This window comes from Dryobates pubescens, chromosome 20 (genome assembly GCF_014839835.1).
Source record: "Dryobates pubescens isolate bDryPub1 chromosome 20, bDryPub1.pri, whole genome shotgun sequence".
Taxonomy (NCBI): Eukaryota; Metazoa; Chordata; class Aves; order Piciformes; family Picidae; genus Dryobates; species Dryobates pubescens.
This window is the reverse complement of record NC_071631.1, coordinates 16509231-16561406: the sequence shown is the minus strand read 5'-3', so window position 1 is coordinate 16561406 and position 52176 is coordinate 16509231. Positions and strand designations below refer to the sequence as shown.

The window sequence follows — 52176 nt, the reverse complement described above, 5'->3', positions numbered from 1 at the left end:
ACTCCTTAGATGGAAGCAGTGGAGGAGGATGAAGGATGTGGTAACCAGGACTGCTCTACCACATGAACACAAAGGGGGAGGAATGGGTCTGGAGTACAGACCTCTGATAACCACTTGTCTCTTCAATGGCTCTCCAGAGGCAACTGGATGGAGCAAACTCATCCTGATGAAGCAAGCGAGGGACAGAAGGTCTCTGTATGGTTTTCCCATCAACCTGTTCACAAAAAATCATAGAATAGTTTGGGTTGGGAGGGACCTTTCAAGCTCATCTAGTCCAACCCTGCAGTCAGCAGTGACATCTGCAACTATAGCAGCCTGCTCAGATCCCCACATGACCTGACCTGCAATGGCTCCAGGAATGGGGCAACTACCTCCTCTGGGCAACCTAGGACAGTGTTCCTCCAACCTCACTATAAAAGATGTCTTCCTAGTATCTTGTCTGAATTTCCCTCTTTTAATTTAATCACCCTTTCTCCTGCCACAACAGCCCCAGCTAAAAGCCTGTCCCCATCTTTCTGATCAGTCCTTTTAAGTACTGAAAGGCCACCAGAAGGTTGCCCTGTAGCTTTCTCTTTTCCAGGCTGAACCACCCCAACTCTCTCAAGCCTGTCCCCACAGCAGAAGGCTTCCAGCCCTCACATCATGGTTGTGGCCTCCTCTGCCCCCACTCCAACAGGTCCATGTCTCTCTTGTGCTGAGGACTCCAGAACAGCCCCAGCACTGCACTGCAGGTGGGATCTCAGCACAGCATAGTAGAGGGGCAGAATCCCCTCCCTCCACCTGCTGCCCACACTGCTGGGGATCAGCCCAGGACACAGCGGGATGTAGGATGGGAGTGCACAGTGCGGGCTCCTATCCAGCTTTTCACTCACCAGCATCCCCAAGTGCTTCTCCACAGGGCTGCTCTCCATCTACTCCTCCCCCAGCCTGTGCTGATACAGGGCCAGATGCTGCTGTCTCTCAGAACTGCCAGTGTGGATGGGAGAACCTGATGTCCAGCAGAGCAGGTGTCCCAAGGAAACTGCTGTCACAGCCTCCCGGACTAGAGTCCCAAGGGACAGTTGTCATGGAGTCTCTCCAAAACTATGGAGAAGGGACTGCAACCCAGCAGCCAAACCAATGTCTCCAGCTCCAGCTGCATTGCCACACGCCCTGGGACAGAAGGTGATGGATTCACACCATGGGCCAGCCAGGCCGGCTGCCAGCCAGCGCTCTGCGCCCAGCTCCTGCCCGCCAGCTCCGGGAGAGGAGAGCTGTGGAGGGGCTGGGGAGGACAATCCTGCCGGGGTCCCGCAACCCGGTGCCCCAGCGCGGCCGGGCGGTGCCAGCCTTGCGGTGGGGCAGCCGCATGAGCACGCTGCCCTCTGGCGGCAGGAGCGGCGCTCTGCAGGGCTGCGGCAGCGGGCGGCGCGCTGGGGCACAGCCCCGGCCCCGCACAAAAGCGGCTTTGACCGGCTCCACAACCACGACGGGGGAGCGGAGCGCTGGGTGACAGCTGAGGAGCTTCAGCGACAAAGGGGGATTCAGGAGAGCTGCGGTGACAACTGCTGCGGGAAGCATCCCATGCCATAAACACGCTGGGTGGCAAGAGGGGCTGGGCTCGGCTGGCTCCCTGCAGCCCAGGCCGCTGGAGCCGGCACTGTGCCCAGACTCCCCAGGACAACATGCTGAGCAGCTGGGAGGGCCTTCTGAAGGCACAGAAAAGACCCGATTCACCACTCCACGTCCTCCCTCTCCTACAGCACATCAGCTGCTTGGGCAGTGGCTGCTCTGAGCTGCTCTGCTCATACATTGCAGCTCTCCCAGCCACAGCAAGCTGGGGCTCAGGGCTCCTCTCTCCCCCACAACTGTAACCAAGGATGGGTGTGCAGCCTCCTGCGAGGGCAGGTGAGCAGCTCCATGCTGGTTTCTGATGGGGAAAGTGACAGCTGCTGGTTTACAGAGCTCAGCAATGCACACAGCAGCTCGTCTCAGATGGTTCTGCGTTCCCAGCTCCTCCAAGAACCCATTTTCCACCCCCAGTTAAGAGACCAGTCATGCCCCCAGTCGCCAACACCACTTACCCTTGCCAAGAACAGCAACATCCTCTCTGCCTTAATGCCAGAAAGCAGGAGGTATCCCAGGAAATGTCACCATCCTTGCCCTGTTCTCCAGCTGACCCAGCTCAGAGAGCTGCTTCCATTCACAGGAAACTCAACACCACAGGCAGAGTTCAGCCCACCAAGAGGTCAGAGGCAGCATGAGGGTGAGGCTGGCCTCACTTTGCTGCTACTGAAAGGATGATCCTACCAAAAAGCTCTCATGGGAACACATCTTTCTCTACCTTCTCCCTGAGCTCCCATTACTAACCCCCTGCTAGCTAGGCCTCTGGTCTCAGCCAGCACAGCTCCTCTTCCATCACATTCAAACTCATTTCCCAGTCTAATCCCTCATCTAAGGCAGGCTCCCAGTTGCTCATAGTCTTCAAAGTTTTGAGCCAGCTGTACCACTGACTTTACCCTCAAGGGCAAGCTGATGGTGAACCAGAAGCTCCCAGAGAGCAGCAGCCATTCCAGCTCCATCTTTGGGTCTGAACAAGTCAGTGCTGCATCAGGAAAGCAATTCTGAAATCCTCCTCCAGCCCTGCTAGCACAGCTGGGACACAGCTGGACCAGCTGCTGCTCCTGCACTGCCCTGTTCCTGCTCCTCCTCCCAACAGGCTGCACAGATGCTTGCTGCGGTGGCAGCTCCCCAGCTCCAGGTCCTTCTGTTGAAGGAGAAGGCACACAAGGGTTACAGGCATCACATACAGACAGGGAGCCACCAGCTCTCAAACCAGAAGGGTCATGGAATAATTCTTTCCTTTTGCACACATTTACAAATGCCTCTCCCTGCCTCTACACTCCCACCAGTGTGAGGTGGCAAAGGAAACACAACAGGCGGCTTCTAGTGACAGCCCATGGAGGACAGGGCACAAAGCACACACTGCAGCCTGGTATCAAAGCCACAGACACAAACCTTCTCTCAAAGCCACCACAGCAGAGCAGCTTCCAAAACACACCCCACCAGAGCACATCACACATGAGACAGACCTTCAGAAAGCCCCCCCCAAGCCCTCCCCCAGCTACCACCTGAACGGCATTTTGCCTCCTGCAGTGCTCTGGCAAGCAGGTCTACACCCGCAGGGCCCCAGGCCACGATAAAACAAAGTAACCAGCTGAGAGAAGAATGCAAAATAATCGATTTTATTTAAAATAAAAGGCAAAAACACAATCATCCAAACAAGACAAAGAGTATCCCAGCTCTGCTGGATGGGGTGACAAAAGCAGCTAAGGGCAGTGGCAGGGCCGGAGCTGACAGCGCGACCGTCAAACGGAGCAGTAAGCTCCTTCCTTCCCCCCCGTGCAAGGGGGATGCCAAAACCCTCCCTGTGACAAGGAGCCCACAGGCATTTCAGCTTGGACTCAGCCAACAGCCTTGCTTCCTGCCCTGCCGTGGCTGGGGACTCGGGGAGAAGGGGCTTGGTTAGTTATGAAAGAGGTTGCTGTCCTTCTTCTAAGCACTTGGAGAGGCTTCATGTAACTGAGAAGACAAACTGGAGCCAGCACAGCCAAGCTGGAGAAGGGAGGAAGGTCTGTCAGGGCTGCCACAGCGTCACCTGCTCCCACAGCACTTGTGCAGAGAACAGGTGCTGAGATCAGCCCCTGCTGCCCACAGCCACAGCTCTGGTGGGTGTTTGTTTACTCCTGAACTGGCACAGCAGACAAGCCTGCATTGGTTACCAGACTCCAAGCCATGGCCAGAGCTCACAAATCCTTCCACCCTTCTCCAGAGCAGGCAGGACACTCGACGCTGCTTTGCAGAGCCCAAAGGCAGCACGCAGCTCTCAGCCTGTCCCCAGGGAATGGGGCAGCCCAGGAAGCACCGTGGCAGGGCTGAGGTGCAGCAGTGCTGCTGCTTTGGGACTCAGGGAAACAAGGGGCCACTGGGTCTGGATGCTGGAGCACAGCCTGCTACATCCAGGGCTCTAGGCTGCACAGAAGCAGTGGGGGTTGGAACAAGAGAGACATGGATGCCCCAAGGAGCACAAGCTTGGAGAAGTGAGAGCACAAAACCCACGCTCCCCAGCCAGCCTGCCACAAGCATGGAGCTAGGCACAAAGGGAGAACAGCTTTTAACTTCATTCCTCATTCACCCAGCCTGGAAGGAGGGCCTGGGAATCACCAGCTCCCCCCCTTCCCGTAAGGCCAGTGGAGCTGACTCCCCGATGAGAGAGGATGTAATCTAGTCCTGTTTTTAAAAAGCCCTGATCTAGCAGGACCTCCTGTTCAGAGCAGGGCATGAGATGCCAAGAGATGAACTCTGGTGCAAACAAAAAGCCTTGTTTTGCTACATGTATGTACCACACAGCAGTTCTGGAAGGAAGGGCCACCACGGAACACCACGTGGCCAGGAGCGCTCGAACCACATCCGCGACGGTTTCTGCTACGGAAAGTCAACAGCAGCTCAGGAAGCCTCAGGTTGCTCAGGATGCCTGGAACACCTTTTGTGGGAGGATGACTTCAAAGCATCTTACACAGTTAATTACATCTCAGCCTCACAACACCCCTGTGAGGTAGGTATTTTCCTCCTAACACAAAGCCAGAAGCTCACCGATTGGCTGAGGCTGGAGCCTGCCGGTGGAAGAACCAGAGAGCCCAGGAGTTCTGATTCCCAGGTAGTCTGAACAGACAGACCTTTGTCTCCTGTCTCAAAGTGCCTTGTGGAGAAGTCAGTGCAGTGCTGCTGGTACCACAGAGGCCTGCAGTCCCTTCCCCACACACTGCTTTCCCGTGAGGGATGTCAAACAGCCACAGGCTTCATCTGGAGCAGTTTTACTTCACCCCGTGGGAGAGTTCATAGGCACAGAAGAATCCTCTGCACTCTGCATCTCCTGCTGTGCTGCTGGTGACAGAGGTGTGGTCTCCCAGCACAGCCATCAGGCTTGCACCAACAGTTTAAGCAGATTTTAAGGGTGCAAAACTGAGCTCTGCACACCAACTGCAAGTGCCAGCACAAGCCACCTCACTGACACACTGTCAGGCCACCAAAGGGGGCAGAGGACAGCTCTCCAAAGGCTCCCCTCACCAGAACAGAGCTGAGACATCTGAGTCTTCACCTCTTCGGGCCCTCACATTCCTTCACGAGGCAGCAGCTGCAGCCTGCTCTGAAGGGATGCACAGCTTGTGCTGGCTCCCAGGCTGTCCAGGAAAAAGGCAAGCCTTGGCCAGGAATGCCAGGAGTCCAAGAAGTTGTTTTAAAATGCAGTAATCCTGTGGAAGAATCGGCAGCAGTCTACAGGGCAACTGTGCTCACTTATGGCTGCCCATCACAGGGAGCTCAGAGCCTCCACTGTACCAAAATCCTTCCCTCTCTCCATTTCCCCACCACTTTACTGCTCCTGCTGGCACAGAAGATTCAGAAACTGTGGTTTCAGACATATTTAGGACTCCCTTCTACAAGAGGATGTTGTCTGGTCTCCAAGAAGGAAAAGTGTTGAAATAGGAAGAGATCAGGTTGAAAACAGATCAAAAACCCAGGCGAGCAATGTTCTGGCTTCCACCAAACCCAACATGCACAAGGAAGTCACAGTTAAGGCTGCCAATCTGCTTTTGAACCTTGCTCTTAGTGCCTGGGCATTACTGCATGTTTACTGCACACTCACCACTTCTGCTTTCCAATTTCCTCTCCCACAGGAGAACAGCTGAAGTGAGATCAAATACCCACTCCTAGGTCTCAGGAGAGCACCCAAGGAAGCACCCCAGTCCAGCTGTGCTGTTCAGATGGAAAAGGAAGGTCATTTCCTTGCAGCACAGGCACACCTCTTCTCTCACACTACCAGCACAAGCCCCTGCTAAAACCCCCAACAGCTCCACCAGATCCCTTGGGGATGAGAGCTTCAGCTGGCATAACACAAACAGCACCTACAGAGACTTAAGCAACACACTGCATTTTTGAACAGCAGGAAACAAAAACATGTCCACCTCCCCATCCTTTAAAATTGGCACTGCAAGTTCTAGGGACACATCTGAACAAGAAACCTCAAAGGAAAGCTATCTAGGGTACGTGAACTGCACTGGCCTGCACCAGCCCCTGGCCCTGTCACTGCTTGCCGTTTAAAACCCAGCAACCGTTGCGATCCTAGAAGAGTCAGACCTCCTCAGGTGTTGCTTAATGCTGAGCAGCACAACTGCACCCAAAGGCTTGGAACTACTGCTAAATGCTGACTTGTTCCCCAGAGGGTTTTTCTCTGCTGTGCAAGAAACTCCCAGCATTCTCCCGCTGCATCGAGCTGCTGCCGGCAAGGTGCGAGCGCATCCTCGATGCCACCAGGCGTCGCGACAGGCAGAGCACAACAAATGGACCGTTGCTGGTTGAGGTGCTGCACCTGCATGCTTGTAGATCAAGACCACAAAAGATGCTTCAGGTTGGTGGCCACCTCTGGTGAAAGCTGCTTCAGTGTCTGGGGCATTTGTAGCGCCTTCCTTTCCCGAAAGCGTGGTGGGAGATCCGCCGGATGTTCGGACAGGCCAAAGGGGCTGGTGTTCCTCTCCTCAAGTGTACAGGACAACATGTAAACATATGACAGTGTCAAAGCAAGGCAGGTTTGGACATTGACCTGCTGGTTTTAAAAAGAGTTCTTTAAAAACTGACCATCACCTTCCTTGCCAGCGAGGTGAACCGTTCCATACCTGGCTGGGTCGTTAGTGCACTCACTGGGGGCACGGAGGGGACAAAGCATTGCACGAGAACGGAGAGTTGGGGCCTTCTCCTAGAGGTCATCCAGGAGCCAGCCTTTGACAGCACAAAATGGAGATGGTCTGGGTTGAGGAAGAGTGACAGAAGCTTTAAAGACTGTGAGAAATAGAAGCAGAAGGGGGTAGAACAGAGCTGGCTGGCTGCTAACGGAGCTTGGATTGGCAGCTGCCTCTAGGTGGGTGTTGGTATCGCTCAGGGGTAGCTGCGGCTTCCACAAGATTCCCTAATCCTGCCAAAGGAAACACAAAACAAAAGTACAACTGCCTGTCAACAACCACAGCACTTCCCCTCCTACCAGGACAAAAGACCACAGCACAGAGGTTAATGGCATGCATATCCTTCCTACAGAACTGGACAGGCTAGGTTAGGTTCTGTGTTTGGAGCTGTTTCTATCACCTAACCCATCACACCTCTGGAGCAAAAAGCCCACCCAGGCTCCAGCACAGAATGGTTTTGGTTAGACAAGACCTCCAAGATCATCAAGTCCAACTGTCAACAGAAGTCCACCATGGCCATTAAACCATGGCCCAAAGTGTCATGTCTACACATTTCTTGAACAGCTCCAGGCAGTGACTCCACCACCTCCCTGGGCAGCCTGTTCCAATGCCTGAACCCTCTTTCAGTAATGAAATTGTTCTTAATATCCATCCCAAGCCTCTCTTGGTGCAACTTCAGGTCCTGTCACCTGAAAGAAAGAAGACACCAACCCCCACCTCACTCAAACCACCTTGCAGGGAGCTGCAGAGAGCGATGAGGTCACCCCTCAGCCTCCTCTCCCCTCCAGACTAGACAAACCCAGTTCCCTCAGCTACTCTTCCTAAGACCTGTTCTAATCCACACACAGGAGGGAGAGCAAGAACTAGGTAGTGTGCTCATGTTTAGTATTTAAGGTATTTATTTGAGATGTGGAAGTGCAAACTTAAAACTGCAGAGGAGTCTCAAGACAACAGATCTGCTCTCATGCTCTGCATTCTTACAGCTTTGGGGGAGGGTGAAAAGAGGTTTGTTATCTCCTGCTGCTCATTCCCTGCCTGCTGAAATGGGATTGGACCCTGTCATAACAAAGTGTTAAAAACCTCCAGGGCCAACTGAGCAGTCAGCACAGTTCACTCCAGGTGTTTAAGGATGCTCTGAACTTGCAAGTCAGCTGCATGCAGTTATGAGCAGCTCTGGAAAACAGGAGAGCAACAAATCGCAGCACAAGAATGGCAACACGTCCAGGAGCAGAGGCGGCATCCATGCACTGGGAAGTCAGGTATGACACTGAGAATTTGGACTTTCTTGGCTAAATTACCACTGCACATGCTCTTTAGCAGGGCACACAGTAGGTCACCACAGGATGCCAAACTTGGAGCATCCAACAGCTTGCTAATCAGTCGGCAGCCTAATGCAGGCAGGCAGAGAAACAGAAGCATCTCAAACCAAACTGCATGGAGCTGGCTTAAGAATTTTGGCAAGCCTCTATGAGAACAATGCTTCATTTCAACCAAGAATTCAAGTGCCTCCCTGCAGCATCCTCTCAGATTCTCAGCGTTTCATTGTTTTTAAACCTGGCAAATCCAGAGAACTCCCTTCCCTAAGCCACATTATTCTTGGTTCTGCAATATTAATGTTCCCTCCCTCCAGACTGAGCACAAACTTGCTCCCTAATAGCTACATACATACATTTGGGATGAATTTGGCCTGGAATAGTTAAAACAGTGGGCCAAACTGAAGTAATTCAGGCAACAGTAAGAGAAACTGTGTAACTACTTGAAGGTTTTCTGTTTGGACAAGTCACTGAAACTTGAGTCTTGCTGACCATTCCTCACCTTTAAGTATTTACTGTTCATTTGTGCTCACTGAAGAGCACAATTAGAACATCCCCTCTCTCCCAAGTAAGACAAAGATTTTCTCTATCAAAAGAGACAACTAGGAAAATGATTACTTAATAAACAATTTCATTACTTTAAAAAAAAAAAAATCATTAAAATCTATATCCCCTCTCAAGAATCTCAGTTTTCAATTTGAAGCAATTAAAATAATTGGAGAATCACAGAATTTCAGGGGCTGGAAGGGACCTCAAAAGCTCATCCAGTCCAACCCCCCTGCCCAGAGCAGGGTCACCTACACCAGATCACACAGGAACTCATCCAGGCAAGTGTTGAATATCTCCAGAGAGGGAGACTCCACACCCACCCTGGGCAGCCTGTTTCAGTGCTCTGTCACCCTCACAGTGAAAAACTTTTTCCTCCTGTTTCCACGGATCTTCCTATGCCTCAGCTTCCACCACTGCCTCTTGTGCTGTCATTGGGCATCACCAAGCAGAACCTCTTGGGACTCACCCCTTTACACATTGATAAACATGGATGAGGTTACCACTCAGTCTCCTCTAAGCTAAAGAGCCCTCAGCTCCTTCAGTCTCTCCTCATATGGAAGATGTTCCATTCCCTTAACCATCCTCGTGGCTCTGCGCTAGACATGGAGGGGAGGCACTGGCCAACTGCTTCACACTCTGTGAGGAACCCTTCGCTCTCCATCCTCTGTCCCGAGGGATCACCCTGTCTGAGGCCTGACAGCTCTGCCTCCTGTTGTCTTTTTTTCATAGAATACATAGAATAAACCAGGTTGGAAGAGACCTTCAAGATCATCACATCCAACCCATCAACCAATCCAACACCACCTAAACAACTAACCCACGGCACCAAGCACCCCATCAAGTCTTCTCCTGAACACCTCCAATGATGGTGACTCCACCACCTCCCCAGGCAGCCCATTCCAATGGGCAATCACTCTCTCTGTATAGAACTTTTTCCTAACATCTAGCCTGAACCTCCCCTGGCGCAGCCTGAGACTGTGTCCTCTTGTTCTGGTACTGGCTGCCTGGGAGAAGAGACCAACATCCGCCTGTCTACAACCTCCCTTCAGGTAGTTGTAGAGAGTAATAAGGTCACCCCTGAGTCTCCTCTTCTCCAGGCTAAGCAACCCCAGCTCCCTCAGCCTCTCCTCGTAGGGCTTATGTTCCAAACCCCTCACCAACTTTGTTGCTCTTCTCTGGACACCTTCCAGCAAGTCAACCTCCTTCCTAAACTGAGGGGCCCAGAACTGGACACAGTACTCGAGGTGCGGCCTAACCAGTGCAGTGTACAGGGGCAGAATGACCTCCCTGCTCCTGCTGGCCACACTGTTCCTGATGCAGGCCAGGATGCCATTGGCCCTCTTAGCTGCCTGGGCACACTGCATGTGTCAAAACAAGAGCTGCCATGAGGTCACCTGGAGGAGCTGCGCTCTTTGCTGACGCAGTCGTCCTGGGAAGTCGTGTCTCCATTGCCCATCATGCTGCACGTCCTCCGCTTCTTCCTGCGGTGCATCATCCCCTCTGTCTCCGAGCCAGAGTCACACTGAAGCGTGAAGAGGTGGAATCACAATTCAGAGGAGCTGAGCAAACAATCCTGTCACCACAAGAGCTGCCTCAGCAACTCTGAACAATCAGCAATCAAGGAAGGTGCCATTGTAGATCAGACACATGAAAGGAACCTCAAAACCAGAATGGTTAGGTTCTTGGATATCATCAATGACTAAGCTGGCTTGGGGCAAGACAACAGAGATCCTTTTGGTTCCTAGAAGGACCCAGTTTTCCAAGAGCAGAGTTAGGTGCCTAGAAAATCCCTTATTGTAACTGGCAGTCTCTGGTTTGGACCTCCTCCCCCCCCTCCCCATTTTTCAAGCATTCGTTTTGCAGCTCCTTCCACAGGCAGGGTCTAGCTAAAGGAGCGACACATTTCTATACAAAATAAACACAGGTCAAACCAACCAAACCCATTTAGTAACACAAGGAGCCTGCAGCAAACAGAACCTGAGACCACAGGCTCCTCCACCACTGAGATCTGGTTTAGTTCTGTCTACTAATTGCACAGAATAGTTTAGGTTCAGCTGTTGACCCAGCACCGCCAAGCCCCCGTGATGGAGAAACCCATCTGACTGCAGGACATGGATCATCTCCTGGAGCAAAAGGCATTACCTCTGAATCAGAGTCTGAGGAGCTGGAACTTGAGGAGCTGGAGGAGTCACTGGAACTATCAGAAGCAATACCAGTGGATTCCTGCAGGTCAACTGAATCAGCCAAGGCTGCCAGGTCAGGGTGTTCCTGTTTTAGGATCCTGAAGAGTAGAAACGTCAAGAGTTAGCCTTTGAACACTGCACCTAAACCAGACAGGGTATTTAGGGGGTTTAAACACAGAAGATGGAAAGAAAGCTACTAAGCCTCTTACCTGTACCATTTCCTTGACAGTTTGGGTCTCCCTCTTACTGTCTTGTGCCACACCACAGGGAAGTTGGTACAGCTGGCAAAGTTTTGTGTGATGGCAATGGTTGTGTCAAGATTGAGAACTACGTGCCACCAGCCACCTACAAATACAACACCAGTGACCACTGCTGGCTGCGTGGCAGGCAGCACAGCCAAGAACAGCCATGAACACTCTTCCTTTATCAGAGATGGAAATCTCAGCTTAGCCCCCAAACCCAGCTGAGTTTGCCACTGTGCCATCTTCCCTCAGCCTTATCTCTGCATTCTTTACAGCTTCTCAATGCTCTGTCCATATTCCTCAGCTCACAAACAGAGCTGAAGATCTGACCTGACAGCACAGCGCCGGTTGCTGACAGCTTATTTAACAGCAGGAGCCACTGTAGCCCAGACAGCAGAGAGACCTTCTCTGTTAAGCTGGAGAGCACTCTCCATGCTGATTTTTGCAAGGTTCTTATGACTACAGACTAACCTTTCATTTAAAAATAGACACAAAACTGTTTCCCCACACAGGATAAAAATAGACAGCGCTGTTCTCGCAACCCACTTAGAACCTCCTAAAAAGACTAAGGAAACAGTTTAATGGAAACTTGACAGCTACAAAAATCTTAACAGAAGGTACACTGAGGAGCCACCAGTAAGTGCCAAGGCAATCACAAGGCACTCTTCAAACATGAAGTCGGCTGTACGGCAGAGAAAGGCAAGGAGGGCAACATGGGCCAGGCTGCACAAAACCGATGCAGGGGTTTAGGGGTTAGAACTCGACCCTGAACTCACCTGCTTTACCCTCTAGTCACCCCACCTCCCAGCTACAATGGACACAGTATGAGTCACTCCAAGGGAACAGCATCTTCACCAGATCTTTCTGTAGCTTCTGATTTCAAATGCAAGATGGAGCAGTGAGGTGGGTGGAAGGTGTCAGTGCCTGTAAGCAGCTGTTTTCCCACAGCTAAGAAAAATCCCTCTGCAGTCAGACTACCCAATTCAGCCATCAGTTTGCTACAGTGTATAGAAACTCAAACCAGTTTTCTCTAGGAGTTACCTGTACTCAAAACACCTCCAGCATTTTAGGTCTTGACAGTTTCCTCTTACTGCAGCTTAGTTCTGGATCACACAGCAACTTGGGTCCCATCTGTCTTGCATCTATAGCACCTGCAATCCTGTGCTACAGGCTGTGTGTGCCTCAGGAACACTCACTAAATGACTGAATGCTCTCAAAAGACATCTTGCCTTACATAGCCCTTTTGAAACAGCTCAGAGCAGTTTTGTTTCCAAGAGATGGGCCACATAAGAGAGGTGAATATTCACCTCTACTGCACACAGATGTTGAAAAGCTGCTTTGCCAAGAAGGCCAATGGCATCCTGGCCTGCATCAGGAACAGTGTGGCCAGCAGGAGCAGGGAGGTCATTCTGCCCCTGTACACTGCACTGGTTAGGCCACAGTGTCCAGTTCTGGGCCCCTCAGTTCAGGAAAGATGTTGAGTTGCTGGAAGGTGTCCAGAGAAGGGCAACAAAGGCGGGGAGGGGTTTGCAGCACAAGCCCTGTGAGGAGAAGCTGAGGGAGCTGGGGTTCCTTAGTCTGGAGAAGAGGAGGCTCAGGGGAGACCTTCTTGCTCTCTACAACTACCTGAAGGGAGGTTGTAGCCAGGTGAGAGTTGGTCTCTTCTCCCAGGCATCCAGCATCAGAACAAGAGGACTGAAGTCCTCTAGTCTGAAGCTATGCCAGGGGAAGTTTAGGCTGGAAGTTAGGAAGAAGTTCTTCATGGAAAGAGTTACTGGCCATTGGAATGTGCTGCCCAGGGAGGAGGTGGAGTCACCAACACTGGAGGTGTTTAGGAAGAGACTGGATGGGGTGCTTGGTGCCATGGTTTAGTTGATTAGATGGTGCTGGGTGATAGGTTGGACTCTTATCTCAAAGGTCCCTTCCAACCTGGTTAATTCTATTCTATTGTCCCTCAGAGTTCCTGGCTGGACAGATGGGCACATACCTGGCACAAAGACTGTCTCTCCTGGTTTCTGCAGGATTTCCAGCGGTTTGAATTCTGGGGGCCAAGTGGGGAGCTGTGTCCTGGGGTAGATGACACTGAACCAGGTGATGGCCTCATCCTGCTGGTTCCCTCCCTCCTCTCGTGTCACTTTGATCAGCTCTCTGGGAGTGCTGGTAGGGAACAGGCACCATCGCTTATGTCCTTGGACTAAGGCATTCCATGCACTGGTTCCCAGGGGATCAATGTGAATTCCTGTTCCAGAGCGAGGTGGGCCCATCACAAACCATCTGCAAGGGTGGGGGGAGAGGGAAAATCCTTTAGTCTGAGAGCAAGCACACACCTGCCTTCTCTTTTCTTCCTGTTAGACAGAAAATTACAGCTGTTAATTGCACATACAGTCAGAAATCAAGGTAGTTACAGTTCCCTCCTTTACCTTCTCGAGAGCATCAGGCTCACACTACAGGGAAAGCACAGCATGGGTTTAACCTACAAATCCAGGTGAATTGGGACAGGAATGACTCTGGGTAGCCAGGTGGGGGTTGGTCTCTTCTCCCAGGCAACCACCACCAGAACAAGAGGACACAGTCTCAAGCTGTGCCAGGGGAAATTGAGGCTGGATGCTAGGAAGAAATTCTTCATAGAAAGAGAGATTGGCCATTGGAATGTGCTGCCCAGGGAGGTGGTGGAGTCACCATCACTGGAGGTGTTTAGGAGGAGACTGGATGGGGTGCTTGGTGCCATGGTTTCATTGATTAGATGGTGTTGGGCGATAGGTTGGACTCGATCTCAAAGGTCCCTTCTGACCTGGTTAATTCTATTCTGTTCCAAAAGGGAAAATGGCTGTTTGTATTTCATAGCTGCATTGTTGCAGTTGCCCAGTAAAATATCTAATGAGCTCAAGGCTGATGAATGGGTTAAGTCCCAGCAGCCTGCATTAGGGTTCCTACTGTGCAGGGGATTTCTCATCCTACATTCTTCCCTACTTTGCTACTCAAAGGGATCCAGAACTGCAGAAAAACGAGGAAGAAACAAAAGGCAACACAAGTACGGAAGAAAGTGATGCAACCCTAGCCTCCCTTTATGCCTTCTGTTCACTGACAGCATTTAACTAGATGGAGCTTTTTCTCCAGTGGCCATTCAGGATTTGGTGTGCATGTTCTCATTCCCCATTTACATGGTTTATTTCTCCCCAGGGAGAGCTTTGCCAACTATACACATTTAACAGCAGCAGCAGCACCTTCAATTGCTCAATTCCCCTCTAAAGGAAGGGTGAGCTCTGCCCTACCAGACTCAGCAGCATGAGTGAGGTGACTTAGTATCAAGAGGACTAATGTGGCAATGACTGTTTAATGGGCACAGAGAGGGTACAAACACCCCCCATCGTGTGCTGACAGGCAGGTGATGCCCAGCAAGAGGCTCAGAAAATACCACAAGTCAGCAACGTGGCAATAACTGTTTAATGAGCACAGGGAGGGTACAAACACCTTCCATCCTGTGCTGACAGGCAGGTGATACCCAGCAAGAGGCTCAGAAAATACCACAAGTCAGCAAGCTCTCCAGCTCCCCTTTCCAGCACAGGTGTAAATTAAACTGGTTTTGAAGTATCCTTTGCTAACACAAATTGCAGGAGTGTGAGTTTATCAAGCTGAGCGATTCCTGCCTCACAAAGCAGCCATAAAAATGTGAATTAGCAGCTGCTTGTCACTTCTATTGTCAGTTCACTCTTTAGATTCACATTAGCCTTGGAGAGCTAATTAAACTACAAACAGAGCAGTCAAAGCTTCCACAAGGAAATCAAAAGGAATTTAAACACAGAAAAGGTCCATCTGGTACACAGACAGACACACTGCTCAATGCCATTTTCCTGACTGCAACCTCAATCTACCCTGGCAGGTTTGAAACCCTTTAGTTAGGGACACTCTCATTCACCAGCATCTTCCTCCAGGTGTTTCATTTACAGTGAGCATAACCCAGTTTGCCACAAGACAGTAGCCAAAAGCTTCACAACCAGGAACTTGCATTTAAAAGCACCAAAACCAACCCCACAACCAAACACAAACATCCTGCCTTCCACCTTCCCCTCCAATTAAAATAGCTTCCAAAAATTCCTGCCTTTATCTCAAAGAGGAACAACTCCAATGGAGATGCTCTGGATCTCCGTACTTCAGCACACTGCTGAATCCTGAGGTCAAGCTGTACAGTTCATATCCTCATTACAGCACTGGAAAATTCATTTCCTGGTGGATTTTTAATTATGCTCTCAGACTGCTGGATACTCTTCATCTGCTCCTGTAACTAGATGGAAGGAAGCCCTAACCGCAGGCGGCATGGATGTGCCCCCTTGCATCACTCATCCCTCAACAATGTTAACAGCCTCAAACAAAGCTCACGTTTTCCACAACAAAGGACAAGAATTGTGACTATCAAGATCACAAGCACAGAGTCCAGTGTAGTGCCTGTAGGAGAGGGTGTGGGGCAAAGAGACAGCCATGTGAGTCACGGTATCACTAAGGTTGGAAGAGACCTCAAAGATCATCGAGTCCAACCTATCACCACAGACCTCATGACTAGACCATGGCACCAAGTGCCACGTCCAATCCCCTCTTGAACACCTCCAGGCACGGTGACTCATGACCACTCTGCTTTACCCACAAAAGGGCTAAATGATTCCCAGTTCTTTAGGTGCTTTCCATTTCTACTAGAGGCAACACCTGGTGTGCTTTTGTGTTTGGCCACACAGCTGTGTGTTCCTCTTCAAAGCGAGGTACAGACACGGTCTGTTACTGTAAAAAACACTTACTTCAAGGGTCTCAACCAGAATTAGTTTCATGTTTCACTCCTGCAAAAGTACAACTGGACTACAGAGAGGCTGCAGAGTACCATTATTCATTACTTGTCCTACTCTAGTTAAAAAACACCAAGTGATTAAAAATCCCACACCACAGCCTCACATCACTCCAAGGGCAAAGCCTTCTCCCACAATTATAATGCTGCTGTCAAGCCTGTAATTACTTGGCAGGGTTCATCTTAAGCTCATACTGCTATGAAGCACTACACTAACACAGAGAGACATCACTTGTGTATCTAACAGCCCAAACACCTTTCAGGAAGTGTCATTTCAACCCTTTTCCAACCAGATGCAAACAAAAACCAGTTGGATATTTAGAAGTGAAATATTGTTCTCTCTCAAACTCATCTGAAGGGGAGCTGCCTAGCCTCCACACTTCACAGTAATCTAGATTAAGATCTTTACCTTAAAAGGACTGACTCATAATTAAACTAAATTCCACACTGTACATAAGGCACTAGGGCAAAACCCAGGAGCTAGCTCTGAGGCACTTAACATTTGGAAGTCAGAAGATGCAGATGGCAAGAAATTAATCTTCCTGACTTTCAGCAACTCTGCTTTTTTTCTTTTAATCTAAAAAAGTGAGGTAAATGAAAACAATAACAAGGATAACCACCACCACAAGCTGTCACAACACTGCTGGCAGGAAGAGAAATTGTGACAGACAATTAGACAATCTGCCCTTGCCTCCCTCTGCTTTACAGATGCTCATTTTGAAAGAGCAGCTCATAAAAATCACCACGGTTGGAAAAGACCTCAGAGATCAAGCCCAACCTTCTACCCATCACCTCCATAACCACTAAACCATGGCCCCAGACATAAAGCCATCTCTTTGTTTTATACAGGACAATCACAGCTGCTTGGGAATAGCTTATGAGATGTAAAACACCTACTTGGGTCTTACTGCCACTGTACTATACCTGTAAGGTGGCCTTCGTTTCTCCCCTGCATACTGGAAGAGGTCATCAGTGAAGAACTTGGGTACTTTGTAGTCCTCCAGGAGTTTCCTGCGCTTGGGATGCTCTCCATAACTGCTGTCAAAGATGTAGAGGGGGCTGTCATCACGTGTGGTTTCCATGTACTCTATGTAGTACTTCATCTTCATCTTGACAGAATAACCATCATTGTCCTCCCCACATTTGAACTTCTGGTTCCTGTACTTGCGTTTCAGCCTTTCCAGAGTCCACTTCTCTTGGGCAGACCAGCCCACCTGGGCATTCAGCAACACTACAGGCTTGTAAGGCTTCTCATAACGCTCAACAAATTCCTCTACCGTTAACTGGAGTGCATCTGCCCTCTCCACGTTATCCTGGGGAAGCAAGAATACAGAACAGATACTAGGACAGGCTAACACCCTAGAACCACACTTTCTAAGCGTGGAGGAGCCTCACACTCATCCTTTACTCCACACACCACGAGGCTATCAGACTGCCTACACGTTATTTTAAGCTCCCTGAGGCTGCAGTCCTAATTTGCGTGCCTGCTTCTTGCACCCATCAGCAACACCAGCAGGCTGAAGCCGTTTGGCACTGATCCCCACAGAGAAAACTCCCCAGGCAAGGAGGCCATCCCTGCCCTTTTGCCTGCCAACCCCCTGCTGCATTTCCTCCCCCTCGCAGCCTCCAGGACCCCGGGGAAAACACCTGGGAACTATGTGGGCGCTCCTGCCTTGAGGGTGCCCGCCCACCCCAGCGGCGCCCTGACCTCCCAGCACAACTCGCCACGTGGAGAAGAAAAAGCCGCGGATGCTGTTTGACCTCCTCCTCTCAGACCTGACCTCGGCACCTTTGAGGTAGCACAGTTTTGAAGCGGCTTCCCCTTTGGTAAATAGCTCTTTCCACACCACCCCCCCAATCCGACTTCCCTGCACCATTCAACTCAGAGCTTCCCTATTCCCTTCAAGCCCCCCATTCCCCACCACTCGCCCCGTTCCTCTCTGTAACCCTTCAGTTGGAGTCGTCGTCATGCCCCATTCCCCTCTGCCTCTCCCCTTCCCCTGAGGCCCCCAACAGAGCCCCCCCCAGTGGCCCCTCCATCCCCCTCAGGCCCCACACAGTGGCCCCTTCATCCCCTTCAGGCCCACATTCCCCACCCCCTCACGGTCCCCTAAGCTCCCCTCGTTCCCCTCAGCCTCCGCCATAACCCTCGGGCGAGGCGGGGCCGGGGCGCACCTTGCAGGCGGTGGGGCTCAGGGGAAAGGTCTCGCAGTAGTTGTGGCGGGTCCAGTCCAACGAGTCCTTCAGCTCGGGTCGGGCGCTGCGCTTCGCCTCACGGATCCGTTTCTTACTCTTGTGATTCATGGCAGCAGCGTTAGCGGCAGCGCCGGGGGCCGTCACTGTTCACCGCTGCCCCAGGCCCCGCTCCGCGCCCGGCCCCGGCCTGGCCGCACCTTCGAGAAATTTCACCCCCCCTTGCCGCCGCTGTCGCTGCGGCCCCGCCTCCGCCGCCTTCCTATTGGCTCTCTCTGCCGTCGCCTTCCGCCGCGCCTCGCCCGCTCTCCGGCGCTGATTGGCCGAGGTGGGGAAGCGGCACAGCCGGGCCGCCATGTTGGGGGTTGCGGGCCACGGGGAGGGTGAGCGTCAGGCGCTCTTGGCTGCGCTGCCCTTCGCCCACTCGCCGGCAGGAACATCCCAGGAGATCCAGCACCCCAGTGTTTCCCCTTCCCTTGGCTAGGCCGTGCTGCATGTCCGCCGCTTCCCTCATAGCGGCGAGCCTGCCGCGTGCCACCCGGTTCGTGCTGGACAGCGCAGGGCCCCTCGCGGCACCAACCCACGAGGAAGAACCCCATCCCGCCCCGCCGGGCCACCGGCGCGGCCCGGTTTAATCGTGACCCAGGGGAGAAGCCCCCAACAGCGCCCCACCCGCCACCATCAGCGCCCGCGGCGCTCCGCATGACGCCATCTCCGGAGAAGGCTCGGATTGGTCCGTGCGGCCTGGTTGCGGACGTAGCCGCCTGTGATTGGCCGGCGGCCCTGGCGCGAACATGGCGGAGCCACAGCGGGGCTGCGTGCGGCGGTACCGCTTCATTGAGGGACCGGCTACGCTGGTGCTACGCATCCCCGAGGTACCGCCTCGGGAGGGAGCGGGAGGGATGGCAGAGAAGGAGGGACCCCCCCTTGCCAGCGCCCCTCACGGTGTGTTTCAGATGCTGCACTCGCAGTATGGCATGTACGTGTGGCCCTGCGCCGTGGTCCTGGCCCAGTACCTCTGGGCGCACCGGGGAAGTCTGCCCGGCAAGCGAGTGCTGGAGGTACGGCCAACAGCCCACCTGCACACCGTCGCTATCCGTAACCGCAGGGGGAGCCTGTCACCTCTCCCATCACCATCATCACACTGTGGTTTCAGATCGGTGCGGGTGTGAGCCTTCCCGGGGTGCTGGCAGCCAAGTGCGGTGCTAAGGTGACCCTGTCCGACAGCGAGGAGCTGCCCCAGTGCCTACAGAACTGCCGGAGGAGCTGCCTGCTGAACCACCTGCCCCACATACCTGTCATAGGGCTCACCTGGGGGCAGCTGTCTCCAGAGCTGCTCGCCCTTGCACCTGTAGACATCATTTTAGGATCTGACGTCTTTTTTGACCCCAAAGGTATGCTTTGATTTGTGACAAACTACAGGGGCTTGAATATCCAAGCAGCACTGGAACACTCTCAAAAGATCAGGTTTCAGCTGTTACGGTGACACTGTGCTTGTTATGCTTGGGGTAATTCCAGCATTAAGCTGTCACAGACATACCACTGGAGTGGGATGAACAGAAAATGGAGTCAACAACTAGTTAAAGCCATGCTTGTCTCAGGCAGCTGCAGTTAGTCTTGTATCAATTAACTAACCAGGCATATTTAACTGTCTAGTATGCAGAGACTAACCCAAGTCCACTTCCTGTCCCCACACTGCAGATTTTGAAGATATTTTAACAACTATTTACTTCCTGCTGGAGAAGAATCCACAGGCTCAGTTCTGGACTACTTATCAAGTCCGAAGGTAAAGCTCTTGTGTGTTTAAGACAAATTTTAATCCCTGTCCCCCTCATAGCTCTTTAAGTGTTGCCTTCTCACAGGCACCAACCATCACACCAATTCCAGAGAAGTTCCTGACATTGTGCATCAGGCTGGTATTAACCAAGTAAATCCTAGGGGTAGCAGCCAGAGCAGAAATTCCAACAACCACCAATTTAGTTGAGTAGAAGAGCTGCCAGCTCAGTCAACTGTTGCATTTCAGTTTGGTGACACCCTCGTGTAACTACTGCACACACAAGTTATAAACTTAGCTCATGTTTTCACACCCTTTTTCTCCCCTCAGTGCTGACTGGTCTATTGAAGCTCTGCTCTGCAAGTGGAAGCTGAAAAGCACCCACATTCCCTTACACTCCTTTGGTGCAGACAAGGAGCACTTGGCCAGCTCCTCTCTACCAGGAAGACACACAATTGAAATGATGATCATCTCACTAGCACAACCAGGTGGTACTTGACTTTATTCTCCTTGCTGGTTCCAATACAAGGCTTCACTGTTGCCTGCAGAAGAGTTCTGTTTACAGCACACCTGTCATTGTGTGGGAATTGACTCCCCTTAGCAGCACCTCACACCACATGCACTGTATGAATAAAGCTGCTCATTGCTCAGCTCTGGCTTTTGGGAATTTGTGTTCCTCCCCAGAGACCACAGAATAGTTCAAAGACTACATCCCAGCATGTAACCCACTGCAGTTTAACAGCCTGACAATCCAAAAGATAGAACTGAAATTCACAACTTAGCTTTGAAGAGAACTACACTCTTCCAAGGTAAGATACCTGCAAGATGCATTTCCCAGACTGAAGCTCTTCCCCAAAGATTCATACTCCCAAAGAAGCCATCCCCTCTCCCTCCCCCCATCTTTTGTTTTCAAAGAAGACCTGCCAGCCCTGCAGTTCTGGAACATACCAACTCCTCAGTTTGTAGAAAAGTACTTTTAATCCTCAATCAAGCCAGACTGCAAATATTCAGATGTTTCCATTCCCATGTAACATACATGCATTAAAGTTGACATGGCATTACAATAACCCTTGAACACATGAAGTTACAATTTGTTGGGTACCCAAATCAAGAAGAAAAAAAAAAAAAATCATCACTGTAAGATCAGCCCCCCCACTGAGCAGCAGCCTGTTGTCAAGGCAAGCACAAAGCAAACCTGATTAGTACTGCTCAGCGTGCATCTTCTGCACCAACCTGCCTGATTCTGCGTTCACGGTCAGCGCCCACCGCTCACCACGCAACGTTAGGGTTAGTTACAATACCTGTTAAGTTTGCCCCATAAAAGCAACCCCACTGGGTAAGATTTCTAAGCATTCAGTTACCATATAGAAGTTAAAACACTGACACAGCATGACTGCAGAAACCTTTCCAAGCTATAAAAAAAAAAAAAATAAGCCGACTCGGGACATTTGAAGTTGAGAAAAGTTAACACAGAGGGGAAAAAAAACCATGTTTAATCTTAACTACAGAGACATGTGGGTATAGTACAGAATGTCTGAAGCCAAAGGTACACCAATCAAGTACTTACAGAGGAATGAACCATTTCTTTCTTAACATTACAATTTCTCTCATCTGTTAAGTTCGTCTTACCGCAGGTTGGTAAGTGGTTTTGTTTTTTACCATTCTGGAAAAAATAAGGTGTGTATATCACCAGCTAGATGTGCTCACTGTATGCTCCATTATTTTTACGCAAGGCCCGGGTGACTGGAAGTGCAGTTGTCAAGGCATTTTAATTAACGGGACAGCCATGTGTTTCTGCACGACAAGGCATCGTTACACAGGAGCAATCAGGAGAAAACAGGAAACAGCCAAGCACTCTGCACTGCAACACGCCACCTTAACAGCTAACCAGCATTACTCAACTGCTACACAACTGCGCCTAGTGCACAAAAATACATAAGAGAAGAGATTAGAATTGAGTCTGGTAAAAGCAATCCTTTTTTTTTTTTTTTAAACATCAACTGTCACCTGCAAAGATTTCTACCAATTTGCAAAGATGCTACTTTGAATTCAATTTGTAAATGATGATAATAATTAAAAACAAACACCAAAAAAAAAAAAAAGAAACAAAAAACCAACACAAAAAAAAAAAAAGCATTTACAATGAGTTTCAGATCAAAGCTTCTGCAGGAATTTGTAGGAAGAACCAGGATGAAAATTGAGAATACTTTTTAAAATTCCCCACCCCCACCCATAACAGAGTTAGCTAGAACGGCTGCACGCTTTCTTCAGTATGAAACTGGAGGCAGCAAGTTACCATAGGTTTGGTTGGTTGGTGGTTGGTTTGGTTTTTTTTTTGTTTTCCTCTCAATTTCAAATAAGTCAGCACTAGATAAACAAAAACGAAGTTTTACCTCAAATATCCAAGCCAATAATGAAATCGGTAGTCGTTCACTTCACTAAATTACAAGAAATTTGAATGACAGCAACGAAATGGCACATAAAGTGTAAAAACCTGCCACTCGAGGCGCAACTTAAACAAGTAAAAAGTTAGACAAAATGTTACAAAATAACCTTTTTCATCGGCTGGTTGCTCGTGCCAGGGCTCTCTCCAAGGGACTGAAGACTCAAGCGATCTTTTTTCCCCCCAAAGGCGTCCTTTATGTGGGTTCGCATTTATCTGATGCATCTAGGTTTGAAGAGAGAGAAATTCAGCCAGGTTCCTACCTTGCTCTCCCGGGCTTGTGTGGATGACTTCAGGCATACTGCTAGGTGTGTTTTCAACTGGCTTTGCCTAATTTAGTTCCAAGTTTTAGCAACTTCCACCGTGTTCCACCTCCCCCCCCAACATGTTGCTTTACTTCAGAGGCCAAATGTAAGCTTCTGTCAGTGTATTTAGTTAAGAGAGGAACAAGCATCAGGCTGTAGAGCAAGCCAGCATTAACTTCAATTCAGCCTGTTCAACAATGGAGTATTAAAAAGTGATATAAAAGTTACAAAACTAACACTTCTTCATCGAGACTGAACTAAACTCTAATTAGCATTTCAAACCGAAGTGACTACATTTGCTACATTTATCTAACTTCAGAGCTAGCTCAGGCCCTTTCCTTTTAAAAAAAAACAACAGGACCAAACAGTTCGAAGGGTTAAAGACACACTATCCTTTCCCCACCCGGTGTATCCTTAAGATGCCTCTTCCAAGATGTCGACCTGAGGAAAAACTAGTTTCCATGGTTTTCTCGTTGCAAGGAATTTGCCACTTTGCTAGAACAGTTATTACCTCCAGTCAGATAACGGCCACTGAACCGATCTTCTGTTACAAAAGGATAGTGTATCTTTAACATTTAAAGACAAACCTGCTCCAATACACGCCCACAGAAACTGGTCCCTGGAGGATCAGCCAAATCAGTTAAAATCTGCAATACTGGCCAATATTCTTTTAGCAAACAGGAGACCGCAGCTTTAAAGGGGAAAATGCAGATGTTGGATAAATACAGTAAGAAATAGTCATTTTTCATCATAGGTTGCGTCTCATACAATAGTTCTTTTTATTAAAACCAAGCCATTAATCTCTCAATAAAACATTTGCTCTGTCAAAAGAAACAAAGGTTCTCCGTAGAAAGCCCTTCGGTATTAATTTCCCTATATCAGTAACCAAAAAAAGAGCACTGCTCAAGAAAAGAAAAACCAAACCAAAATAACTAACAATGTGCCCCGTTAGGATTCACTTGGTTCAAGCCTTTAATAGTCTAAGGACTACCCAACACCCCGGCTAAGTGCTACAATAAAGTAACATGCACCATGTGCTGATCCCGAGGTACATTACCATGAGCCTAAGAAGACACAGCTCCTTCTTCTTCCGGAGACTTGGGAGGGCTCTTAGATCTGGATCTAGAGTTGGATTCCCTCTTTGACGCAGGGGGAGGGCTTCGAGATCTGGATCGGGATCTTGACCTGGACCGGGATCTGGAGACAGACGAGGACTTTGACTTGGATCTCCTGGCAGACCTGGACTTCGAGGTGGAACGAGACCGAGACCGTGTGCGAGAGCGGGATTTAGACCGACTGTAGCGGGACCGACTGCGGGATCTAGAGCGGCTCCTGCTTCTAGATCGGCTGCGACGGCGTCTTCTAGGGCTGAAACACATCAAAAAGCAAAAGGAAAGCGTGTTAGAAGTCGGAACACGGGCAGCGCAACAGACTTCAGGGACTACTTCGGGACAGGGAAGGCGGAACGGGACCCACGTGGGCACGAAAATGAGTGCTGAGAGGGCGCCATTGTTCAGAGTGAGTGGCCGGGGGCTAAAACTACTACAGAGCGAAAAGCCCTGCCGCGCCGAGGGCACGCCACGTGCCTTCGCTACCAAACCGCAACTCCCCTCTCCCAACCCCGGCACGAAACTCGCTCGGAAAAGGAAACGAAACCACGCGGCCAACCCCGAACGGGCGCACGCCTAACCCCCTTCTCTACACCTCACGACCGAAGCACCGTTGCTCCCCCCCTGCCCCCGGTCCAGCTGCTCACCTGCGGCTGCGGCGGCCGTAGCCACTGCTCCCGTAGCGGCGCGGCGGCGGCCCACGCCGGCTGTGGTGCGAGTCGGGCGGGCGGCCGTAGCGAGCCATCTGCACACGGAGCTCACGGCCATCCAGCACGGCCCCGTCCATGGCGTCCATCGCGTCCTCGGCATCACGTTTGTCGTGGAAACGGACGAAAGCGAACCCGCGGCTCTCCTTGGTGTAGCGGTCCCGGGGGATGTAGACGTCGCCTACGCGGCCGTACTTCTCGAAGACCCTCCGAAGCGTGTCCGGGGACGTACGGTAGGTCAGGTTGTCCACCTTGAGGGACGTCATGCCCTCCACGTCTGGCGGAGGGCGCCCGTAACTCATGGCGGGCGAGAGCCCCCGAGGGGCGGCGGCTAAAGAGAATAAGCCCGAAGGAAGGAGGACGAGGTGAGAGACGGCGCGGCCCTAAGCGGGAAGCGCCTCACACCGGAGGGGGAGCGCCGGAGCGGCGGCCCAACAGAGTCCAGTAAGGAGGAGAGCTACAGGGCATAGGGAGGCGCCGCAGGGTCCTCAGCGGAGAGAGATGAGCAGGCACCCACCTCTAGGGTCCGGGAGGAAAAGCAGCTAAGGCCCGAGCGGAGGCGAAGCGCCAGCAGAAGCCAGCCCTGCCCGCCGCTGCGAGGAAATGAGCGGGGCGCCGCCCGCGCGCGCCTACTTAACGCCACAAAATGGCCGACAGCGACCCGGAAGCGAAAGCTGCGCCCCGCGCCCTGCAGCCGCCGCCCCGAGCCCGGCCCCGGCCCGCCCTGGTGCTTTCTTTTTGAGGGTCTTTCTTTCTCTTTAACGGCCGCGGATCCCAGAAGTAGCTTTGGAGGGAAGACGGAGAATACTAATCTAAATTAATAAATCGCTTGCTGTTGAAAACCACCGCGAGGGCGGCGGCGCTGTGAGCCGGAAGGACTCGGTGGAGGCGGGGAAATTTTGAACAATGTGTGGGGAAAACGGTGGAGAAAAAAAAAACCACGAACGGAAATAAGGCGCGCCCTGACTCTGCTACCGGGAGGAGGAGTGGGGAAACCCCGCCACACGGGAAATAAAAACGCAAACAAGCCGAACCCCAAAGACCGTTCCCGCTGGCTGTCCCCTCTCGCGCGGGCGGGGAGGCGCCGGTGTAAAATGGCGGCCGCGGGAGGCAGCGCGCCGTCAGGGGCGGTGAACTCGGGCCCTCTGCTCAGGCTGCCCTGAGGTCATTTCTTCTCTGGCAGCTGTTGTGGGAATTCTGTGCCCTGCCTGCTCCCGCTGCGGCCCGGTGTGTGCTCCGGTCACCGCTGTGAGGGGGCCGCTGCGGGCCTTTCGCAGGCTCTCCTTCCCCTTTTGCCGGTAGCGCTGCCAGCGGAAGCTGCCTCGGTCCGTGGCGCGATGGATAACGTGCTGTGGTGGGGTGTAGAGCCGTGTGGGTAGCCCTCAGGCCGCGCACTGCTGCGAAGTGATCTCCGCTGGCAGAGTGAGAGCTGTGAGCCGAACTGGGAAAGGTCGGAAACCCTCCTTGACACACAGCGCTCCCTGCAAGTTCACGCTTTGGCAGCGTGCGTGGTAAAAACGAAGCAGGGGGGAAGATGAGAGCAGCGATGACAAGTGGATTCCCCGGGTTCTGTCGAGGGAATTGGGTGACAGCTGCTTCCCCAAAGGAGGAGCTGTCGCTGTGTCACTTCACGCACAGTAAATCGCCCAAGGTTCAAGCATGAACTCGGCTTACAACGATGAGGACTCTTTTTATCCATCTCTTTCCTAATGCCACGTGAAGAAGCAAACCAGAGAGGCAGCTGCCTGCTGATTTGTTTTACAATATCGAAATGAGAACGTAAATTCAGTGCTCAAATTTAAATCCCTATTCTTCCTGCAATTGTTTAATATTTTTTTTTGCACTGAAGAAGTATAAAACCAAGCAGTGACAGCCATACAAACCCAGAAGCAACAGGTTTGTTTCCTGCCACAAAAGTGTTGAGAAGGCAAACTAGTGCTGCACATTTTGCACTGCTTCATGCTGTCTTCTTTGTTGGTTTTGTTGTGTGTTTGGTTTTCTCCTAGAGAATTTTGATTTAATAACTTCTAGTCTGCTGAAATTCTTTCTCTAGTTCACCTTTAAAATGAGCTCCCTAAAATGTCAAAGGGAGATTGCTGTGTCCCTCACTAGTTTCACTCACTTAGATAGAAGCTGCTTCTGTGGGCAAAGGAATTGGTCCAACACACCAGTCCAGCTTGCTTTGCAGCTGGGTGAAAGCTTATCCTGCACAAGGGGACAAAGGCATGAGTGGGACACTGCCTAGAGGATTTAAAAAAGCTGTTGCTATAAATTCATAGGGTAAAAAGAGACCTTAGCTCATGTTAAAAACAACCACCCACCTTCATATTCCAACTGGATCTTTGTGAAGCAGCCTCTGAATATTCATAGTGACTTTCTTCCACAATCAACACTGTTTTGAAAAAAAAAAAGCCATTTTTAAAAGAAACTACAACTTGGGTGTTAAAAGAGCATCAAATTGTAATGATAGCTGGGATGTGGACTTTTAAAAAGGCCTTTACTGTGACAGAAGAGGTAAAATTTAGTGATCTGTGTAATGACAGGTCAGTCCTGGATTTCCTTCCTTTCCTCTTTGGCCAGCAGTTACTTGGAGCTGGTTTAGCTGAATGACCCAGTCCTGACTTGGAGGCTCAACAGAACAGAGAGAATGGAAAGCAGCTGCTCAGTCCATGTGTGCTCCTCTTTTGATTTTGCTGGTGTTCTAACAGAGACCTGGAAGCCCCATCCCTGGAGATCCTCAAGGTGAGGCTTGACAGGGCTCTGGGTGGCCTGATCTAGTTGAGGATGTCCCTGGTGACTGCAGAGGGGTGTTGGACTAGGTGACCTGTGGAAGTCCCTTCCAACCCAAACCATTCTATGATTCTATGAATTTAAAGATTAAATTGTCTTAAATGTATTAGAGATACTGTCAAGTAAAATATTAACTTAATGGTGCTCCCTGAGACAAAGCTGTGAAAGATTATGAAGAGTCCTCTCCTGGGTCCCTGAGGCAATGGAAGGCAGAAGCACTGTGCAGGGCTTGTGAGCTGGTGGCACTGAGCTGGGTGGTTTCTCCAAGGTAGAAATCATTTTTCCTTTAGAGTTACTAATTGCATGTTTGAATTCAGCTAATTTTTATCTTGTTGGGGATTGTTTTGTGGACAGAGATAATACTTCCCACAAACTAGTATAAATCTTGTAAGGATTAGGGAGATGCCTAGAAACATTCCAGGTCAGGTTGTTTGGGTCTCCAAGCAACCTGATCTAGTTGAAGAGATCCCTGCTGACTGCAATGGGGTTAACTAGGTGACCTTTAAAGGTCCCTTTCGACTCAAACCGTGCTGTGAGTCTAAGATTTCCACCTTTTCAAGAAGCAAAAGAGGATTTCCTTAAAACTGCATTTCCCATAGTGCCCAAGGGCTGCCTGGGCTGGGTCAGCTGATGCAGGTTGTGAAATGTTCCTTATTTCCTGTCCAACATGCAAGGAAAGGGTTCGTCTTCAGCCGTGTCTCATCTTTCCCTTGTCAGGTGATTGAAAAGCAGGGGGCCAGAATTCGGATTTAGAACCGAGGAACTGAGCTGCTTGACTAGCTCGTTATGTGGGAAACTGCTTTGTTTGGAGGGAAAACGATATCATGAAGAAGTGACATGCTGCAGCCTGCTCTGTTAACTTCATGGGAAAAGGTAAAGACGCTCTTGATCGTTGTGAACTTTACCTTCTGTACCAGACCTTTCTCTTTTCCTTCTATTTATATTCCCTCCCCCATCCCCCCCAGGTACTGAGTTTGCTGTACATTTATTAAGAGAGTGAACAGATTTCTTGATTAGTTAGCTGCTGCTGCTAAGTACCTCTAAGTAATCATTTTTGAAGCTTGATTTTGAGGTTTATTGGCGGGGTGGGGGCGGTTGTTATCGATTGGTGCTTGGGAGCTCTTTGTTTTGCACGTGTGTGTTACGCCTCGAAGGGGGAACTTTAGCCTGGAGCCTCAGTGCAAAGACTGCAGGCAAAATAAATGACCACTGGGTACAAAAGGAAAATAATGATGTGGTCTGTATAATTCATTGGGTTACTAATGACCTTATCATTTGGTTTGGCTTTTTTGTTGATGTTTTATTGGGGGGGTTTTGGGGTGGTTTGGTTTATTCTTGTTTGTTTCTTTGTTTCTTTTTAAACAGAGATTAAGAAAAAAAGATTAAAAGAAAAATCAAGTGTTTTCCAGACCAAAAGTGAGGACTTGGGAAGGAAAAAAACAAACAACCCCAAACCACACAATGTCTCCTGCATCAAAAAAACTCTTCAACATCATTATTTTGGGACTCTCCTTTATGTTTATATTCACTGCTTTCCAGACGTGTGGCAACGTCGCGGTAGGTCTGGAGTTCAGCGTTTGCCATGTTTCTATCACAGCTGCTCATAGAATCATACAACTGACAGGGTGGGAAGGGACCTCAAGCATCAGCCAGTTCCAACCCCCCTGCCGTGGCCAGGGACCCCTCACACTACAGCAGGTTGCTCACAGCCACATCCAGCCTGGCCTTAAAACCCTCCAGGGATGAGGCTTCCACCACCTCCGTGGGCAACCTGTGCCAGTGTCTTGCCACCCTCATGGGGAAGAGCTTTTTCCTAACATCCAATCTGAATCTACCCATTTCTAGTGTTGCTCCATTCCCCCTGGTCCTATCAGTCCTTGACACCCTAAAAGGTCCCTCCCCAGCTTTCTTGTAGCCCCCTTCAGGTACCGGAAGGCCACAATAAGGTCTGCTTGGAGCCTACTCTTCTGCAGACTTCATCCTTTCCTTCTTTGTTTATTTTTTGTTGTTGTGTACTCTAATGTATGAGTTGCTTTATTTGTTTGGTTGTTTTTTTTAAATCTCCCAGACACCTTGACATTTTGCCTCCTTTTGGTTTAGTGTTAGCTTAACTTGGTTAACTGGATAAGGAAGCAGTTTGTCTCTTTGGGATAACATAGCTGCATATAGAAGTGTGCCTGAGTTCTTAGAAAGCTGATCAATCTCACCAAAGATTGGAACTTCAAAACAGTGTCTGTTGTGACACTTGCAACATTTCACAATTACATTGGGCCTTCTGATTGTTCTATGTAGCCCCTTTCAAATGATTTGCCCTCATTGTTACCATTAACCATGCCCCTGGGTTTTCCTAGAGTGTTTTGCCTACTCTAACATATTTTTCTGTTCTAACAAACTATCCATTGAGGGGGAGTGTTGAGGATAACATCTGACAAGTAGTCAGACTTCCACAATTGCTAGAACTGCCAAGTCACCTTCCATCTGAATAAGTAATTTCCTGCTTTAGTATTGTGTTGTTCTTTGCCTGCTGAAGAAAAATAGAGCATAACATAGTCCAAATTTACTGGTAGAAGCAGATTGCAGTCTCTTACTATTCAAATGTCTAGAATCCTGCTGCTGTCACACTTAGCCCAGCTCCTCTAACTTGTGACATTGCTTCAGCATTAGTTACTTGCCTGAAGGACAGTTAGATTTCAACATGCCTCCTGAGCCTGCAGGTCTTACAGATTCTCTTTGCTTGCATGCAAGAATACTTTCTAGGTTCAGACATCTAAATGTCCTCCACTGTGCTGCAGAAATAACTACTTAAGGTAGTTTTGGCACAGGTTGCAGGGCAGCGTGTCCGTGAGTGCAGCCCAGTGATCTTTGGAGCTCTGCTTTGGTTCACACCACCTTGCTGAAGCAGACACACTGCTCATGCAATTTATTGTCATTACAGTCTTTACAGGTGACTTTCCATCAGATCTGCCTGCCAGGCCAACTAACTACATGGTCTCATGATCACTAAAGCTGATTCAAGGGGAAAAAAAAAGGAACAGAGAAATAATGGGCAGCCAGAAAAGAACGGAAGCTCTTAGCACAGATTCATAGAATCAGTAAGGTTGGAAAAGACCTCAAAGATCATCAAGTCCAACCTGTCACCCAGCACCTCATGATTACTAAACCATGGCACCAGGTGCCACATCCAATCCCTTCTTAAACACCTCCAGGGATGGTGACTCCACCACCTCCCTGGGCAGCCCATTCCAATGGCTAACAACTCTCTCAGTGAAGAACTTTCTCCTTACCTCAAGCCTAAAACTCCCCTGGTGCAGTTTGAGACTGTGTCCTCTTGTTCTGGTGCTGATTGCCTGGAAGAAGAGACCAACACCCTCCTGGCTACAACCTCCCTTCAGGTAGTTGTAGACATCAATAAGGTCTCCCCTCAGCCTCCTCTTCTCCAGGCTAAGCAGCCCTAGCTCCCTCAGCCTCTCCTCACAGGGCTGTGCTCAAGGCCTCTCCCCAGCCTTGTTGCCCTTCTCTGGACACGTTCAAGAGTCTCGATGTCCTTCTTAAACTGAGGGGCCCAGAACTGGACACAGTACTCAAGGTATGGCCTAACCAGTGCTGAGTCCAGGGGCACAATGACTTCCCTGCTCCTGCTGGCCACACTATTTCTGATGCAGGCCAGGATGCCATTGGCCTTCTTTGCCACCTGGGCACACTGCTGGCTCATGTTCAGCTGGCTGTCAACCAGTACCCCCAGGTCGCTTTCTCCCTGGCTGCTTTCCAGCCACTCCAACCCCAGCCTGTAGCACTGCATGGGGTGGTTGTGGCCAAAGTGCAGCAGCTGGCACTTGGACTTGTTAAATGCCATCATGCTGGACTCTGCCCATCTGTCCAGCCTGTCAAGGTCCTTCTGCAGAGCCCTTCTACCTTCTAACAGATCAACTCCTGCTCCCAACTTGGTGTCATCTGCAAATTTGCTGATGACTGACTCAATCCCCTCATCCAGATCATCAATAAAGATACTGAACAGGAAGCAGAAGCTCATGGTTAGGTCAAATGACAAGTACTGACACTTGTCCTTTCTTCCCTCACTTTTTAGGCTAAGATTGTCATGCACTGAAGAGGTGTTCAGTCAAACAAACACTTTGGTGAAATATTTCAAGGTCTCTGATGAAATAATTTTGTTACCCTAAAGTACTAATTACTGCTTCAAACATAGACCACTGTCTCCTTCACCTTCATTGTGGAGGTGCTGTGAGTTTTGTAATTAACACTTTAAGTAGTTTGTGGAGCCTGTCAGTGATCGATTCTGATGTTTGATTCTGACTTCAAACTGATGCAAGCATTGTCAAGCCAGGGGTTGTATTCTAACCTGCCACCATGTGTGCTCTTCTCCTCACAGCAAACTGTTATCACCAATCTAAACAGCACAGACTTTCATGGCAGTGGCTACACCAGGTAATTTCCACAGATGTTGTTCCTTTGCTCCCTGCAGGGGGAAGCTGGTTACAGTTCTGTCTCCCAAGAGATTGTGGTGCTCTGCTGACTTCACCATTTAATAACACAGTTAAAGCAGTTTAACACCAGACTTCTCCCATTCGCTCTGCTTCTGCTCTGAATCATTCCTAGCTGAGCTACCTATCTGGTTTGCATGTTTTCTTTGGAGGGAGGGAAAAAAAACCACCCCCAAACCATACAGTCATCCCATTTTGTCTTCTGTCTTAGAATGTGGAAGTTTTAAAACAGAACTGCTAACTAAGGCCTTGCTTGCTTGCCTTTGTGCACCTCTCTGTGTTTGTGGAGGGTAGCTGGTGTGGATCAGCTTCCAGGAAATACTGCAGCAGAAATGTGAAAGGAGCAGTCAGAAAGATGAGAAGCAAACCACAAAAAGCCTTCCTCCTAGTTGGTTAATTGCACTGGCAAAGCCAAACTTGCCAAGCATGATCAGGGGTCTTTTGTGTGCCAAAGGAATCTGTCATGTAGGAAAACCTGCTTGCTGCTTTGCTGGGTTTACTGTCTCAATTTAAACTGAAAATACAGCTGGCACAAAATCTCTCTATAGCATTTCTGTAGTGTATTTGGCAGAAGATGAAAACCTGCCTGATAGATGAAGGTTTGGAGCAATCTCCTCTCTGAATACTGGGCACAGAACAGAGTATTTCTTTTCAAGGCAGTTTGATAAGTGCATGTTGTACCTTACAAGACCTTCTTGTCTGCACTAGTTTGGGACTCTCTTCAGCAATCCAGGAAACACTGTGCATTCCTGCACCCCAATGGGTGAAGGTAACAGAAGAGAGGAAGGAAATGTTTGAGCATGAAAGTTGTGCAGTCACTTGTGTCTGTATTTAACTTCATCTTTTGGAATAGACTGAGCATTCTTAAATCAGTTGCACCTAACAGCCTGTATTTCAAATACTGAATTAATTTTGCTCACAGCCTGTATTTTAAATGCTTAATCAGTTGCACTTATGCCCTGTGTTTTAAGCACTTAATCTCCTCTTTGTTGTTTGTTTGTGTAGCATGTCCATTATTTATGGAGTATTCTCTGCATCAAATCTTATCTCACCTTCAGTGGTAGCAATAGTGGGACCTCAGCTCTCCATGGTTGTTAGTGGTGTCTTTTATAGGTAAGTATTCCTTTTGATATTGTTTTGTCCCCTTGAATTCTTAATTTCATTTTTCTTTTCACACCTAAGGCTGCCACAGGATCCATGGAAAGGTGCTGGCTAAGGAAGGCACCTTGCAGAGGTACTGCCTGTAGCAGTAGATGGGTAACTGCAGAGTGAACTTCAGCCCCCTGGAAGTGTGTTTTTGCCACAGCATCTCCAGACTTTGCTGACTGTGGAGTTCAGGTTGTGGTTTCCTATTAATGACTATGTGGTCATGAGAGGTGATTCCTCACCTTTACTCTGCTCTTCTGAGACCCCACCTTGAATACTGCATCCAGTTCTGGTGTCCCCATCATAAGCAGGACACAGTTGTTGAAGTCCAGAGGAGGGCCACAAAGATGATCCAAGGGCTGGAATACCTCTGCTATGAGGATAGGCTGAGAGGCCTGGGATCGTCCAGCCTAGAGAAAAGAAGATTCCTGAGGGGACCTTCTTGCTTGCCTTCCAATACCTGAAGTATGTCTACAGGATATATACCTACAGGAAGGCTGCAGAGGGACTTTCCATGAGGGTGTCTAGCAATAGGGCAAGAGGGAATGGTTTGAAGCTGAGGGAGAGTAGGGTTAGTGTGGATCTTAGGAAGAAGTTCTTCAGTGTGAGGCTGGTGAGACTCTGGAACAGGCTGCCCAGGAAGGTTGTGGATGCCTCCTCCCTGGGGGTGTTCAAGGCCAGGCTGGATGAGGACTTGAGTCTGAGAGGTGTCCTTGCCCATGGTGGAAAGGTTGGAGGAGATGATCTCTAAGGCTGTTTCCAACCAAAGACATTCTCTGATTCTCTTCTACATGCATAGTGAAGTAAAAAGATTCCCTTTTTTTTCACCTGCAATCTAAACCATTTTCCAATATCACTTAGGAGAGAGTGGCAGATTTGGTAGATGCTAAGTGAGAGGTCTGATAAAGAGCATCATCTGTTCTATTCATCAAACTGCTCTGTTTTATTCTAGCCTATACATTGCAGTTTTTATCCAACCTGCTACCTGGGCTTTCTACACTGCTTCTGTTTTTATTGGCATTGCAGCTGCTGGTAAGAATTGTTCTTGCCCTGTTTCCTAATCTTTACTGCATTTCAATATGCCTCTAAAATATTATTTCCTAAGGAATATATTGCCTATATTTCAGTGCTCTGGACAGCCCAGGGGAATTGCTTGACTGTAAATTCTGATGAAAACACCATAGGAAGGAACAGTGGAGTATTTTGGGCACTCCTGCAGTCCAGGTAAGCTTTATTTGTTAATCTTGGCTATTGACACATTCTGCTTTTTACATCTGTCAGTGAGTGGGAAACTGCATCAAGAAGTACTCCACTGGTGCCTTGCAGTTAGTGAAGTGAGAGGGAGAGCTGAAAGCAACATTTCTATTGCCTAATTCTATTTTAGACTCTTATTCTATTCTATTATAGAACAGTGAATGAAAGTTGCATGTTGCAAGCCTCTGCTCTGGATATGAGATCTGTTTCTGTGGGGAGCATTTGACATTTGTAGCAGAAATCTTGTTGATCATGGAGGGCTGTGCTAATTTGTGTCAGGCTTCCCAGTGCCCTGATAAGCCCTGATGGTCCTGAGCAGCCTCACCTGACACCTCCACCACACCCTTCCTGTCTGCCTATGGACTCAGGAGCCCCATTTAAACTCAGTTCTGGGCTTCTACTTTTACTGGAGGAGGCATGGTCTTCAGGTCTGCTTCAGCTATGCCTCTCTGTGGCTGTGGAGCCTGGTGGTATGCAGAGTGACTTTCTTTCTTAACTCTGTTCTGTTCTGCCTTGTCACTGAGGATGTGTGGCAGTTACCAGGCCTGGCTCTGGCCTGTTGACTGATATCCTGGCTTGACCTCAGATCTGCTTCATTAACAGAAGCTTGTATGATGGTCTGGACTCTTGGCTGACCTTGGCTACAGTCTTTAGGACTGCCCTGTGTACTTTGTCTTAGTATTGTGGGGCTGGACTCTAGCCAGTGAGACATTTTCTCTGCTGGATGTTGCCTTCTGACTCTCAGCCTTCATTCCCTGAGGGAACACTCAGACCCTGCTGCTCACTGACAACTTGAAGTGAAGATACTGAAGTTAGACCTGGGGCCTAGAAGTCAGAAAAGAGGTCTCATTGTTAATATTCTCTTGACTTAAGCTTTGAGCATTGCCTCAACTGAAACTGTCAGCAAGAGGCTTGGCATCAAGAAAGGAAGTGAGAACAAGGTAGTGGAAGTTGTGTTGCTGCCACTGAGTATTATGTGCAGGTGTGGTTTGTACCTCTCAGGAGAGTGTCACACAGCTAGGATAATGGGAGAAAAACCAACAGTGCACAAGAGGATAAGAGCTGCTGTCTTGAAGAGACTAAAAAGTCTGGGACTTTCCTTTGGAGGAAGTGTTTGAGAAGATAAAACTGATGGGTTATAAAATACAAAGGCAGCAGGTGAGCTGAGTGGAGAGCTGTTGTTTACCACATGCTGCTGTGCTAGAACTTGAGTCAGTGGAACTAGAAGAGGGTTGCTTTGAACCAGATGCAGTGTTTCTTTATACAGTGGGTGATTAAACTTCTGGAACTTGTTGCCACAGGAGCTGGGATCATGTCAGCAAGATCAGAAATTGGTCAAATAATTAGCAGCAGGTTCACAAATGGCTCCTCTCATACAGCAGTACTGGATAGTGGGGGATAATGAGAGGAATGAGTGGTTGAAGGTGCTTAGACTGGTGAGCCTGCAGTAGCTGGCATTGCTGATGCTGTTGTGAGGGCAGAATACTCTGTGAAGAGGAAGAACATCAGTCTGAATCAGTAGCATCCTTGTGTTCCTTAACATCTCAGTATGTTATTAGAGTAGCAATTTCCACAAACCCACCTAATTGTGTGTTTCACAGTGAACACTGTGCATGCAAATGAGGAAAACTGGCTGTAAGGCTGTTTTGAATCAGTATTCATTCAAAATTGCTGTGTTGTAGGAAGCTGGAGGTAGGAACATAGAATTTCCCTTAAGTAGTTCACAAGCAATTTAGTGTTGCTGGGGCAGTGCTCCAGACAAGACATGTGACTCCTGTAAGGGTGTATTACAAAATCCTCTCCATAAATGTCAGCTCTGTAACCTCTACCCTCCCAAAATTGCATATCTAGAGAGAGGCAACATAGATACAGGTTTCCTCATTTTTCCTTCCACCTTGTGCTTTGATCCTTGAAAATGACTGGCAAGCATTGTGGGGCAGAGCCCTCTGTTGTGTTGAGTAAGCAGTTTGCATGGAGAGGCAGTGGTCTTGGTTTCCCCCACAGTTACACAGTGCTAGTGCTTGCACAGAGCATTACTGCTGTGATGCTGCAACCTTAACCTTATCCCAGAAGAAGTGCTGCTCACCTGTCCTGTCCTTTCTGTTCACAGCTTGTTTTTTGGAAACCTTTACATCTACTTTGCTTGGCAAGGGAAAACTCACATATCAGGTGAGTGTTGCTTGTTTGTGTGAAAGGCCAGCCTTTGAATTGTGGTAGCATGAGTAAAAGCAGGTAGAATGATGGCTTGGGAAGTGGCAAGGATCTTGTGCAATAGCAGGCAGCTCTTCTCTTTTTCCAATTTATTGTTAGATTCTGCTTTTGGAGTGGTTTTGTTTTGATTGTGTTCCATGGTACACACAGCCCTTGTGCTCTGTTTGTTGTTCTCCTGTGTGCAGTGCATTTTGAGTACCTCCTTTTAGGATATTGGCTCAGAAGCTAGTGTAGAAGAAGGTTTCCCACAAGGGCTGCTGTGGGATTTTTCCCTGTTGCAGGGTTATGCCCAAGTAGGCTTGCTTTGGGGAGAAGACATTCTGGAATGGCTATTCTGTTCCAAAGTCAGTCCCTGGTGTAGACTGTCCTTCTTAATCAGATTGGAGACTGATTAACCTATGAAAGAAAGGAAGAGCATCCCAGTTCACTTCATGGCTGCACTGATCATTGTGCTGGCACAAAACAGGAGCAAGGCACAGGTTAGCCAGGGCTGAGAGTGGGCAGCTGCTGCTGCTTCAACTGGCAGCAGTGCCAGAAGAGTGTGCAAAGAACTCAGTCTTCCTTTCTTGGAAAGTTAATGAAGACTTAACTTCCTCATGGGATTGTAATTACTGCTACAGTGGGTTTTTTTTTCCCTTCATTTGACATCATGCTAGACTGGTAAGGAGCAGGAGGTAGAGAGCAGTGAGCTTCATTAATATTCTTAAGAAGCTGGAGAGTGGCTGAGACTCAGTGGTTTTAAAGCAGAGGTTTTTGGCAGCTGTTTAAGGCAAGGTGGGTGGGAGATCAGCTAAGGAGTAGAGCAAAAGGTAAGGTTTTAATTACAAAAAGAGCAGGCATTGCTTGAAAAGCAACATTTTCTAAACAAATAGAGTTGATTTTCCTGTTCTCTGGTGACTGAGTAGTCCTTATTGTAGTCTTAGAGTAAAACACCACCTGGAATGGTAAATCCTCTTAATGTTTAAAAGATGAGGCTGCTTCTGCTGTAGTCAAGCAGGAATAAGATGTTGACTTTTAAATGGTAATTATTTGGCCTCAGAAGTACAGCCCTGTTGAGATAAATATTGCACTCCATGTCTCTTAGATCCATCCTTTCAGGTTCTCCATGGACACAGGCTTGTTAGCTCAGCACAGGTTAACTTTTAAAGGTCAGCTCCCACATTCCTTCACCTTGAGCACCAAGGATTACATGTTATTAAAAGCACTGGAGACACTGGGAACCTGGTGGGCCTGAAATTCTGTGCATTCTAAGCTTCACTGCTCTTGCTCACCATGGAATAGAGCAATTAACTGGGAGGGAGTTCTGTTGTTACACTTCCCCCCTCCACCCCCCTCTAAATGCCTTGAGACTCCTCTTTATTAAAAAGTGTTGATGTTGGGAGCTTTAACAGCATTTAAAAATCAATTCCTTCCTCCTTTTACTACCTACATAAAAATGTGAGAGGCAGTTCAAGGTGAAGCACATCATCTCTTTTTGATCTCTAATCACACAAGAGGTTCTTTTTAATTGATATAGAACAATTTTACATTTGCCTTTGAGCTAAAGGGGAAATAAATCTGAGTGTAGGCAATATCTTCAGGATCATTTACTTGTTCAACCACAACCATTAGCTGCTTCTTGGCTTTTTTTCCTTTTTGCCTGCTTAATAGCCATAAATGGGAATGACTTTTGTAGTACAGACTTGGCCTTGCCAAACAGGTTGATCAGTGCCCCAGAGCTAGTGCTGGGGCAGAGGTGATCTTCCTCCAGCTGCACTTTGGGTGCTGTCCCTTTTCCCTTTAAGACCTTTCATAGAATCATAGAATCAGTCAGGGTTGGAAGGGACCACAAGGATCATCTAGTTCCAACCCCCCTGCCACGGGCAGGGACACCTCACACTAGATCAGGCTGGCCAGAATCTCATCCAGCCTGGGCTTAAACACCTCCAAGGACAGGGCCTCAACCACCTCCCTGGACAACCCATTCCAGGGCTTCACCACTCTCATGGTGAAGAACTTCCTCCTCACCTCCAGCCTGAATCTCCCCACCTCCAGCTTCATTCCATTCCCCCTAGTCCTATCACTACCTGAGAAGTCCCTCCCCAGCCTTCTTGTAGGCCCCCTTCAGATACTGGAAGGCCACAGTTAGGGTCACCTTTGCAGTTGTCAAGCCTCCCAGTTTGTGATGTTAGGCCACTGATATTTCTGATGCTGCTTAGGAGCTGCTTTTAGTAGTTTGAAGGGGCTTGGGGTACTTGACTGTGTCCACTCAATTATGTAAGTCTTGAAAGATGTCCTTTCTTCTGCTAACAATTTATACTTCCTTTGTTAATTGGCTCCTCCTTGGTCATAGCCTTTGCATGGCAGGAAATGCGCGTGGCGCTTTAACGTGCCGCTATTTTATTGGCATGATAAAACTGAGACAGGAATTTGCCAGCAGCTGGGTACCTTTTGATCCATCTGGAAGGTAAGCCAGCAAATCAGTGTTACGTAGTGTGTCTGTACTAGTTCTTCTGAAAGTAGCTGAATTGGTTTGGCTTGGGAGTTTTCTTTTGGCACATCTAGTTACGGCTCCGCTTTGTTTTTCCGCAGAGGGCGATCGCAGGACTGTCTTCATTGCTCTGACTGTTATCAGTCTTGTGGGCACAGTTCTGTTCTTTCTGATTAGGAGACATGAGGACACAAAAGCTCCAGGGGAGGAAGATTCTGCTAATGAAATCCTGGGGGACAGCTTGTAAGTGCTTGTGGCAATAACATGTTGTCGCTTACGTCTTTGTGCTCCTGCTCTTCAGTGCACTGTTGTGGGTTTGCTTTCCCCTTCTCTGCACTGGAAACATAAAAGTTATGAACAACCTGTTCTGCAGGATTTACAGATCTAATGGAGAAGTGTTGCTACTATAACAAGGAGGATTTATGCTCTTTCCATGACACATTTTCAAGGGTTGCATGTAGTGCTCCACGTTAAGCTTTTCCAGTAGTAAGTCACTGCCTTTGGAAAGACAACTTGCACCTCCTTTTTCTCCTAGTGATTATTGTTTCAGACATTCACCATTTATAGTCTGCCTTGCCCTCATCAACAGAGCTTAAAGTATGGAATAAACAAATGACTCCCTTGTTTTTATAGCTTATCTTTTACATGCTGAAACATCTTTTCATATCTTCTGTAAATGTGTATTGTATACATACACCAGCCTGATAAATACATTAGTAATGCATAGGTACACAGATGGGTAGATTCAGTACACTTTTGCCTCGAGCATCAGTTTAAGGAGTTTTGCTTTGTTTAAAGAGCACTGAAAACAGTAGAAAAAACATCAATAAATATGTCAGGGGAAAAAAAAGAAAGATCAAGTTGCTCAGGAGAAAGCTTCTGATAACCAGGTTAATTTTTGAATGGCACTCACCAGAACCAAAATTAACCAGGTGGGAAAAGACCTTTGAGATCATCAAGTCCTACCTATCATCCAACACCATCTGATCAACTAAACCATGGCACCAAGTGCCTCATCCAGTCTCTTCCTAAACAACTCCAGGGATGGTGACTCCACCACCTCCCTGGGCAGCCCATTCCAATGGCCAATCTTTCTTTCTGGGAAGAACTTCTTCCTAACATCCAGCCTAAACCTCCCCTGGCACAGCTTGAGACTGTGTCCTCTTGTTCTGGTGCTGGTTGCCTGGGAGAGGAGACCAACCCCCATCTGGCTACAACTTCCCTTCAGGTAGTTGTAGCCAGCAAGAAGGTCTCCCCTGAGCCTCTTCTTCTCCAGGCTAAGCAACCCCAGCTCCCTCAGCCTCTCCTCATAGGGCTTATGCTCCAAACCCCTCACCAGCTTTGTTGCCTTTAAGTGCAGAAAGCAAATGTTGTGGTTAGTAGTTTAGATTCTCAAAGCTTTTAATAATGTATTAGCATATTGCAGTGAATGCTGGGCTGGAAATTATACAGAAAGCTTGAAAAATGAAGCTGCCTTCCTGCTTAGTGATGTGCTGTGATTATTCTTTTTCCCTTTTGACCAAGTTGTTTGTTTACCCAGGTCTGCACAAAACAGACTGACAAAAGCAGTGGCTGCCTTCAGTAAGTAGTTCTATGGAGTAAGTTGCTTCAGAAAGTACTGATGTCTCCTTTCCATCTCTCTATGATTCTGCTGATGCTGTGAGCATGTGCAAACCATGCAAACCAACCATATGTGAACAAAGAAGGTTTTAAGAATGCATTTCAGTTATTCCACTTGGAGTGTAGCCCTTCAGAGGTGGCCTGCTTGGAAAAATGACTCCCAGATGGCAGTCAAACCTCCCTGAGGGCAGTGGAACACTGGAACAGGTTGCCCAGGGAGGTGGTTGGGGCTCCATCCCTGGAAATACTCAAGGTAATGCTCGACAGGGCTCTGGGCAACCTGATCTAGTTGAGGATGTCCCTGCTGACTGCAGAGGGGGTTGGACTGGGTGAGCTTTGGAAGTCCCTTCCAACCCAGACCATTCTATGATTCTATAGTCAGAGATGACAAGTGAGTAAATGTTGACCCTGCTAGGAATTCAGTTGTTTGGGCATTTTATTTCTTTAGCCTAACCAAAATGGAGTTTGCAACTGGAAAAGCTTGGGAACCACTGAACTCACACGGGGGCAAGTTGCTGTTGCTGTGTGATTGATGTGAGCTGGCTGGCTGCACTGCAGAAGTGCTCCCTGCATTTGGCAATACCAGGCAAACTGACTGCAAGCAAAGAAAGTGAAGTAGGCTTTGCTTCAACTGCACCCTGGTGTGGCCCAGGAGAGATTTGGAGGGGTGCTTCCTTCCTGTAGTTTCAGATCCAAGCTATTTTACAACAGCTCCTTTATCTGGATGAGCTCAAAACAAACAGGTCACCACTTGGGAGAGTTAGTGCATGAATGTTTTAAAAAAAACCCAGACCCAGTTCACTAACACAAGATAACAAAGTATTGATGTGGTGGGTTTTGTCACCAAGTGATCCCAGTGAAGACCAACAGTTTTGACCTGGAGCATCTGCAGTTTCCACTCAAGTGTGGTGTGGTCTGCCTGGGACTGTTCAAATTGTTCACTGGGAATTTACTTATCTTTTTAGGAGGCAATCAGCATGGGCTGAAAGGGAGGACAAAAGAAAAATACAAGGAGCAGAAAATTGCCTGCTAATTGAAAGCTGTGTATCTCCCCTCTAATATTTCCCCCTTTGCATTTCTCACAGAAAAGGCTTGCAGATAACATTGCCTTCAAGGGCAAGTCAGGGTTGGTTTGTTCAGCACTGCAATAAACTCCCAGTTTGCAGACTGTTAACCTCTTTTGGGAAAGAGCAAAATAAAGTGTAAATTGTCTTAATAGTCTTCTCAGTTGTTAATTTTCACTCTCATCTCTTTACAGAGAAATCTATAAAGCTGAGCTTCACCAAAGAGATCCTGCTGCTCAGTGTTACAACAGCCTACACAGGTATGAAGCAAGCAGAGTGTGTAAGCAGTGTCAGGGCATAGCCTGGAATTTTAACCCCAGAGCAAGACTGCAATCCCACCTCTCTGCAAACAGGCCTTGAATATTTCATTTAACTTGGAGTGAGTTACTTCTGACAGTGGTGTTCTGGAAAATGGTTTCTGTGTGGAAGGAGGGTGTGCCTAAATCTGCAAGTGCTAGCAGAGGTAGTAATGCTTGGTCAGTTGAGTCACCCAGACTGAGGGTTAGGCAGGATTTACTCAGCTGCTTTCTGTGTGATTGCACTCTCATTAGGTTCCAGATTGTTTGGTGCAGTTGCACTGCATTTGAATCAAAAGTGGTGTTGAAGGGTACTCTTTCCAGTGTGCTCTTCACTGAGGCCTGGTGTTCATTTTAGTCTTGGTTCTGGTGGGGAAAAGTTTAGCCATTTTCAGCTATTTTTGTCATTAGTATTTGCTGTGGCAAGAGCTCTCTTTGGCAATTGTAATGGACCTTGGTCTGCCATTGCTGGACCTTGGTCTAACAATGCATACAATAAATCCATTGCTTTTTGCTATACACTACAGAGAATCTTCCCCCAAAATATCAAATGTTCAAAATGTTACTGGGATCCTGTAAGGAATTTTTTGGGGGGGGCTGGTTTCTTGCTCCTTAATTGACTTCAGCTGTAGATCTGTTCATGGTCAAAGGAAGCTTTAGGAAGAACAGGTGCATTGGAGAATAAATCTTATGAGGAGTGACTGAAGGAGCTGGGGCAGTTTGGAGAAGAGGAGGCTGAGAGGAGACCTCATTGCTCTCTACAGCTACCTGTAAAGATGTAGAGAGGCTGGTGCTGGTCTCTTCTCACAGGTAATCAGAACCAATGGGAATGGCCTCAAGCTGTGACTGGGTAGGTTTAGACTGGAGACTAGGAAAAAAATTCTCACAGCAACAGTGGTCAGGGATTGGAATGTGCTGCCCAGGGAGGTGGTTGAATCACCTACCCTGGATGTGTCTAAAGGTCATTTAGATGTGGTGCTTGGGGATATGGTCTAGTGGTGAACCTTGTAGAGTAGGGTTGTGGGTTGGACTTGGTGATCCTGAGGGTCTTTTCCAACCTGAATGCTTCTGTTTAAGACCCTCAGCTCTGAGTAACTGTAGAGAAAAATTGTCTTCTCACCTACAAGAGCTAACAGCAGTCTCAGATGTGAGCAGACTAGGAATGGTGCTGTAATACCTGCTGTGGCTTGCAGTCAGCTTCTGGTAGAGAAATAACAACAGTAGCTGTGAAGCCAGTTTGTGCCAGCCACTAATCTGAGTTACAAATTACTTCACAGTGTTGAGTTAACACAAATTAACTCACTGCAACGCGCCTGGATGTTTAGTGTCAAGCAGGACATGAAGCAAGGTAAGAAGGGAAGGGAGTCAGTCAAGTTTTGCCTGATTCAGCTGGAATTTGGTCTTGTAGGTAGCAGGGGGGGGAAAAAAAACCATCAATCCAGCTTGGAAAAAATTGCTGCCACCTGGTGGCTTTTGGTCAATACTGCTGCTTGATGCAAGAGAAGAAAAACCCCATGAGGCCAGCAAAAGCTTTTCTTTCCAAAACTGATGGTGGAATTCTTAAGACTGCTTAAAGCTCATCCCTTTTTGTGAGGCTCTGCAGTTGCCATGTCAGGTAACCTCCTCTGTGTAGATCAGGGGTATAGTGTGCTGTATTTTGGCAGCAGCAAAAGGCAGGGAAGGTAAATTGGACCAAAAATGGTGTTTTTCTAAGAGGTTTTTCTTTGAGCATGCCACTTGGCATGGGTTTAAATGCACTTTCTGTTAAAGAGCTGGCAGTTTTACACTGGTGGCTGGTTATCATCACTCTGGTTGACACAGCTGACTCTATGTTTGCACATGGTAATGGCAGTTGATAGAAGAGTTTTAAACTAACAGTAGTTGCTCTTTCTCACTTTTAGTTCAGTATCTATAGCAAAGTTGCAGGAATCTTTGCTCTTCTGGTATTTGGGGAGGCAGGGAGGCTCTCCTAAGAATGCCATAGAATGGTTTGGGTTGGAAAGGGCCTTGAAGATAATCTAGTTCCAACCCACCTGTCTTAGACAGGGACACCTTCCAGTAGACCAGGTTGTTCAAGCCCTATTCCAGCCTGGCCTTGAGCACTGTCAGGCATGGGAGCCTCCACAACTTCTCTGAGCAGCCCATTTCAGTGCTTCACCACCCTCATGGGTAAGGATTTCTTCCTAATGTCTGATCTGAATCCAATTTCTTCCAGTTTGAAGCCATTGCCCTTTGTCCTGTCGCTCCTTGCCTTTGTAAACAGTCCCTCTCCAGCTCTCCTGAAGCCCTCTTAGATACTGAAAGGCTGCAATAAAGCCTCTCTGGAGCCTTCTCTGGGCTGAACAATTTGAGGAGAACAAAAGAACTTAGACATGACATTCCAAAGTTCCTGGAAAGCAGGAGTATAAGCTGCATGTAGGGATTGTCAAGAGAGGCAGGACTGAACCCAAGTGCATGTGACGCTACTCAGTGGCACTTTAATATAGAATGAGATGAGAATGATCATAATTACAGAGCTTGAAATCCCTTAACTGCTTCTATTACACATACCTGATTTCAATGTATGCTTTGGAAAGGTACTGTGGTGGTGGTGGGGAAACCCCAGCCTTTAGACATAACTTTCTACCAACTTTGATCTCATCTACCCATTGTGTTTGATTTCTTCCAAGGTTTGGAATTAACCTTCTTTTCTGGAGTCTATGGAACATGCATTGGTGCTGTGAATAGGTTTGGCAGTGAGGGGAAAAGCCTCATTGGGCTCTCTGGCATTTTTACTGGTGTTGGAGAAATTTTAGGTGAGTCTTTTAAATTTACTACCTTCTAGTCAAAAAAAGGGATTAAGATGATGTAGTTACCCCAAATGTTGGTTTTTATTTCACTCTACAGTGGCTTTCAGGCTTCCAGCAATGATTGTGACCAACAACAAAAACCCCATGAAATCAAATTGTCAGTGTGGTTCCTTGCTGCCCTGGGAGTTATGTTGCACCCTGGAAAGTGAATGTGGAAAGTGAAAGAGTGGGGACCATGAAGCCTCAGATTTTTGTGTGCTTTTGGGGTTAGTACAGAGACATAAATGAGACTTAGGGTCCAGTGTTGTTGGGGAGCTTCCAGCATTTTGATACCCTGGTTTTAAATATCACCTGCTTTGATTTTTATCAGCTCTTCAGTGGTGTAACACACACTTGTGAAGTGTTACACTAAAGAGTTCTTTAAACACAGTTAGCTCATGTTAAATGAGAGCTGAGAGTTGAATACAATTGAATGCAAGGAGTGGTCATTAAGTAAATGATTCTATTTTTGTGCTTAAACTCAAGCACTGCTGCCTTTAAGGGCACCCCCAAAGCCCACTGCCTTTAAGGGCACCCCCAAAGCCCACTGCCTTTGCTCACTGGCAGCTTGGATCTATGTTTTGGTGTTAGCAGTTAAGAGCTGAGCACCAGGCCATCCATTTTCACTGAGTACTGTTGCAGTGCTGGAGGAAAACAGTGGCTGCTGGGAGAATGTTGCAGGAAGGTTAAGTGTCTTCACCTGCAATCATCTGATAAACCTCTTGCCCACATTTCCCAGGTGCCTCTGGCAGCCCAAAGGTGGTGGCAGCTGGGGCTGGTAGGTCAGGCAGACTCCTTGGGGCTGGTTTCCTCCCAAGTCACAGAATCACAGAAACATTCAGGTTGGGAAAGACCCTCAGGATCACCAAGTCCAACCCAGACCCCTACTCTACAAGGGTCATCCCTAAACCATAGCCCCAAGCACCACATCCAAACCACTTTTAAACACATCCAGCCTTGGAGACTCTGCCACCTCCCTGGGCAGCACATTCCAATGCCTGACCACTTTCCCTGAAACCATGTTTCCTAATGTCCAGTCTAAACCTGCCCAGTGGCAGCTTGAGGCCATTCCCTCTTGTTCTGTCACCTGTGAGAAGAGACCACCAGCAGCCTCTCCACAACCTCCTTTCAGGTACTTGTAGACAGCAGTGAGGTCTCCCCTCAGCCACCTCTTTTTCACACTAAAAATCCCCAGCTCCTTCAGTCACTCTTCATCAGATTTTTTCTCTAAGATTATTCAGTTTCTCCTCATTTCATAGAATCATAGAATTGTCAGGTTGGAAGGGACCTCAAGGCTCAGCCAGTTCCAACACCCCTGCTGTGGGCAGGGACACTTCACACTACATCAGGTTGCTCACAGTCACATCCAGCCTGCCCTTCAAAACCTCCAGGGATGAGGCTTCCACCACCTCCCTGGGCAACCTGTGCCAGTATCTCACCACTCTCATGGGGAAGAACTTCTTCCTAACATCCAATCTGAATCTACCCCTTTCTAGTGTTGCTCCATTCCCCCTGGTCCTATCACTCCCTGACACCCTCAAAAGTCCCTCCCCAGCTTTCTTGTAGTCCCCTTCAGATACCAGAAGGCCACAAGAAGGTCTTGGAGCCTTCTCTTCTCCTGTCTGAACAGCACAACTCCCTCTGTCTGTCTTCATAGCAGAGCAGCTCTTTCAGTTGGCTGCTGTGGGGCTTATAAGCTAAGTTTCTAATCTTTCATCCTTTCTGATTGCAGTGTTTTGAGTTTGGTTCTGTTGTTGGCAGTTCTGATGTCATTCTCCCATCTTGTCTGCTTGCCCAGGTGGAGGAGTCTTTGGTTTGCTGAGCAAGAGTAATCGTTTTGGCAGGAACCCCGTGGTGATGCTGGGCATCCTTGTCCATTTCATAGCCTTCTATTTAATCTTTTTCAACATGCCAAATGATGCCCCCATTGCTCCCATGGAAGGAACAGATGATGTGGCTTACATGATTCCAAGGTATGTGAATGCTCTTCCTCAGCTGCAGCGGCCGAAGAGGCATATGAAGAGCACCTTCGAAACTCCTGGAAGCTGCTTTTCCATGTGGTGACTAATGCCCCAGCAAAGGCTTTCAGGAGTCCTCTTTGCTGAAGGTAGATGTTCTACCAGTGTGCAGCCCAATTAGGAGTTTGCATTTGGCAGAAGAATGAAAAGCATGACTCATGGACCCATAAAATGTTAGGGGTTAGAAGGGACTGCCCGAGATCGAGTCCATCCCCCCTGCCAAAGCAGGATCACCAAGGGCAGGCAGGCTGCACAAGAATGGATCCAGGCAGGCTTTGAGACTCTCAGAGAAGGAGACTCCACAACCTCTCTGGGCAGCCTACTCTGCTGCTCTGTCATACAGTAAAGAAGTTTCTCCTCATGTTGAGGTTGAACCTCCTGTGTTCCAGCTTGTACCCATAGTTCCTTATCCTATCACTGGGCACCACCAAAAAGAGCCTGGCACCTTCATCTTGACACCCACCCCTCAGATATTAAGGAGATCCCCTCTCATCCTTCTCTCTCCAGACTAAACAGCCCCAGTTCTCTCAATCTTTCTTTGTAGGAGAGATGTTCAAGTTCCCTTATCATCCTTGTAGCTTCCTGTTGGACTCTCCCCTGCAGGTCTCTCTTGAAGTGGGGACCCCAAACTGGACACAATATTGCAGGTGTGGTTTCACCAGGGTGGGGTAGAGGTGGTGGAGAACCTCCCTAGACCTTCTGGACACTCCTTGATGCACCCCAGCATAAGTTGGTGGCAATTCTGTGGCTGAGAACTGACATTCTTGGTGTCTAGTACAACATTGAGAGCAGCAGCTGTTGTGTACTGGCTGACAGGGGCTCAATTTGCTTTAAACCCACATTGGGCTCAGTTTTACTCCAGCTGGGAGCACCTTGCACTGTTGTACTGCTTTCCAAAGTCTGATTGTCCCAAGTCTACCTGGAGCCATGCTGTGCTTGTCTCCCTCAGGGGAAGACTGTAGGGAGCTTTATCTCCTCACTGCAACTTACTTTTGGGGGTGTGCTTGTCCAGCTTTGTGTGCAATTGCACTTTTGTCAGCTTGTGCAGCCAGCTGCTGCCTTGCAGCTCTAAGCATTTACAGAATGCACCAGGTTTGTGCCTGTGCTGGTGACACTTCTTTATCTGGAGTGGTTTGCTGCAGAGTCAGTTGGTATTTCTGTAACCTTGCTGCAGTTTCTATGAACTCACCGTGTGCTTAATCACTGCCTTGGGGCTTTTGTGGCTCCAAGCACCAAAAGGAACTCTTCCAGTGGTTCTAACTCACTGTGGAGCTGACTGCAGGTCACAGTTAACAGAAGTCTTGTCATTCAAGAAATTAAAACGTGATGTAACTCTGCCTTTTGCCAAGCCAAGTGTTCCCAGCTCTTTTCCAGTGAAATGTAAGAGTTGGGTAACTTTCATCCCTCCTTGCTGCCTTCCAGTACCTGAAGGGATCCCACAGGAAGGTTGCAAAGGGACATTTCATAAGGGTGTATAACAGTAGGTCAAGGGGGAAAGGTTTTAAGCTGAGGGGGAGAGCAGGGTTAGACTGGGTCTTAGGAAAAATTTCTCCGGTATGAGGGTGGTGAGAGTCTGGAATAGGCTGCCTAAGGAGGCTGTGGATGCCTCCTCCTTGGGGGTGTTCAAGGCCAGGCTGGATGAGGCCTTGAGCAGCTGAGTCTAGTTGAGAGGCATCCCTGTTCATGGCAGGGAGGTTGGAATAGATGATCTCTAAGGCCCCTTCCAGCCTCAGCCATTCTGTGATTCCCTTGTCTCTTTCCAAAGAAGCCTGCCCAAAATAGTTTCTAGATGAGTGAGCTGTTTGAACATGAACCTTCTAAACTGGATTCTCTTTTCTTCTCCAGCAAAGAGGTAGCCATATTCTGCAGCTTCCTGCTGGGCCTGGGGGACAGCTGCTTCAACACCCAGCTCCTCAGTATCCTAGGATTCCTGTATTCAGAAGACAGTGCTCCTGCCTTTGCCATCTTCAAGTTTGTTCAGGTATTACAGGACACAGCCTTTTGAAAGGCTTGACTGTTGGTTTGGTACTGGTATTGCAGTGCTGATCTTGCTTTGTTAAGGAGCTCAGAGCAATTGTGTTTCTGCAAAGGATTTCAGCTTGGTTTTATCTTCCACAAGGTTTTTAGATAGGAGGAGTAGCTTGACTGTAGAGCTTGGTGTGATTATGTAATGAAGCTGCTCTTACTCAAAGGTGGGAGCTTAGTGGTGGGAATTGTAGTTTAGAGTCAAAAGCCTGCTCCAGTTCACTAGATTGATTTTATTTAAATCATCATTGACTGAATTTATTTGCTCAAGTCTTTGCCAGAGGGCTGTGAATTAAAAGGAGATGAGTTGTGCAACCAGGGCTTAAAGTGTTTGTGGATGCTGTTTCTTGGCACTGGGAGTTTCCAGGTGGGTCTGCAGACCCTAGAAGAAGCAAGTCCTGTTCAGCTGTCCTTAAGTTGTCTGAATGCCAAATTCAATGCATCTGTGGTAGCTCAATGGAAAGTCCTCCTACATGATGAATACAGCTGCTGTGTTTTGGATAGGTCACTTCACTGACTGGCACTGATCTTGTTTGCTGACTGAACTTCCCAGGTCAAACTCTGTGTTGGTCAGAGAGATGGGCAGAGAAATGGTGGTGCAAAGCACTGTGTGTGCATGGTAACACCAGCAGCAAGCTGGTGCTGGGAGCAGAGCTCAACCTAGGTGTAGCTGAGAAGATGACAACTGTTTGCTTCAGAAAGCTCTTCTCCTTTTCCCTTGTGCACAAATCTGGTGATATTATGAGGATAGGCTGAGGGAGCTGGGCTTGTTCAGCCTGGAGAAGACTCTGGGGGGACTTTATAGCTGCTGCTTGAAGGGATCCTACAGGAAGGCTGGTGAGGGATTTTCATGAGGGTGTCTGGAGACAGGACAAGAGGGAATGGTTTGAAGCTGAGGGAAAGTAGGGTTAGACTGGATCTTAAGAAGAAGTTCTTCAGTATCAAGCTGGTGAGACTCTGGAACAGGCTACCCAGTGAAGTTGTGGATGCTTCCTCCCTGGGGGTGTTCAAGGCCAGGGTGGATGAGGCCTTGAGCAGCCAAATCTAGTTGAGAGGTGTCCTTGCCCACGGTGGGGAAGGTTGGGGTAGATGATCTCTGAGGTCCCTTCCAACCTAAGCCATTCTATGATGATTCCATAATAAGTCAGAATCAGAGATAGACATGGGATACAGAGAGCCTTTAAATGAGTTCTAATGACAGTTTTCATTTAAAAAAGAAGAGATTGCAAGTGAGACTCTCTGCTTGTCAAAGCCTCCAGCTGCTTTGCTGTACAGCACAATCATGGAATCAACCAGGTTGGAAAAGACCTCAGAGATCAGCAAGTCCAAACCTATTGCCCAACACCTCCTGACAACTAAACCATGGCTCCAAGTGCCACAGCCAAGCCTTTTTTGAACACCTCCTGGGATGGGGACTCCACCACCTCCCTGGGCAGCACATTCCAAGGGCCAATCACTCTCTCTGTGAAGAACTTTCTCCTCACCTCGAGCCTGAATGTCCCCTGGCACAGCTTGAGACTGTGTTCTCTTGTTCTGCTGCTGGTTGCCTGGGAGAAGAGACCAACCCCCACCTGGCTACCACCTCCTTTCAGGAAGTTGTAGACAGCAATAAGGTCTCCCCTGAGCTTTCTCCAGGCTATAGTTTGTGATGCTGTGAAACTGCAAACAGCTCTCTGGGTTTTGTCTCAAAGTCTTCCCTGGCAGTGTTGTTTCCAGACAAACTGTTTTCAAATAGCAGAGAGACTGCACTTGGGATGCTGCAAACACTTCTGTGTTCTCTTTAAGCAGTGAACACTACTTAAACAAGAAGTAAAAGCTACATCTGTTGCAAATCAAAGCATATGTTGAGGTTTTAAGATGCTTTATCTCCTGGAAGCACGCTGCCGAGGGTTGCGTATCGAGCTGTCTGTGCCAGTCTGATAATCCTGGGGTAGTAATATTCATGGAAATCTCCACTAATAATCTTTTTATGTGTTTTCTCTCAGTCCATCTGTGCTGCAGTTGCATATTTCTACAGCAACTACTTCCTTCTGCAGTGGCAGCTCCTGATCATGGTGGTTGTGGGCTTCTTTGGAACCATTACCTTCTTCGTGGTGGAGTGGGAAGCAGCAGCGGCTCTGGCTGCCCGTGGCTCCGACTACAGCAGCATCTGATCCAGCCCCTGTGCCCAGTCCTGTGTGAGGGGGAAAAAAAACACTGACTGTCAAGTAATGAGAGAGGTGGTGGAAAGTCCAAGTTGCAGCAGAGGTTGAGATGGAGGAAGCTACTACTAAATCACCATCAGCCTAACAGAGTGAAGCACGGGAGGGAAAATAGCCACATTGGAAAGGCTTTTTTGTGCCCCCCCTCCCCCCTTGATTTAATCAACTGAGCTTGGTGTGCATGCTCTTAAAACTGTGCTATTAGAAGTGGAAGGAAATGCAGAGATCTGAGTATTGAACAGTTCTGTTCTGAGATGTACCTTTCAGAATGTAATTGCCTAATTCCACTCCACCAGGCACTACAGAATTAGTTTCTCTCTTCTTTTTCCCCCCCCCCTCTCCCTTAAATTATTTTTCCTATATTCTCATTCTGCAAACACTTCAATTCTGGTATGGAATGAGTGATATTTTTATCAGGTGCATTATATCCCAGAGTGTGTCTGCACAGCAGAAATCAATGTGGGTCATTGGCTTTTTTCAACAACTAGACATGTAGAAGTATTTCTGTGGGGAGTGTTGCTGCCTGATTCTGTAACCCCCCAGCTCCTGCTTCATGTGCTTGCATTTGATCAGATGCAAGGGGTTGGGTGGGTTGGTTGGTTGGTGACTTTTTTTGGGGTGGTGTTTTTTGTTTTCTTTTTGTTTGTCTTGTTTTTCTGAGGAAAGGGAATGAGGCTGTGGTGTGACAGGCAAGGTTTTAGAAGATCTGAAGGAATTAAGGATGAGATCCTGGTGCCTGTGAAGTGCTGGTAGTTGAAAACAGCCCTTTGGTTCAGCATCTCAGGGTTGAACTCTTGGGATGGCTGCTGGAGCTCTCTTGGGGGAGTGCTATATGAAGGACCACAGGACATGACTGCCCTCACAGATTTCATAGAATTGTTTTGGTTGGAAAAGATCTCCAAGATCATGGAGTCCAGCTGTCCACCTAATACCATTGTTGCCAGTCAGGCTTCTTGAACACCTCCAGGGGCAGTGGCTCCACCACCTCCCTGGGTAACCTTTTATAATCCCAGACCACTCTTTCCTTAAAGAGATTTTTTCCTATTATTCAATCTAAACCTCCCCTGGCAAAGGTTCAGGTGATTTCCTCTTGTCCTAGAGGAGGAGGCTTTCCAAAAGGACTTTCCAAAGAAGTCATTTTGAGTTGAAGGAAATCTTCCTCATGATCTGTGATGGGAGCATTGTCTGAGTACAAGTGAAGTACAAACCAGATTCAGGATGTGAACTGCAGGGAAATAATCTTCCAGTGTTTGTTTTACTGCCTAGTCTAAAAATACCTGAAAGGCTTAATGCAAATGGTTTCTTTCAGTGTGTGTTGGGAAGCCTGAGCTG

At 48.4% G+C, this 52176-nt stretch overlaps 4 protein-coding genes across 11 annotated transcripts; 2 read left to right on the top strand and 2 right to left on the bottom strand.

The window, feature by feature from the left end:
• Positions 1-3218: 3218 nt before the first annotated feature.
• Positions 3219-18516, bottom strand: JMJD6 (jumonji domain containing 6, arginine demethylase and lysine hydroxylase). Of its 2 annotated transcripts, XM_054170567.1 has the most exons (7): positions 18067-18514; positions 16816-17204; positions 13048-13334; positions 11028-11163; positions 10778-10916; positions 10030-10157; positions 3219-7006 (listed from the first exon to the last, which is right to left on the bottom strand). In XM_054170567.1, the coding sequence occupies exons 1-7, from the start codon at positions 18193-18195 to the stop codon at positions 6970-6972; spliced, it is 1245 nt and encodes a 414-aa protein (XP_054026542.1). In that variant the 5' UTR covers positions 18196-18514; the 3' UTR covers positions 3219-6969. The 2 variants fall into 2 exon arrangements, with proteins under 2 accessions (XP_054026542.1, XP_054026543.1); XM_054170568.1 differs by lacking the exons at positions 3219-7006; positions 10030-10157 and adding an exon at positions 10309-10376 and having other exon boundaries at positions 18067-18516.
• A 118-nt stretch (positions 18517-18634) lies between these two features.
• On the top strand, positions 18635-20735 carry METTL23 (methyltransferase like 23). Of its 2 annotated transcripts, none has more exons than XM_009898031.2 (4): positions 18635-19145; positions 19241-19478; positions 19786-19870; positions 20189-20735. In XM_009898031.2, the coding sequence occupies exons 1-4, from the start codon at positions 18879-18881 to the stop codon at positions 20355-20357; spliced, it is 759 nt and encodes a 252-aa protein (XP_009896333.2). In that variant the 5' UTR covers positions 18635-18878; the 3' UTR covers positions 20358-20735. The 2 variants fall into 2 exon arrangements, with proteins under 2 accessions (XP_009896333.2, XP_054026637.1); XM_054170662.1 differs by having other exon boundaries at positions 19057-19128.
• A 551-nt stretch (positions 20736-21286) lies between these two features.
• On the bottom strand, positions 21287-25070 carry SRSF2 (serine and arginine rich splicing factor 2). 6 transcript variants are annotated; one of them, XR_008462747.1, is made up of 4 exons: positions 24940-25066; positions 24363-24753; positions 22412-23974; positions 21287-21776 (listed from the first exon to the last, which is right to left on the bottom strand). XR_008462747.1 is itself a non-coding variant. In XM_009897926.2 (2 exons), exons 1-2 carry the CDS (start codon positions 24722-24724, stop codon positions 23671-23673), a joined length of 666 nt encoding a protein of 221 aa, XP_009896228.2. In that variant the 5' UTR covers positions 24725-25070; the 3' UTR covers positions 22189-23670. The 6 variants fall into 6 exon arrangements, 1 of the variants encoding a protein (XP_009896228.2); XR_008462748.1 differs by having other exon boundaries at positions 21288-21776; positions 22412-23297; positions 23664-23974; positions 24363-25070; XR_008462749.1 differs by having other exon boundaries at positions 21289-21776; positions 22412-22526; positions 23194-23974; positions 24363-25070.
• Positions 25071-27859: 2789 nt separating this feature from the next.
• MFSD11 (major facilitator superfamily domain containing 11) lies at positions 27860-50827 on the top strand. Its single transcript, XM_054170955.1, has 14 exons — positions 27860-28085; positions 28578-28769; positions 31600-31655; positions 32717-32824; positions 33810-33889; positions 33985-34081; positions 36222-36280; positions 38894-39035; positions 40333-40373; positions 41671-41736; positions 44442-44567; positions 46399-46573; positions 48464-48599; positions 50629-50827. Exons 2-14 carry the CDS (start codon positions 28674-28676, stop codon positions 50794-50796), a joined length of 1350 nt encoding a protein of 449 aa, XP_054026930.1. The 5' UTR covers positions 27860-28085; positions 28578-28673; the 3' UTR covers positions 50797-50827.
• Positions 50828-52176: the final 1349 nt, after the last annotated feature.

What these genes read in the sequence shown, in the direction of transcription:
- JMJD6 (XM_054170567.1), bottom strand. Translation starts at nt 18,195, where the DNA reads ATGAATCACAAGAGTAAGAAACGGATCCGTGAGGCGAAGCGCAGCGCC. An exon ending in AAACGAAGGCCACCTTACAG is followed by an intron (nt 13,335 to 16,815) that starts GTATAGTACAGT and finishes CCACCCTTGCAG; the next exon opens with ATGGTTTGTGATGGGCCCAC. An exon ending in CTGTCAAGGAAATGGTACAG is followed by an intron (nt 10,917 to 11,027) that starts GTAAGAGGCTTA and finishes TCTACTCTTCAG; the next exon opens with GATCCTAAAACAGGAACACC.
- METTL23 (XM_009898031.2), top strand. Translation starts at nt 18,879, where the DNA reads ATGGCGGAGCCACAGCGGGGCTGCGTGCGGCGGTACCGCTTCATTGAG. An exon ending in CCGGCAAGCGAGTGCTGGAG is followed by an intron (nt 19,146 to 19,240) that starts GTACGGCCAACA and finishes CTGTGGTTTCAG; the next exon opens with ATCGGTGCGGGTGTGAGCCT. An exon ending in ACTACTTATCAAGTCCGAAG is followed by an intron (nt 19,871 to 20,188) that starts GTAAAGCTCTTG and finishes TTCTCCCCTCAG; the next exon opens with TGCTGACTGGTCTATTGAAG.
- SRSF2 (XM_009897926.2), bottom strand. Translation starts at nt 24,724, where the DNA reads ATGAGTTACGGGCGCCCTCCGCCAGACGTGGAGGGCATGACGTCCCTC. An exon ending in TACGGCCGCCGCAGCCGCAG is followed by an intron (nt 23,975 to 24,362) that starts GTGAGCAGCTGG and finishes GATGTGTTTCAG; the next exon opens with CCCTAGAAGACGCCGTCGCA.
- MFSD11 (XM_054170955.1), top strand. Translation starts at nt 28,674, where the DNA reads ATGTCTCCTGCATCAAAAAAACTCTTCAACATCATTATTTTGGGACTC. An exon ending in AGGGAAAACTCACATATCAG is followed by an intron (nt 36,281 to 38,893) that starts GTGAGTGTTGCT and finishes GTTTTTCCGCAG; the next exon opens with AGGGCGATCGCAGGACTGTC. An exon ending in TGGTGTTGGAGAAATTTTAG is followed by an intron (nt 44,568 to 46,398) that starts GTGAGTCTTTTA and finishes CTGCTTGCCCAG; the next exon opens with GTGGAGGAGTCTTTGGTTTG.